This window comes from Clarias gariepinus, chromosome 6, assembly GCF_024256425.1.
Source record: "Clarias gariepinus isolate MV-2021 ecotype Netherlands chromosome 6, CGAR_prim_01v2, whole genome shotgun sequence".
NCBI lineage: Eukaryota > Metazoa > Chordata > Actinopteri > Siluriformes > Clariidae > Clarias > Clarias gariepinus.
In genome coordinates, this window is record NC_071105.1 from 4,765,680 (window position 1) to 4,837,356 (window position 71,677).

Sequence of the window (71,677 nt, forward strand, 5' to 3'; positions counted from 1 at the left end):
GATTTTTAATAAATTTTTACTTGAAAAACGAGCATTGTTTTGGTTTACGAGCACCGAGTATCATGTTTCACGCATGCGCTTCTAGTTTTGACGCTGAGCGTCACGTGATCACAACTGATCAACAACGGTTTTTCTCTCTCTTGTGTTGCAGAATCGTCTCCCCTGCTGGGTCTTAGTGCTCGTCCCTTACTGGTATAATCAACATCTGTGCACACGTGTACTGTTTACTATAACACTGTGACTACGTGTGTGTGTAAAATATATTTTATTTTGTGTTCGGAAGTGCGTTTGTACAGCGCGTGTACTGTTTCTTATAACACACTTGTGTGCGCGGGAGTAAGGCAAAAGAAATTTGCAATACAAAGGTTAAAAATCTATTTTTTTCCTCATCGCGGTGTGTGTGTGTGTGTGTGTGTGTGTGTGTGTGTGTGTGTGTGTGTGTGTGTGTGTGTGGCGAGCGTAATTAGACACTGTGCCGGCTGTGTGTGTGTGTGTGTGTGTGTAAAACAACCCATTTACAAACACATACACGCGCACACAGAAATGAAGGCGAGAGACACACACTCTGCTTTCTGAAGAAACTCTTCACAAATCTTTTCAGAGGTAAGGTGCTGGGTCATTTGTTTGTTTGTTTTACTTTACAGCAGTGATTCTGTTAGTTTGCGCTCACACGAGTGTCATTAGCGATGTTTATTGCTTTTTTTTTTAGATAAAACAGTGTAGCTTGAAAAAGACGTTGATTTATGACCGCTGTTTACGGAAGTGTAGTCCAGTGCGAGAGATGCATTATGGGTAATGCAGTCCGGTGTGTGAACATGAAAGCGAGATCTAAGCTAGGATAAAGAGCCTGAGTTTTGTTCTTCAGTAGTTTTTTTAGTTGGATTTAAGAGCAGGATCCACCCGAAAGTTTGTACTATAACCTGACAATGCAGAAAATAAAAGAACGAGCATTGAGCAGTTTGTTCTTCTCATCATTACACGAGCATGAATTAACGGGCTGTCACGAGCGACATTAAAATAAAGCGGAGAAACTAATTTAGAAGAGAACAACAGTCTTTCTGTTAATGTGTGTGTGAGTGTGTTTAAACGAGAGGAGAAAGTTTTAATGTGTAAGATGAGGAGGGGGAGACAGGAGAGGCTGAAAGCAAGAGTCTCCACTTACTCTAGCCTCACACACACACACGCATACACAGCGCCTGCGTGCACAAAGGGAAACGCTTATCTGCCGGGATTTATTTTTTACTTTTTTGAAAAATAAAGAGCAGATTAATTTGTTTTATTTTTACTTAATATTTTTGTATTAATTGTTTTTATGTATTTATTTTTTGGGGCTGTGGAACGAATAATTTAAGTTTCTATTATTTCTTATAGGAAAATCTTAATTTGGTTTACGAGTGTTTTGGAATACGAGCCCACTTCCAGGACTAGTTATGCTCGTAATCCGAGGTTCCACTGTATAGAGAAGCCAGATAAGCGAGAAGTAAAATATACAATAGAATGAAATAAATTAGTAAAGAAGAGAAGCTTGCAAAGATGAAACTTGTAAATATATATATTGTTTGGAAGAAATAAAAATAAAATTTTACTTTAATATAATATAAGGTTTTTTATATTGAAATAAGTAAAGGACAGTGGCATACTGATTAAATCAATGACAATTTTTTTTTTTTTTTTTTTTTTTAATTTAGTCCTTTCCAATCCTTTTTCCCCGATTTTCTCCCCAATCTAGTCGTGGCCAAATTCTCCCCATCACTAGGGGGCTCCCACATTAAGGCTACTACCACCACTCAGTCGGGAGGGCGAAAGCTATCCCGTGTTTCCTCCGAACCACGTGACGCGAGCCGACCGCATCTTTTCGAACTGCTCGCTCACGCACCGTTAGGGGCGGAGTAACACACTCGGAGGAAAGCGCTAGCCGCTCCTTCCGGGTGCGCGAGCTCACAGACGCCCCTGATTGGCTGTAGAGCCGTAATTAATGTGGGAGCACAAGTACCTCTCATCCCGCCCCCCTGAGAGAGCTCGGCCAATCAGCTCTCTCTGTGCCTCCGGCTGTGAGAGGAAAACAGCATCACCCGGGGTTCGAACCAGCGATCTCCGGATGATAGGGCGAGCGCTTTACCACTGCGCCACTCGGAGGCCCAAATCAATGACAATTTAATGTGATAAGAAATGCAAATAAAATTTTGATGATGAAAATATAACACGTTAAAGTCCCATGCACAATAGCAATGTTTTATCTGAAATATTTGTGATTTAAAAATTTCTGTTATGTTCATAATAGAGGAAACAATAATGTCTAATGACAACAATTAAGTCTGATGACAAATTTACCATATAATTTTTCTTTTTTGTTTAAATAGTGTAATTTCATTTAATTAAAAACTTCATAAAACATGAATAACATTTCTTTAATTCATTTTAATATCATTATTTGTAGATCAAGTTTCATCAAATTACATTAAATTATTACAATAAAAGCACATTGTACAAGTTACATCCAAATTTTAATTTGGGGGTTATTTGTTGTATATAGACATTCTGCTGTAGCAATAATATTAAAAGGAGGAACCCTCCTCCTGCCGAATCCAAGATGGAGTCAGACTTACAACTGAAAGATGCAGAATTTGGGTGTCTCTTTTATAGGTCAGCATTTATCTGTTAACAGGACGGTATGAGGCTGTTATAATTAGGGCTGAAACTAATGATTATTTTAATAATCGATTAATCTGGTGATTATTTTTCGATTAATCAGATAAAACCCAAAAAACAAAAAACATTCGTTTCCAACCCTTTTTCCAAAAACAGAACTAAAATCTTTAGAAAGTGCACAAACATGTTGCTCCTTGAACTGTTATAATAATAATGAAATTTAAATAAAATGGACTAACAAAAAACATAGACATGTTTGCTTTTACATGTGCCAAATGCATACAGTGGAACCTTGGATTACGAGCGCAATTCGTTCAGGAAGCAGCTCGTATTCCAAAACACTCGTAAACCAAATTATTTCTTTTAAAACACTAACCGAATCACTGCTGTAAAGTAAAAATAAAACAAATTATTCTGCACTTTGAAAAGAATCGCGACAGAGCAGTGTTTCTGTGTAGAGCAGAGGGAGTGTGTGTGTCAAAGAAGGTAAAAGTAAAAGGGGTGTGTGTGTGTGTGTGTGTGTGTGTAAATAAAAAATTTTTTTACCCATAAATATAATTAACGGATGTTAATTATACCAGTAAGAGACGTGCAATAAGACCCAGCAGGGGAGACAATTCTTTGCCCCCGCCATTATCTTTCCTCTACCTCTGCTCGTTTTTAAACCCTTTTGCTCCGCCCTGTCTATGAGGTGCCGAACTCTGCTAGCATCAGTGCGCGAGAGTGTGTTTACTCCGCTCTGCGCTCACCTAAAGTTTTTTTAAATAATCAAATGTCTCCACATCGCGTGACACAACGAATCGATTATGAAATTCGTTGCCAACGCTTTTAGTAATTTAGATAAAAGATTTAATCGATTCGTTGTTGCAGCCCTAGTTATAATATTGTTACCTTAGTAATAGTTTGTAATAACCGGTAGCATCATTGTAATTTCTCTTCATGTTGTAATGACAGTATGGTTTTGTTATAAATTCTCTATTTAACATCTTCTGACCACTCTCAATCAAAAATTTGACAGTGATATATTAGCCAGTAGTGCAATATGAATTTGTTTAAACAATCACACTGCAGGCTGTCTACAACTAATTTTAATTATGTTTTGTTATGTTATTGGCTTGGAATATTCCTATATCTAAATTATTTAACCATGTTCTTCAAAAGGAAAATTTTTTTTATCTCAGGTTGTTTCTTGGATGTCGAGTTCCAACACATGGTCATAAGGTGACTCAGTGGAATGTGTGACCATCTGTGACCATCATATATGTGCTTCATCTTGGCTGATCAGTCTGGAGCTGAAACTGCTCTGCTGCATGCATGGGTGTAAATGGAAGAGGTGAGAGGCATTAATCTCTCCAGACAGGTCGCATATTTGATATGGTTTACTGCTTTGATGCCATCGCCCCACAATACTCCTGCTTAAACAGATCAGATTGTACTCGGGTGTAAAGAGAAAAAAGCAATTCATTCAAGTTACTGAGTAACCACAGACGTGCATTTAAAAACCTAAATGTAATTGAAATTAATCAGAGCAAACCTACATTTTATTGGTGCTGAGACGAATCATTTGAATCGGCAGTGAACTGATGTGTGTGCAATATCTGTGTCACAAATATAGACACTGACTTTTCATATTTTATTTATTTCATTTTTCTCACAATAGTAAATATGAACTTTAAAAAAGGCCAAAGCACTAAAATATACATTTGTGAATGTGCTGAAAAGCTTAAGTAAGTACATTTCTTAGGCAGCAAACATCAAAACAGAATCTTCATCATCACACGTACAATGTGTTTAGAGCCTTCTCTTGAGTTTTGATAAAATTTTGATTTTTGCATGCATGTCACTGAGCAGATTGTCCACTCACACTGTTGGAGCTTACTTTTGGTGTCTCTCACATTATCCTCTAACTCTCATTAAACACTTCAACACTATTAATCACTTCACTAACACTCAACGTGACTTGAGAGCTATGTCCTTAATAAACGGAAGTCAGAAGCAAGAAATAAACCACAACAGGATGCTGTGAGAAGATATTAATCAATAATCTGTTGGTGTGATATGGCCTGATGCAAAGCAGAATTACTCTTATCACCCTGAAGATTATTATTTTCCTATAAAATGTAAAATGTAAAAAGTATTTTATTCCCTTTATACCATAAAAATCCTCCAAATATCTAAAATGTTTAATTTATAATATATCATAGATTTTTTCCCTTTATACATTGGTAACATTTAATTATACTAGTGTATATTTATATTTAAATTTAATACAACAGGATATTATATTGACAATATTTTAATTCCTTCTTGGTTTCCTTCTTTGTAAATAGAATAATACACTGCCCGCCAATAAAAGAAAGTCACCACATGGATTTAACTAAGAAAATCATTGAAAAGTCTATCTTTCGGTAGGTTTATGACCGCCATACGCGAATATTACCACTGCGAATTTGGTAAATCATAACCTGGATCAACAGTGTCATTTCTCTTTTTCAGTGCTTTCAGGAAAACCTGCTTACCTTTGCACTGGTTCTGCTGCCTTGTAGACGTCGTAGAGGACGGGGTAAACATGGTGTTGTGCAGTACAGTAGGGACTGCGTTTAGGACACAGTCCCAAACAATTTTTTATGTTTAACTGTAAGCAGCTGACATTGGTTTTCTACTCCAATTTGTACTGAACAAAAAAAAACCTCTTCAGTATTATGTGCCCTGATATACAGACCACCTAAATATAATAACAACTTTGGCAGGGTCTTTTCAGACTTTTTGGCAGAAATTGTGCCGAAATATGAAAAGGGTTTAATTGTTGGTAAGTTTAATATTGACATTTCTTGTCCTAAAAAAGCTTTAGTTAATGACTATTAAAATCCTATTTAAATCTATTTAAATCCTATTTATTCTTTTAATCTTGTACAGTTTGTAATAGATCCTACGCAATAACGGGGACCTGTGGGCTTCCAGTTAATATGGAGGTATGGGATACACTGTTTCTGATCACATGCATATTGGTTTTGAGTATTGGTTACATTGCTGATCTTTTAAAGCCATATAGTCCAGCACGTTGTCCCAGGTCTGGTGAAAAACTCCCTGAGATGGTAATAGGAAGAAATCTTGGGAGGAACCAGACTCAACAGGGAACCCGTCCTCATTTGGGTAAAACAGAGAGCAGGAATTGATCTGCATTCATACTGTGTGTTAGGTGGCAGGTAGTTCAGTAAAACAGTTAATGTAAATTGATGTTAACATGGAGTCCAGGTAGTTATTGGAGACCTGTAAGAAATTCCAGTCCTGAAGTATCAAGCAACTGCAGTCAAGTCCTCAGAGAAACAGCTGTCAACATCAGTCGAGGCCAGTACTGTCTTCATGGTAGAGAGAAACCGTCCCCAGACACAGGACGCATCCCAAAGAGACACACAGGGCATCCATGTGACGAGATCTCCAACCAGAAGCCGGGCACCAGGATGGGTCAGACAGGTCCAGAGGGCAGAGGGAGTCTGGATCACTGGCAGCTCAGGAACGACATGTGTATCTCGACAGAGAGAGGGGGGAAGAGAGAACAGGAGAGGGGAGAGATAACAGTTAGGTCTGGTCACAGTCGCATAATGTATAATGTGAATGTATATTTAGTGTAGAGTGCAAGCAGGGACTCCGGGAGGACTAACTATAACAGCATAACTAAAAGGGAGAGCCAGAAGGAAACACAGACATGATCAACACACTGTCAACAAACCTGAGTGATCAATGAGCGTGGGGAGGACAGCATCTAAACATACCAGTTTTCCATAATACTCTACGTCCATGAGTCCCCCAGATCTGCTCCTTTACCTAAGGCAAATCTATTTATAAAAATGCGTGATTAAATGAATAGGTTTTTAGCCTGGACTTAAACACTGAGACTGTGTCTGAGTCCCGAACACTATTTGGAAGACTATTCCATAACTTCGGGGCTTTTTAAGAAAAAGCTTTACCCTGTAGTTTTCATATAATTTTTCATAATAGTTTTTATACTGTATGTCAAAAGTAGTATTTTAAAATCAATGGGAAATTTTACAGGGAGCCAATGGAGTGAAGATAAGATAGGGGTGATGTGCTCGTATCTTCTGGTTCTAGTGAGGACTCCCGCTGCTGCATTCTGGACTAGCTGAAGCTTGTTTATGCACCTAGTTGAACAGCCAGACAGTAAGGCATTACAATAATCCAACCTAGAGGTGATAAAAGCATAAACTAGTTTTTCTGCATCGTTTAGCATCGTTTTTATATTTCTTATCTTGGCAATATTTCTGAGGTGAAAGAATGCTATTCTGGTGGTATTGTCTACATGAGCTTTAAATAAAAAACTAAAATCTATAATCACACCGAGGTCTTTTACTGTTGCACTCGATTCAACAGAAGGCCATCTAAAGTTACGGTGTGATCTGAAATCTTGCTTCTAGCTGCATGCGGTCCTATGACTAGAACTTCTGTCTTATCAGGATTACGCAGAAGGAAGTTAATTAGCATCCAGTCTCATATCCTTTACACATTGCCCAAAATAAAGTGTCACTGTTGCACATTTATCACACACACGTTGCACTTTGTTGTAAACAGCCTCCTTACAGAGAGAAGAGGAAGTGGATGTGGCTTCTATTTAAGTTTAAAATAAAGACACAGATAAAGTGGCACAGAGATTGTGACATGCTTATAAGCAAGCCTTAAAAACAAGCTTTAATATCTTCCTGAAGTGGAGTTGGTGTGGAGATGTGTGAGTGTGAACTCAGGATGAAGATCCTCCTCATCTTCACCCTCTGTCTGATCTCAGGTAAAGAAATGCACTTCAGAATAATCCTCACTCTCAGCAGCAGTGTTACATGAAGGAAGGTTTTGCTCAGATGGATGTTTGGTGTTTTGTTAGATGGAGGAGATTCCAAGGATGTAACAGGATATTTAGGAGGAGGAGTCCTTATCAAGTGCACATATGATACAAGATACACACAAAACAAAAAGTTTTTCTGTAAGGGTTCAACACTAGTCTGTTTTGACCAAATAAAGACAGGAGCTAAAGACGAGTGGATAGATTCAGGAAGATTCTCACTGTATGATGACACCAAATCAGCAGAGTTCTGGGTGATGATCAGAGAGCTCACTGTACAGGACACTGGGACGTACCACTGTGGAGTTGATAGACAATCATGGACAGACATTTACACACCAGTGGAACTGGAGGTTAAGGAAGGTGAGTCTCCCACCACTTTTTTATATTCCTGAAAATGTTGTATTATTGGCATTAGAAATCAAACTGCTATACAACACGAGGGGTATCAAAGATTTTAGAGTTTCTTTGCCACCATGGCAAGACCACATTTAACTTTCTAAATCATTTCTATGGAGTGATATCCCGGACATTTTTTTCAAAAGAAATTGAAAATTTCATTTGCAATTGTGTTTCCCATATGTGGACGCATAAAGTGTGACATAATTCAAATGCAATTGCAAACTTTTTTTTGCTTTTTCGCCTTTGCGAACGAACACTGACTGACAAATTTCATTTGGCTCCCGATTGGTGCTCCCTGTGACTGTGCATTCAGCCTTGTGCTGCCATCTGTTGGTGTTACAAAACCAGTCTTAGAGTATTAACTTAGAGTTAGTACTTGGTGTTGATGTGTAAAGAGTTTGTAGAAATTGTTTAAGTTAAAGCAAAAAATAAGCTGATCATTTAATGTAATCAGTGATATTATTGGAGGTGTAAATCTTCAGGTTTCTCTTGTCTTTCTATGCAGCAGAACTCTCTACCTTACTTATTAATACGAAGAAATAAAAATTTGTAAGGATGAGTATTTTACGCCTTACGTAAAGGTGTACTTTACTTTCATTATCAGCCAAATACATTCCCTTTTTAACGTAAATCATTTAAACCGGCATATGACACCTCACTACCTCAACATATTACCTAATAACCAGAGAACTGGATTGTGTCATGTTGTTTAAAAAACAGCTTCAGCTTGGATATTTTACACTCCCTCACCTTGGACTGCAGTGGATATGTTTGCTCTAACAACCTGTGTTTTATCTCATAAAGGAGCTTTACATTTATGCTTTAATTAGGACCCCTGTTTCAGAACATATGAGACAAACTGGTTTCCCGCAGGAAGACTAAACATACAATGAACTGTCCATACATCTTTGAAGTTTTTTAAAAGTTACATATCTTTTTTGACGTAAGCCATGCTATGTTGTGTGTTTGTTTGTGTTTGTGAGGATTTAGGCACATTGTATGGGCATTACAGTTATTTCTGTGTCTTTTGCATACTGTATGTATTTATGGTAAACTTTTGCATTGATTGGCTCTGTTGAGTGACATTAAGACCACCTTTGAGAGCAAAAGGGCTGAATTCATGCGCAAAAAGCGATGGCTTCCCCAGTGAAAAATAAAAACACTTAAGTGTATTACAAATATGTTGAAATCTTCGATAGTACATTGCAAAAATACTAACAAAAAAAAATTACCATCAGTTAATATATAAAAAGCATACTAACTTTTTTCATGTTTTTGCCAACTTTAAACATACTTAAAAATAGTTGTATTATAGTACACTTTCCAAAAATATATGAAAATATACTTTAAGGGAAAAGTTGGTCTAATTTCCAAAGTACACTTATTTAAACTTTGCTAAATCTCTCTCTCTCTCCCGCGCGCTCTCAAACTCGTTTTTGTGCGTTGAAAATCACTTTTGCACGTTCAAGATCATTTCTGTGTTTTAACTTTCTTCTGTGCACTCACTATCATAAAGCTACACTTGCACGAACTGCAGCAGTGTTAAACCTCGTTAACTATTCCAGCCAACCAGAGAATCGGCGCAATACCAGCCAATCAGAAACTGGAGGCGGGCAGATTCGGACTGTCTGTTTTATGATCGGCATTAATTCAATAATTCAGTAAATTCAGTTGTTTTTGTTAGGTAGTTTAAAATTAAGTACATACTTTAAGCTATAAAATGTATTGTCTAATGTGTTATTACTAAATCTTATGTACTTTGCTTCTGGTATAATGGTCCGTAGCTCTCAGCTCTCTCTAATACTAATGTTTGTCTTTGTTCAGACAACTGTTTAAATTTTAGTTTGTGTGTTTGTAAGACAACCTGACGTTTTGTTAAACACAATTAAACTATAGTACTATTTTTTGTAACCTTGTGCAAATACAATCTGTTGAACTCATGAATGAAATCTGCCTCTATATTAATTATGTAATGTGTTTCAGAAACATGTTATGATATAAAAAATGCATTAAGCATTTGTAAAATATCCTAAAAACCTTTAGTGTACTGGTAACACATTTGCAATACAGTTTTATAGAAGACTATGTGTACTATATTATATAATAAAGTATAATTGTATTAACCTCACAGTGTACTTTTTTAGTACAGTTAAACCTCGGATTGCGAGTAACGCGGTTTGCGAGTGTTCCACAAGACGAGCAAAGATTTTTAATACATTTTGACTTGGGAAAACGAACCAGTCTTGGTTTACAAGTACCGAGTATCATATTTCACGCATGCGCATCCTCTCTGCTTCATACACACACACACATACACACTAAAGGGGAGAGAGAGAGTGTGTGAACCCGCACAGTGTCAAATTATGCACGCACACACATAATGCACACACTTCGCAGCGCAAGAGAGAGAAACACACACACACACACACACAGCCTGCGCATATAAACGGAAACACTGTCAGGATTTATTTTTCCTTTTTTTTAAAGGTGAAGTGTAAGTTCATTTGTTTTATTTTTACTTTATTTTGTGTTAATTATTTTTTATGTATTAATTTTTTAGGGCTGTGGAACAAATAATTTAAATTTCCATTTTTTTATTTGCTTTGATTTATGAGTGTTTTGGAATATGAGTCCGCTTCCAGAACGAATTATGCTCAAAATCCAAGGTTCCACTGTATTTGGAATTGAAAAGTATCATGCTACTGCTGCAATAAGAATATACTCATAGTAAATTAATCATTTATTTGTAACACAGTAGTAATTACTACTAATGTACTCACTGTCAGGTATGTACGTTAGTACGCACACAGCCATATACTTTAAGTGTATTAAGTATACTTAAAGTTGTTTCACTTTAGCACACAAAAGTATACTTAATACTCTTAAAGTTGTGCTTTTATACAATTTAATTACAACTTAAAAACACTTAGTACAAAATGAGTTGTTTAAAAAATAGCAAACTTCAAGTATACTAGTCATTGGTCTGAAGCAAGTACACTTTAGTGATAGGTCGTTCATGAACGATTCGTTCTTTTTAAACGAATCTTTAACGTGACTCAAGAGAACAAGTAGTCTCGGCGAGTGATTCGTTCATTTTCTACTGGGCATGCATACGCAAATCCTCCGTAGGGTATATACAGGAAACAGAATTGAAAAATACTTTTTCAATGACTCTTCTACGAGTCATTCTTTCCTTTGTCACGTGACTCCCACTGCCGCTAAGCGGTGCAATAGATTCAAAAGAACGACTCAGACTGGAAGATATAAGAGGTGAGCTACTCATTCTGTTTAATATAATATGTCCTTAGCTGCATTGTAAAATTTTCATTACTAAGCCAAAATTTGTGTATGTAGACATAGTAGGAGTCTTTTTATTAATAATTGCAACATTTTATTTTATTTCTGATCAAAAGAACGAAATTAACTAAATACTGTAAAGATTTGTTTATTTTGATGAACGAGATTCAAAGAACCGAGTCACTAAAATGATTTATACTAAAAGGATTAAGTATACTTAGCATCCTTTTTTTAATATAAGTTTTGTTAGGTAATCTAGCACAAAACTGCTCATACATATTAATTCCATTTATGACACAGATTTACCTTAAGGCAGATATCGAAGGACTGGCAAAGTTTCATTTAATTCTGTATGGACAGTTTTGTGTGATGTAACAAAATCATCTGAACAGACATACGGAAAGACATATGGACAGACATGTGAACATAGACAGAATTTTTTCTGAAACTGGTTTCTGGTCCTCCATTGTATAAAATGTAATGATATCATTGAAAGAGCTCTGACCATTGTACAGACAAAACTTTTCACTGATTTATATAGATTATCCCACTGTGATGTTGAATGCTGTTAAATGTTTTTTTATTGCTCTTGATTCATTTTCGATTACAGCAGTTCTGAAAAAAATGTGTTCTGTGATTTCCAGGTGAATGTTGAAGCCAAGAAAAAGGCTGATTACAATCTCACACAGTGGACGTGTCAAAGTTCTTTGATTTATTAACAAAACAAAAGAGGTACAGTCTTGTGTAAAAGATAGTGTCCCCTCTATTAATTATATGTTTATTTCGTGCAACAACATACTTTAAATCATTTGATCGTAACAGATGTATTAGTATTAGTATTCCAACAAATACAACCTCAGAGAAACAGCATCCAGTGTTGTAGAATGTTACTTTTTAAAGTAGATAATGACATTACAAAACTACTGTGTTTAAAAAGTAATCAGTTACATTACGACCCATGAACGACCCATGGGTAACTAAAGTAACTAAATTTATAAAAAGTTAGAGTGCTTTTTTATTGCAGAAAATGAAAAATTCCTTGGTGATTCCTCATGCATGTTGTTTTATTCAAGACCTTTATAATTATTCTACCATTAATACTCAGCATGTTTGGCCCATAATCTGTTAACTACTAACACCCCTACCTCACTTATGTGGTTTCGCGCGGTGGCCGTAGAACCGCGAGTTTTGGTGCTGTAATTACGTTTCCATCTTTCCGTGCGCCGGTCCTTAAATAGTCAAACCGCATACGTGAGAGAGGGGTATAGCTGCAGGAATAACAGGAGGGGGGGTGGGTTATCGGGGGCGGGGCTTGTAGGATGACTTTCACACACACACTAATGAATTGGGAATAACTGCTGTCTCGTGGATTACATAAATTATCTGAATAACCGATTACATTTTTTTAACTCCATAACTGAGTACTTAAATGGGGCGTTAGATTTTTGTATCGTGATCATTCTCGTTATTTAAGAAAAAATAACGGAAAAAATTTATAAAACATGTGGGCAATCCTAAATCCCCCCTTAATTCAATGGCTTGTTGATCGACCGTTAGAAGCAATAGCTTAAAATAATTGTATGACCTTACTAGTCTCTTACATTATTGTGGAGGAATTTTGGCCCTTCTTTTTAAAAACTGTAACTTTATGTTCTTGAGCTTTTAGGGTTTTTTAGGGGCTTATCCACAGCTTTCTTAAGATCCTGCCACAGCATTGGTGTCTGGACATTGACTATTCAATTCAATTCAATTTTATTTGTATAGCGCTTTTAGCAATTTTCATTGCCGCAAAGCAGCTTTACATAGTCAAAAGAATTATTTAAGTTTGTATGAAATGTGAATTTGTATGAATCAAAATGGTCAGTTTGTCCCTGGTGAGCAAGCCGAGGGCGACAGTGGCAAGGAAAAACTCCCTGAGATGGTAATAGGAAGAAACCTTGAGAGGAACCAGACTCAACAGGGAACCCATCCTCATTTGGGTGAAACAAAAAGCAGTAAATGATCTGCATTCATACAGTGTGTAGGGTGGGAGGCAGTTCAGCTATAATAGCTGATGTTAATTGATGTTAATATGGAGTCCAGGTAGTTATTGAAGACCCAGGTAGACTTGTAAGAAGTTCCAGTCATGAACTATCGAACTGTCAAGTCCCCAGAGAAACAGTTGCCAACACCAGTCAAGGCCAGAACTATTTTCTAGGTGGAGAGAATCATTCCCAGACACCAGACGCATCCCAGAGAGACACACGGGGCATCCATGTGACGAGATCTTCAGCCAGAAGCGGGGCACCAGGATGGGTCAGACAGGTCCGGAGGGCAGAGGGAGTCTGGATCACTGGCAGCTCAGGAACGACATGTGTAGCTCGACAGAGAGAGAGAGAAAGAGTGAAAGGGGGGGACAGGAGGAGAGAGGAAAAAGAAAGAGGGGGGGAAAGAGAAGAAGAGGAGAGATGGCAGTTAGGTATGGTCACAGTCACACAATGTATAATGTGAATGTATATTAACTGTAGAGTGCAAGCAGAGACTCCGGCAGGACTAACTATGACAGCATAACTAAAAGGGAGAGCCAGAAGGAAACACAAACATGAGGGCTTCCTGACATGTAAAGCAAACAATCACCTCACCGTCAGCAAACCTGAGTGATCAATGAGAGTGAGGAAGACAGCATCCAAACATACCAGTTCACCATAATACTCTACGTCCATGAGTCCCCCAGATCTGCTCCTTTACCTATGGCAAATCTATTTATAAAAATGCTTGGCTAAATAAATAGGTTTTTAGCCTGGACTTAAACACTGAGACTGTGTCTGAGTCCCGAACACTATTTGGAAGACTATTCCATAACTTTGGGGCTTTATAAGAAAAAGCTCTGCCCCCAGCTGTATTTTTCATAATACGCGGTACTGACAAGCAGCCTGCATCCTTTGATCGAAGTAGGCGTGGCGGATCGTAAGACACTAGCATTTCGCTCAGGTACTGCGGCGCGAGACCATTTAATGCTTTATATGTCAAGAGTAGTATTTTAAAATCAATGCGAAATTTCACAGGGAGCCAATGGAGTGAAGATAAGATAGGGGTGATGTGCTCATATCTTCTGGTTCTGGTGAGGACTCTCGCTGCTGCATTCTGGACTAGCTGAAGCTTATTTATGCATCTAGCTGAACAACCAGACAGTAAGGCATTACAATAGTCCAACCTAGAGGTGATAAAAGCATGAACTAGTTTTTCTGCGTCGTTTGGCGACAATAAATTTCTTATTCTGGCAATATTTCTGAGGTGAAAGAATGCTATCCTGGTAATATTATCTACATGTGCTTCAAATGAAAGGCTGGAATCAATAATCACACCAAGGTCTTTCACTGTTGCATTTGATGGAACAGAAAGGCCATCTAAAGTTACGGTGTGATCTAAAATTTTACTCCTAGCTGTATGCGGTCCTATGACTAGAACTTCTGTCTTATCCGGATTTAGCAGAAGGAAGTTAATTAGCATCCAATTTCTTATGTCCTGCACACATTGCTCAATTTTAGTAAGCTGTTTTTTCTCATCAGGTTTTGCTGAGACATATAACTGTGTATCGTCAGCATAACAATGAAAACTAATACCATGCTTACGGATTATGTTGCCCAGAGGAAGCATGTAAAGGGAAAAAAGCAGTGGACCTAAAACTGAACCCTGCGGAACGCCAAACTCCACTAGAGAACATGCAGAATAATCACCATTTAAGTCTACATACTGATAACGATGGGTCAGATAGGATCTGAGCCAGGAGAGGGCTGTACCCTTAATTCCCACTACATTTTCTAATCTGTGAAGAAGAATAGCGTGATCAACAGTGTCAAAAGCTGCACTGAGGTCAAGTAATACAAGCATAGTTACACAACCCTGATCAGAGGCCAATAGAATGTCATTTACTACTTTAATGAGCGCTGTCTCTGTACTGTGATGAGGCCTAAATCCTGACTGATACAGTTCATGTATGCCATTTCTATGTATATATGAGCATAGCTGCTCCGCTACTATCTTTTCCAGGATCTTAGAGATAAAGGGGAGGTTTGATATTGGTCTGTAACTGGACAGCTGACAGGGGTCGAGGTCAGGTTTCTTAATTATTGGTTTGATAACTGCTAATTTAAAAGATTTTGGAACATATCCAATGCTGAGTGAAGAATTAATTATTCTCAACAGGGGTTCTATTATTGCTGGTACTATCTGTTTAAGAAAATGTGTCGGTACAGGATCTAATATACAGGTTGATGAATTTGAAGAAGAGATGAGTGAAATTAGTTCATTCTCTTCAAGGGGAGTAAAGTATTCTAGGTTCTGGTCTGACATGGCTAGATTAACATCTGCATCAATTACATTGTTCGGTTTCAAAACCTCAATTTTATGCCTAATATTTACAATTTTATTATTAAAAAAGTTCATGAAGTCCTCACTATTGCATGATGTTGTTGTGGAGATTTCTGCAGTGGTCTTATGTCTGGTTAATTTGGCTACAACATTAAATAAGAATCTAGGATTATTTTTGTTATTTTCTATAAGAGTGGAGAGATATGTTGATCTAGCTACACTAAGAGCTTTTCTATAGTTCAGGATGCTCTCCTTCCATGCTATTCGAAATACTAGTAATTTAGTTTGACGCCATTTACGTTCTAATTTCCGAGCGGTCTGTTTTAGAGTGCGCGTGTGATCGTTATACCAGGGAGCAAGTTTTTTATCTCTAATAATTTTTCTCTTAACTGGAGCTACATTATCTAGGGTATAGCGAAATGTCGACTCTAAATATTCAGTCGCCTGATCGAGTTCTGTGGGGTCAGACGGTGATCTAATCGTAGTTGGGAACTCTGGGAGATTACTGATAAAACTCTGTTTGGTAGTTGATGTGAATGTACGTTTTATACGGTAGCGCGGCGCTGTGTGTACATTATTATTGTGACACACTTGAATTGAGACAAGATAGTGATCTGAGATAACTTCAGATAGTGGTATTGTGAATAAATTTTTTATGCTTAATCCAAATAATATTATTAAATCTAAAGTGTGACCTGCTTTATGAGTGGGTCCTACTACACACTGATTTACTCCTACCGAGTCCAGTATAGACATAAATGCAGTTCTCAGAGGGTCTTCTGGGTTTTCAAAATGAATATTAAAATCTCCAGCAATTAACATTTTGTCTACAGAAACGACTAGGTTTGAGAGGAAATCTGCAAATTCACTAAGAAATTGCGAGTACGGCCCTGGAGGTCTGTAAATGACAATTAGCGGGATCGACTGAGCTGACTTAATATAGTTAAATACACTTATGTTACTATAAAGAATTTCAAATGAATTAAATTTGTGTCCGTGTTTTTGTACAATAGTCAAATTATCATTGTGAATAACTGCGACGCCTCCTCCTCTACCAGTTAACCGAGGCTGGTGTATGTAGCTGTATCCAGGAGGACTAGCTTCATTTAGAGCTACATACTCGTCCTGTTTAATCCAGGTTTCTGTTAAACAGAGGATATCAAACTCCTGATCTGTGATAATTTCATTAACTATAACTGCTTTAGATGCGAGAGATCTAATATTTAACAGTCCTAGCTTCAGATCAGAGGTGCCGGCTGCGCATTCAGTCTGATCCAAGTTTGTGGTCTTTATGCTAATTAAATTACTAAAACAGACTTTCTGAGTCTTTCTAAATTTGTTTTTAGCTCGGGGAACAGACACAGTCTCAATAGAGTGAACCCTGAGTGACGACTCTATGCAGCTAGCAGACGGTTGGTTTAGCCTGTCTGTCTGCTCCCTGGCCTGGGCTCTGGATTGTCACCGATTAACTAGGCCTCTTCTAAGACTATGAGCTATACTACAGGAAATGAGAGCAGCACCTTCCCGAGTGGGATGGACACCGTCCCGCCCTAACAGGCCAGCTTTGCCCTCAAAGGTCTTCCAATTATCTATGAAGCCCACGTTGTTTTCGGAGCACCACCTGGACATCCAGCGGTTCAGCGACCATAACCTGCTGTAAGTTATGTCACCACGTCTCATTGGGATGGGACCAGAGCATACTACTCCATCGGACATCGCCTTCGCTAATTTAAACACCTCTATAAAGTTATTCTTACTAACCTCTGACTGACGAAGGCGTATATCGTTAGCTCCAGCATGTACCACTATCTTGGAGAACCTGTGCTGTCCTAGAGCCCTAAGATTACCTGCTATGTCCGGTGCTCTGGCTCCCGGGATACACCTAACCACTGCCGCTGGCGCCCCTAAAGGTCTAGCTAATTTCACGTGTCTCATTATAGAGTCTCCTATAACCAGGACTAGGCCATACCAAAACCTTAATTCCTTTATTATTCAGCCATTCTGATGTAGATTGTGCTTCAGGTCATTGTAACTGAATTTTGACCATACTTTAGCTGTTAAACAGATGGCCCCACATTTGCCTCTACAATCTCTGGTATACAGAACATGGTATGGTATGAACATAACCAAGTTCATGGTTTACTTAATAATTGCAATGTAATAATAATTGCCCAGACCCTGTGGCTACAAAAACAAGCCCAAATTATCACCCGTACACTGTCGTACTGGACAGTGTGTTTCTGCTGAAATGCTGTTTGGTTTTTGTCAAACATGGGGCTGCACATAAAGGCCAATCAACTCCACATCAGGATATTGTTCTAGAAGCCTTGTGGTTTATGCAGATGCAGTTTTGGGAACCTCAGCCGTGCTTCTATGTTCTTTTTAGAAAGAACAGGCTTTCACTTGACATCCATTACAAAAAAAGTAATATGTCTTCTTCTAATTGTACGTCATGGACTTTAACCTTTTACATCCTTAGTGTATTTCATGTTTAGTATTTCTCTAATCATTAAATGGTCTTACCTTGGGATAAATGTGCTGGGACATCCATGGGACTGTCTTGAATGCTTTCCATTTGTGAATAATCTTTCTCATTGTAGAAAGTTGAACTCTAAATTGTTTGAAAATGGTTTTAACCATTTCAAAATGTGTCCAGGAGCAATTGCTTCTATAAGATGATTGCTTAAGTCTATAACTCTTGGCATTGGGTTAACACACACCTGAATGCTTCAGACCAGCATATCCTTCTGTTTCACTTCCAAATCAATATGCCTTTTTGTTCCTCTTGTTCCTGCTATACCTTGCACCAGTTCTGCTGCATTTGGAAGCCATGTATGAATATCATACTTACTGTAGCTTAATTCGAATTTCTTGGTCTCTAGATGAGTGAGTGCATATGCGGGGGAAGGAGTCAACATCAAGTGCAGATATGTCTTTAAGACTGGAACCCAACAGTGCTGTTTTAATCTAATACGAATAGAACTAAAGAGTAAATAGTCACATGATGGCAGATTCTCAATTCATGACAAAAGAGATGCAGGATTCTTCAGTATGTTTATCAGAGTACACTGGAACATATTGTGGCGTGGGCGGGGTTTCGGGTAATAACCATCATGCTCTGCGGGAGGGACTGTTTATGTGTTCACCGTGTTGGGGAAAGGTGTTTGGTTTAGTGGCTTCAGCCAGGGTATGTGTGATAGGGTGTTCTTGTTTTAAGAACTCATGTGTCCGTCTCATGTGTTCGAGTTGTGAGATTGTGTGCTTGAATAAAATACTCCCAGCCATTTGCATTGGGCAGCAAGATAAGCTCGCTCGTCTCTCCACCATCCTTTCAGGCGATAAAAACGCCACATTTGGTGTCAGAAGTGGGATATGGAGAGTCGCGAGTTGGAGCGCACCCCGGAGGAAATCCGGAGGATCCAAATGGGCCGCCGAGTAGCGGAGCAGCTGCGGAGAAAGAAAACCCTCCCTGATGGGGCTAGTGCAGGCAAAGAGCGGCGACCGGAGCGGAGCGGCGCGTTCCAGGTTCCGGTATTGGACCTCGGGGAGGAGTCCTCCAGTGACGTGGCGCCGACACCGGAGCAAGCTACAGCTCCGTGCCCCGTCCGCCAGCGAAGCGACCTACAGCTGCGCCTGCCGGCCTACAACAGCGCCGGCGATCCCCACGCGTTCATCGCGCAGGTAGAGCTAGCCGCCAAATTCGCGGGCTGGTCCCCGGCAGAAACAGCCGTCCGGGTGGCCCTCTCGTTGGAGGGTGACGCGCTGCGGGCGTTGCAAGATCTCCGGGCTGATGAGCGGGACGACTGGTTAAAGCTGCAGCAGTCGCTCTGTTTCCGTTTCGGCGCAGGAGACCGTAACGAGGCCGGGGGCAAAGAGCGTGTTGTCGCGTACTTCAGCCGCGCGTTGTCTGGGCCGCCTGTGCCACAGATGGACTGCGATCAGCTAATGGTCGAGCAGGAGAAGGACCCGGCATTGCAGCGGGTATTAAGTTGGGTTAACGCGGGCCAGAGACCGGATTATGCCGCAATCGCCCACCTGGGACCCGAAGAAAAAGCTCTCCACTCGCAGTTTCACCGACTAGCGTTGCGGGGGGGCTTACTCTACCGCCAGTGGGAACGGCCGTGTGGCGCTGGTGAATCTTTTCAGCTGCTGGTGCCGCGGACTTTGCGAGCATGTGTGCTGGGGATGGTTCATGGGCACGCGGGTTCGGGACACTTTGGGGTAACTAAGACACTGCGGCGGTTGCGTGCTCGGTTCTACTGGCCGGGTTGTCATACTGACAGCGAACTTTTTGTTCACAGATGCGATGTCTGCACAGCAAAGAAGGGCCCTACCCAGCGCTCGCGAGCACCCTTGCAAGACTTTCGGGTGGGGGCGCCCATGGAACGTATGGGCGTGGACATTCTGGGGCCGTTTCCCATCTCTGATCGCGGGAATCGTTATGTGCTGGTGGCCATGGATTACTTCACCAAGTGGCCGGAGGCGTTCGCTGTTCCGGATCAGAGCGCTTCCACCACGGCTCGAGTGCTGGTGGATGAGGTGTTCAGCCGATTCGGCTCCCCGGAGCAGTTGCACAGTGATCAGGGGCGTAACTTCAAGGCGGAGGTGTTTGCGGCGGTGTGCGAGCGCCTCGGGGTGAAAAAGACCCGCACCACGCCCCTGCATCCACAAAGTGACGGCCTCGTGGAGCGGTTTAACCGAACACTCACCACCCAACTCGCCGTGCTTACCAGCAACCGGCAAAAAGATTGGGACGAGCATTTGCCTCTCGTGCTTTGGGCGTATCGCACAGCGGTGCAGGAGTCCTCGCAACTGAGTTCGCCATGGTGACCGGGGACGGTCACAGCTCGGGTGGGGGCAATGTGGCGTGGGCGGGGTTTCGGGTAATAACCATCATGCTCTGCGGGAGGGACTGTTTATGTGTTCACCGTGTTGGGGAAAGGTGTTTGGTTTAGTGGCTTCAGCCAGGGTATGTGTGATAGGGTGTTCTTGTTTTAAGCCGTCTCATGTGTTCGAGTTGTGAGATTGTGTGCTTGAATAAAATACTCCCAGCCATTTGCATTGGGCAGCAAGATAAGCTCGCTCGTCTCTCCACCATCCTTTCAGGCGATAAAAACGCCACAATATGTTAATAAAACACATCCTACACATATGTTATAATCTAAATGTAACAGAAGAAGGCATTTATTCTACAATATAATTGTCTAAGTGTTGTTAGTGACCTGATTGGATGTGATTTGCAGATCTGTTCTATGAGAAGTCCATCAGTGAGATGAAAACTAAAAACACATTGCCTGATAAATACAAATATGGTTCATAAAACACCACAATAAGGAGGAGGAGGAGTACAGTTTAGTAGCCTTTGAAGTGGCACTCATTTAATAAACAGACAATTTTAGCCAATAAGACGTTTATTTAATTGGAGCCAAATGTGGAGGCAGAGCTGCTTCGTTTAAGAGCTTGTCTTCACAAATTTAAAAAAATAATAACTCCTCCACCCAACCTGCTCATTCATTTATGCTTAGTAGCAGTCCATAGAAGAGAATCCGTCAAACTCTGTGTCAGAATAAAATGACACCACACCAAGCCTTACCGCCGCCATGTTCTTCCACACTAGGTACTTTCATATAAATAGGATTACCGCTGATTGTCCAAGGCAGAAGCTCCTTTGAGAAATGAGAAACCTTTCGACACGCCCCTGCAGTTATCACTACTTCGTTAGTTTTGAAAGCAAAGTTCGTTTAAGTTTTACAAAAAGTAACAACAAACAAGATTGCTTTGAATTTTTTTTTTTTTTTTTTTTTTACAGTTTTAATATAGTTATTTAACAGCATTCCACTGTACCACACGTGTAGGGGACACAGCAAACTTCTTTAAAACTAATATAATACATATTTATATTTAATATCACGGAACTGTGCAGACGAGTCTAACACTAAGAAGATCCATAACTCAACACAAAGGAGCATTATTCTTCTTCTTTATGAACCGCGCGTTATATAAAAATTATTTAATTGCCCTGAAACAGAAGAAGGCGTGTCTGACTGGCGCGTGCGTCCAGCGCAGCAGATCAAAGAGTCCTGTTACGTCCGCGCGCATTTACGCGTCTTTCAGAGTGAAATGGTGACGTCACAGATATTCTTCGACTCTTTCACAGAGCGTCATTTCTCATTCTTTAAACTCGCCGTGGGACTGACTAAAACACCGAGTGAATACATCTGAAGCTAAATCTCACCGACAGGTGCGTGTGTGTGTGTGTGTGTGTGTGTGTGCCTTCCCTAGACTGGCTTTAATAACCAGAGGAGAATATCAAGGCTATTAATAATCAGATAGATGTAGATGACTATAGGTGGACAGTTGTAAAAGTTGAACACTGATTAAGTGTCACTCCGTGGAACCTGCAGCCAAACCTGCTGAAAACAGACACTTAATGAACACTCGCACACTTACACTGAGATTATTACCAGATCTGATGGCATATGGAGTTGAAAGGTACAATAACAGCTCGACATAAACCTGAGATATCAGGCATCACGTTTACTGCATTGTGCATGTAACAGGGACACAAAATAGCTATGAATTTATCCATGAAGCTTTTATTTTAAAAGAAAATAGTAAACGATTTAATAGGGAATGAACAACATTAACAGAGTGTAAAAATAATCAACAGTTATGATCAATCTCAACGTTTGTTACCTTAAATATTTTAAGATAAAATCTCCAAACACTAGGATTTCTTGGGAGCCGAGTACATCACCAGGAGGATCACCCAACACGATATTATCTCAATAGAGACCAATTCAATTTGTATTGTAATCCTGTGCATATCACAATATTATAAATATTCTAATTTTATATGAAAAAAACATATAAAACTTTGTTAAAATTTTAAACAAACCTCACAAATAATTGGCTCCTCCGCCTATCAAGCCAAATATTTCACATTGCTGTTTAGATGACACATTGTATATCCGTTCAAAATATTAAGTTGACTCAACTTGTAACTTCATTATTTAAGTTAGCTCAAGTAGTATTGTTTGTGGGCTCAATTAATTATATTTTTTAGGGATAGCCTAGCTTTTCATCTATTCAAAAAGGTATGTTATCTGCCATTGATGTAGTTTGTTAAAGTGATTTTTTTTTTCTATAAAAACTGGTTGGCCTAACAATATTCCGACAATTAAAACACACAAATATTGCCTTAAAAAACTAGTCAAAGTTAAAACAGTGATCTGCATAAAACAGAAGAATACACATTCTATTTTGCTTAAAATGTCAACAAAATACCTGGAGACCACCAGATGCTTATCAGTATCTTACTTATTCTTTTACATTTACACATCATAACCATTTTTTTAAATCTAGCAAAGATTTGACATTTGAAGACTATTTTTTCAGAAGCATCAGACACGAAAAAAGAGTCTCTATGGCAACTAGAGTTTCAACATGTGAATCTGAGTGGAGCGTGTCTCCAAGTCCAATAATAATCGTTCAGATCGCTTTAGGTGTATGTCCAGTCATTTTGGAATTCAATGTTAAGAGCACAGACCCGACTAAATATCACTCCTAAAGTTGCTGCATTGTCACCCAGACCCTCAAAGACTACAGTCCCCTCCAACAGCTTGTTGATGCTCCTCCAGTAGCTCCAAAGGGCCAGCCGTCACCCCTCTGACCCACAGAGCTCTGGTTAAAGAAACAAGAGGAGTCTTGTAAAGACAAAGATGATCAATTTCACTGAATGTAAATGTAAACTATATTAATAAGGCTATATACAGTATGAGCAGAGAGTGCAAAACACTGTTTCTGGAAGGCTAATGATGTTTTAAAGCTACAGTATGCATTGTTTCATATTAAAAAGGGGTTTTATATTTTTAAGGGTTTTGCTTTGTCATTCTCAGGAGCAACTGCATGTTTTGAAGTGATGCTTTAATTGACTGTGTATTTACTCAATTCGGTTTTTATGCAGATAAGTGAACCGATATAACACTCATAGATGAGCATTAGCTACTGTGAAGACAAACTAACACGGGCATTTTTATATTTCTTAACTTACAGAGTACTGAAGCACCACTACTCCTTAACTGTTAAACACGTCGGGGTTTTCTCAAAGTTTCGTTAGCTGAGCACACGTGCAGCAGTGTATGCTGACGTGAAGTATTATAAATCACGTGTTTACACCTCAATGAAGATAAATTACTAGCTCAACTTGATTTTTTACATTTATTCAGTGTGTGTCTCCAAAAATTTCAAAAACACAATGTTACCTGTTGTCTCAGCAAATACCACTGTAAGAAGTTGGGCCAACAATTCAGTATTCATTCATTCAACATTTATCTAGTTGGATTTTTTACAGTGTAGGTTAATCTAAAACCATAACAGTTATTGTAGTTTAAATTATAAGGGAGTTGCAAAATGGTGGCAGGATGGCTCAAAGTTTAACACTGTCATCTCGCAGCTCCAGAGTTGTGGGTTAAAATAAAATCTCAAATCTGGTCTGTATGTGTGTTTGGAGTTCCCTTTGGGCACTCTGGGTTTCTCCTGAAGGCTAAAGACATGTCTCGTGGTCAGTTACCATTCAGCAGTAATAAATATTAAGAAATCCCCTTCATGAAGTGTATTATGGATGCCGTGGCTGCAGTTTTCCTCGAGTGACTCTTATAGAGTGACAACAAGTATTAAAACAAAATTTTAACAATTTGTCTCCTTAAATCTAAAGCAATCAATAAAATAAAGTTAGCATATCTATCTGTTAATAATCTATATAATAAAACAAGTTTAAAATAACTTTAATAAAATTTGAATGGCATAATTTTAATTGTTTATAGATTTCATTAATGACCACAATGATGTTAGTAATACCAGAAACCTGTAAACAATGATGATGCTAATGATACCATGTGTAAATGTCCTGATGTTTGATGTTTGAGCATTCCAGGTATAACACACACACACGCACACACACACACACATACACACACACACACACACAGCAGGTGCTCAAGGTGTTTGTATCGTTTCAATATCTGTTGCAGCAACACAATAGACAAGTACGATGTGATTCCGTTTTTCAAATATTTGACTGGCAGCACGGTGGTGTTGTGGTTAGCACTGTCGCTGAGCACCTCTAGTGTCCGGGTTCGATTCCCGGCCATGCTTGAGTCCTGTCTCTGTGTGCATGGAGTTTGCATGTTCTCCCCGTGCTTGGTGGGTTTCATCTCATATTCCAAAGATATGCAGTTTAGGCTAATTGGCGTTCCCAAATTGCCCGTAGTGTGTGTGTGTGTGCCCTGCGATGGATTGGCACCCTGTCCAGGGTGTACTGTGCCTTGTACCCTAAGACTCCTGGGATAGGCTCCAGGTCCCTGTGACCCTGAATACAGGATAAACTGGTATAGTGAGTGAGTGATACATTAAGTGCTGCAAATGATTTTGTAAACAAAACATTGTGTTTTTTTTTTATTTGCAAGAATAAGAACTTTCCCAGAAAGTGCACAAATAAAGAAATAATGTTAAAGCATGTTAAAGATATGTTCTTTACAGAAAGTGATTATGTACCAAAGGTTACAGAACCTACAAAAAGTTGCTGTAATCCTCTTCCTGGCCTTTAGATGTCTTCGTACAAAGGCATCCAAAGTAAGTATATCGGCACGTCAGCATGCCCATATGGTGAGTTCTGATTATGTACCGTTGCATTTTTTTGTCAAATTCAAATCAAGTTCAAATTTTATTTGTCATATACACAGTCATACACAGTACGATATGCAGTGAAATGCTTAGACGACTGCTTGTGACCTTAAAATAAAAGACTATGAATATGAAATTAATTTGAAAAATAAAATAGAAGGTAAATTTAACAAAAAAAAGAATAAAATTAAATATAAAATTAAAATAACTGTACAGTACAAAATACACAATATAAGAAAATGTATGAAGAAATGTAGAACAATAAGAGAAACAGCTGTACAAAGTAGATGTAGATTTTAGATGTACATTTCTGTGTGGAATGAAGTTAGATATAAACGGTAATAAAAATGTTATGGTCCAGGGCTGTGCAATCCACATATTTGAAGTGTCTTGTGCGTGCAAATATGCTCAAAAGTGATTTATTTAAAGTAGCTTGTGATAGAGTGATTTAACTAATGAACACGAAAGTGCAGTTGTGCAGTGGCCACTAGTGTAAACGAATGTCCACAATGTCCAGAGTGAGTGCAAAAACCATATGTGTGGATGTGCAAAATGGATCAGTACTGTGTGGTGTACTGATTAAGAGACTGTATCGTCTGCGGAAAGAAGCTCCTCCTCAGTCTCTCTGTGTTGGCCTTCAGGGAGCGGAATCGCTTTCCTGACCTCAACAGAGTGAACAGTCCATTGTTGGGATGGCTGAGGTCCTTCACGATCTCCCTGGCCTTGGTACAGCACCGCTTGCTGTAGATCAAGTGCAGGTCAGGGAGCTGGTAGTTCCTCTCCTGCTTAGTGCTGAAGTCCACTATTAACTCATTTGTCTTACTGACGTTTAGAAGAAGGTTGTTCCTCTGGCACCAGTTCTCCAGATTCCTAATTTCCTTCAGGTAGGCCGTCTCGTTGTTATCAGAGATCAGGCCCAGCTGATCAAACTTAATGATGGTGGTGGAGCTGGTAGTGGCCACACAGTCATACTTGTACAAAGAGTACAGCATGGGGCTCAGAACACAACCCTGGGGGGCTCCAGTGCTGAGAGTGATGGAGGCTGAGACATGTCCATGGTCTTGTCCATAACATGCTGTAATATTTATGCCTTACCTCAAAGGTGTTAAAAAACTGAAGGACTGGTACCTGTCTCTGATGAATCCTTTATGCGCCTCCATGCCAGAAGATGGCCACATCAAAGCTGCAATTGACAAGCGACACAATTTTGGTATGGAAAAGCTCCACAGTAACAGTATTTTAACTATGGATAAGCTCCACAGTAACAGTATTCTAGAATTAACAGTTGTAATGCTATTGTGCCCTTATCCTTACATTACATGTTTGGTGAAGAAGAACCTGAGTGGATGGTGAATCTTCAGCTGCTGCTTAAATCAGAGGAAAATCTTTCTAATTTTTGTATTAAGCAAGAAAAGCACACTGAGACACCTCCTTCTCTGGATGTGCCTGCTGCTCCTGAAGATGGTAAGTCAGAACTTACACTTTTTGTACACTTTTGTACAAAAACCTAGTTGTGTGTGTGACCCACGTCTCATTTATTACAGACTACCACAGTAGAGTCCAAGAGCACTGGGCTTTTTCAATTATAACCAAGGAGGTTACTGCACGGTACACTATAGGAGCGCTACTGGGCCAAGGAGGTTGCGGTGCTGTGTATGCAGGAGTTCGCAAAGCAGATAACAAAGAAGTAATATATGTACTTAACATATATATATCTAAGGCTCAACAAAATAAGGTTATTTTTTTTTATTCATGCAACAGTTTACCTGCATGTATTTGTTTGTACATGTCCATAGGTTGCTGTTAAATTTTGTGCAAATGATGCATTCGGTGAAATGATGACCATAGTAAGTACATTTATTTTATGTATAAGATTATTCAGAGAAGCAATACAAACACAATATGGACAAAATATTGACTAAACTGTTGTTTCTATTTACTCATTCTTCTTTCATTAAAATCTACAATACCTAAAACTTGAATGTTCGCTGAGTCCATTACATCTCAGCTATCCACAGATTAAATGTATTTACCTGAACCTAATGCTAATCAAGCATTTTTCTAATCTTAGCCTGAAGATTCAAGAGTTGTCCCCATAGAAGTGGGATTAATGGAGTTGGTGTCCAAGCCAGTTCGCAGTCCATATGTGCTAGAACTGCTGGAATGGCTTGAGATTCCAAATTACAACGTCTTGATCCTGGAGCGACCCAGTCCCTGCATGAACCTTGTACAATTCTGTGAACTTCACAAGGGTAAACTGCCTGAACCCGTTGCTCGAGACATCATACTGCAGGTGATTAAGGCTGCTCGTCATAGCTGTGACTGTGGTGTTTTTCATAATGACATCAAGCCTGGGAATATCCTCATCAACACGAAGACACTGCAGATTAAGCTGATAGACTTTGGGTCTGGTGAATTGCTTAAGGACACCCCGTACAAGTATTGTCCAGGTAAAAGATTATAGGATATAGATTAGATGTAGTCTATGGGATAGAATGAAAGTAAATCCAGTGAAGAATACGTTTTTGTGATGGTGCTGATAGTTGTTGCTCATTCTTGAACACTCAGGCACTCCAGACTACAACCCTCCTGAGTGGTACCTTTGTAGAGAGTATATGGCCCGTTCAAAAACCATCTGGTCTCTGGGTGTAATGCTGTATGAAATAGTCTGTGGAGAAGTGCCCTTTAAGTCATCAGAGGAAATCATTGTAGGTCTCTTGCACTTCCCTGCGGGTGTGTCTGAAGGTGAGAAAATGTAAAACATTGTGTAGCATAATGGATTTACTTTTTGGGGGGGAAATACTCAAACTAAGAGAGGGTAATGTTGCAAACAGAAATTTTAGATGATGACTCTTCTTCTGTCATTGTTTTGCTGATTGCTGGATACACAGATTGCTGCAAGCTGATATCGTGGTGCCTGGAGCAAAACCCTAAATCTCGACCAAATTTTAGGCAAATCCTTGGGCACAGGTGGATTATGGCAGAAAAAAGCTATATCCAGGTAAGACGGCAAGAAGACAAGTGACTTAAATAAAATGGGTTAAGACATAACGTAATCTAGATTATGTACTGTACATGGGTTGTACCCAATTAGTATTTAGTTATGTAAAAAAAAAATCTTTTCTTATGTAATTAAACTATGAACACTTAATCATGTGAAAAGAAACCTATAATATAAGAAAACATGATTATTTTACATCCAAGTGTATTTTAATGTTTATCAGATTTTTTTTTTCTATTTAATTTGCAGACCATTCCTGTCATTGGGGGTCTGCTAACACATCTATTACAATTTGCTAACCATTACTTAAGAGACTAGCATCAAGACCCCAAGAGCTTTTTGCAGATGTGGTCCTAATTAGCCCAAGTGAAGGGGTCACTTGGGGTAATAAGGACCACATCTGCAAAAAGCAGCATTGCAATCCTCGGCCAACCAAACAACACACACTCTCTTTCTTGGCTGCAATGACGATATCCTGTCCATGAAAATCACAAACAGGATTGGCGACAAAGCACAACCCTGGCTGCGGCCAATACTCACCGGAAACAAATCTGACTTACTGGCAAGAAAACACCTTTCATTTGGGGCATAAAATTAATGGATGGCCCTGAGGATTGATCCTCTCACCCCATACTCCCACAGTATCGCGCACAGAATATCCCAGGGGACCTGATTATACACCTTCTCCAAATCCACAAAACACATGTAGACTGAAACGGCATATTTCCAGGGCCCTCCAGGATTCCTGCAAGAGTAAAAAGCTGGTCCATTGCTCCATGACCAGAACCAGGTGTCAACTAAGACAGCCCTTCAACAAAAGGCCTTCAGCATTTCCAGGCTGATCTCGTTAATTCCTGGACTTTGCCACTATGGAGTTGTTTGACTACCTCGAAGACCTCACCCACAACGTTGACCCCCCTATCATTATTAGTTGACTATGGATTAGTCGTGTGCTCCTTACACCACTTGATTACCTCATTTCCCTATTTCCTTCTCCTAATGTACCAGATGGTTTTCCAGAAGCACTTTGTTCCCACCTGAAAGTCCTTCTCCATGGCATTTCCAAGCTCCTCCCACACCCGCTGCATTGACTAAACTACAGCTGCAAATTCCATCCTACGGGCCTGCTGGTACCTTGCAATTGCCTCCAGAGTCCCCTAGAATAACATATCCCTAAAGGACAACTTCTTCAGTCAGATGGCTTCCCTGATGACTGGTGTGCACCACAGTGTTCTAGGATTACTGCCCCTTGAGGCACTCTGGATATTGAGACAAAAGCTCACAGCCTCAGCTTCAGCAGTAGAAGCTTTGAAAATCAACCACTCTGGTTCCATGCACCAAGCCTCCACAAGGATGCTAGAAAAGTCTCGCCAGAGGTGGGAGTTGAAGGCCTATTGGACTAATGTCCCAATTTACCCACGCTACCCCTTCGGCTTGCCAGGTCTGTCCAGTGGTCTTCCTACCCACCTAACCCAACTCATCACCAGACAGTAATTAGTTGATAGCTCAGCTCTCCCTGTTTATTTTTTTTTTTATTCTCAGTTGCATTTAAACCTCTCTCAGTGCTGTGCTAACAAGTGTAAAAGTAGCTTAGCTAAGGTTAGTCAAAGAACAAAGACATAAAAACTCATTATGCTTACTACTAGCAAAGAACAGCAAACTAAGTTTCTTTTACCCACGGCTCCAGCTTAAATCACAGTGGCTATATGAGTTACCTGGCTACCTTATGAAAAGGGTCAAATTTTGGCTCCTAAAAGTTTGGGAATGAGACAGGGAAGGACTTTCTATTACCATGTTTTCTATTCTACTTATCGCCAGAACTAAACCTATGTTGTATACTAAACCTATATGTATGCAACAATGTTTAAGAGATTCAAACAGCTATAAGCACACTGTAGGTGAGGAAAAAATATTTAACATTCATTTAAAAGTCATGTTGGACCTACTAGAAATTTAGACTTGGTAAGTAAAATATAAATTGTTTAAACTTTTAGGCCATAGTTAAAGTTATTATAAACATTTTAATACATCCAATAAAGGTAAATTACGTTTAACTGATAAATTATTTCATATGATATTCTCTTAACTCTATCAGGAGTGTAGAAACATTAATTATTCTAACTTTGTTTTTTTGTTTTTTAATCAGTTTACCTTGAGTATCTTGCCTGAATGATTTTTCAACCATTTCAGCATTTATTAAAAAGTGCAAATCAACCCCATTTATCCTGTCTTCACCTATAAGTTCTGTCCTGGCAAATATTTTTAATTTCACCAAATTTTAAACAAAAACCAAACAACTTTAAGTAGAGAAGAAGCGAAAAATGCATTAAAGACAAATGTAGATAGACAGCTATGCACCGGTCAGAAAGACAGACAACCCACAAAGTTCTAACCACAAAGTCCTTGAAGATTCACGACTTCCTTAATTTCACATGATTTATATACCTAACAAGCACCTCGTTGCTCCTCCTCTGCCCCCTGTTGCTTTGTTTGATTACATTTTTATTTAATATTCAATAGATATGTTAATTTGTTGTCATAGTGGTATGGGAACTCCCAATTCTATACATTTCTTCTTATTATTTTGTTTTTCTTTTTGTTTATTCATATTTAGGTTGGTTTTATTGGGCCTTCAAAATTACATTCTCCTTTTTCTTTTCTTTTTTTTCAAAAGGTTAAGTCTGTTCCTCTTTTCCTAACCAGACTACTGACCACTAGTGCTGATGGCTTAAGATTTGCAAATTATTTCCTCTAAGATGCATTTTATTCATATCACCCTGTCATGTCTCACCTGTCCTTAATGTGCTTAAAGTCAATTATTTATTTATTGTATTGATTGATTATATATTTATTATCCATTTATGATTTCAAGATTATATTGTCATATAATAATTGAACTTATTTATGGTTAAAATCAAGGATTAATTTTATGAGAGTCCATTAAAGTATATTACTTTAATTATTACTGATTTCAAGACTGATCATTAAATTTTGATTAATAATTCAATTTTTGAATCATTATTTACCTATATGATTTAAATTAATCATTGACAATATGCATATACATATATGGATTAGTACTTATCAACACAATCATTGTTAATTAACTTTGGTTATATGGTGTAATATAACGTAATAGAGTTAGGTGTAGTAATAAGGGTTAGATTTTATATCACTATTAATTTAGTATTATATTATCTTAGGTTTACTTTTTGTTTGATTGTTGCTGTTGTATTTTCCTTAATACACGGAAATGCAGCATAAATTCTTACTTTAAGCAAATCATTGTTTAATTTTGATTTTGAATTAATTTAGTAGGCATTTGCTTTAATCACAGCCCATCGGCAGCACAGATCTCATCAGATCTTCTCTGAGGAGGATTTTGATGATAATCATAAATGATTTTGTTATTAATTATTGTTCTTTGTTTGTTCTTAGCTCTTAAAAAGAGAAGTCTGACCATCTATGTTCTGTATCTGGCAAAAAACAGAGTTGAAAATTATTCTACTTTTCCATTACACGTTGTCTGCATTACAGGTTTTTTAGTCTCCTTGGTCACACTTCAAGTTCTCTACAAAAAAAAAGTTTAATAATATAAAATATGAATGTTAGTGATATTAGTATATTGTTAGTTTAGATATTATATTAGGTTATATTTTTACTTATTGACATTTTGTTTTGAATCTGTCTCTGCCTCCTGCCCATGTATTTCTACTTCCCCAATTTGTGTGCGCGTAGAACCTGCTCTTTTTTTGATATGGTTCTTTCACAGAGGCCTCCTGGGTATTTGACATTAAACTTACTTTAAACTGGACATTGGCTTACTTAGAGTACTAAAATCCTATAATGTAATTAAAATTCATTTTAAAAAAAATTCCACGGTTCTTTCAGCCGTCACCTCACAATGGCAGTAGATGGGCGTGTTAACATCTTCAAAACCCTACAAAGAAACAGTGAAAGCACATAAAAAGCTTAAACTAAAGCAAGGGAAAAAACCATGCACTCTATGCTCCCTGCCTTGAATGAGAAGAGCATAGCATGGGGTGCCGCCCTGAACTCTTAACTAAAGATACATAATTATAGGAACAGAATAGCAGTAAAATAACAGTAAAAAGAAATTCAAAAACTATAACACACAGCGCCAAGGAAGGAAACCATGACAATGGACTTCAGAGATTATTTATTTTTCTTAAAAATATATATATTAATTTACCTATTTGTTTTATTTTATTGAAAATAACTCGTGTTATTATAATACAATGACTAACAGCTATAAACAAATTAACAATCTGATAATTAACAAAGTTTAGAAATGACAAAAGAATCACACATTTGTCAGTGTAACAATATTTTAAATCTTTTCCATGTTCTTCTGTCCTTTGATTAAGCAGCGGTACAAAAATCCAGTCAATAAATGTCAATTTAGATCCCACTTGAGTAAGCCAGTCGACCCAGTGGTGACAAAGAACTCCCTGAGATGACCTGAGGAAGAAACCTTAAGAGGAACCAGACTCAAAACAGAACCCAGAACAGCTGTCTGCCTCATGGTGGAAGACCAGTGAGGTAAATTTAGGATCACAGCCAGAGACAGCCAGACTGGCTTGGGCAGCTGGAGGAAAAAAAATAAAAGATGCCACCCTATCGTCCTTGCTGGGAACCCTGATGAACACCACCCGGCCTGCTTAGCCCAGGAGGACAGTGAAGATGCCAAGGCTGTTGGAGAGCAAAACTCTCTCTCTAACAGCATTGTCTCCCTGTCCCCGCAGGTACCATGTAAAGAGCCTTAGTTAAAGCACTGCAGGGGACAGGTTCAGGACAGCTTCCACCCCTTTAACCTCAGCAGACTGTGGCTGTCATGTTCCCTCACCACGCCAATAGCCACACCGACGTTTTCAGAAATGCATGCGTTTTCAGAAATGGCACAGCGCTACTTTACCCCCACCGAGACTTTCACGCTCTTCACTCTCTCACCTTCCTCTTTTCATTAAATAAAAGAGCCTTTTTTCATCGACCTGTGTCCCACCACGGTGTGTCTGGCTTGCTCCACAATTACTATTTTGTTTGTACTTATTAAAGATGTCTACTATTTTATGTAACGGTTAGCAAATTGTAATAGATGTGTTACTAGACCACCAATGGCAGGAACGTTCTGCAAATTAAACAGACATAAAATCAGTTAGGCATTAAAATACACTAGGGTATAAAATAATAATCAAGTAATCAAAGTATCAAAATAGTAGTGTTTCCATAGTGTATAGGTATTATAGGTAATGGTATAATTACAGAAGAATTAAAATATATATATTACAATAGTGATTGGGTACACCCCATGTTACAATGGTATGTCATAAATCTTTTTAATTAGGTCTATTGTCTTCTTGCCATCTTACCTGGATATAGCTCTTTTCTGCCATAAACCACCTGTGCCCAAGAATTTGCCTGAAATTTGGTCTGGATTTAGGGTTTTGCTCCAGGCACCATGATATGAGCTTGCAGCAATCTGTGTACCAGTGATAAGCGAGAAAATGAAAGAAGATAAAAGAAAATTATCATCTAAAATTTCTGTTTGCTTAAACTTTCTCTTTTCCTTAGTTTCAGTATTTTTTCCACAAATGTTATTAAAAGTTACTGGTTAAAGGTTAAATCCCTTATGCTATAAAAGGTGTCAGCTTTATTATACCGGTCTAAATGTGATATTTTACATTTTCTCACCTTCAGACACACCCGCAGGGAAGTGCAAGTGACCTACAATGATTTCCTCTGATGACTTAAAGGGCACTTCTCCACAGACTATTTCATACAGCATTACACCCAGAGACCAGACGATTTTGGAACGGGCCATATACTCTCTACAAAGGTACCACTCAGGAGGGTTGTAGTCTGGAGTGCCTGAGTGTGCAAGAACAAGCAACAACTATCAGCACCATCACAAAAACTTATTTCATCTAACCCGTATCCCATATCTGCTTACGTGAACGATACTTGTATGGGGTGTCCTTAAGCAAATCACCGGATCCAAAGTCTATCAGCTTAATCTGCAGCGTCTCCGTGTTGATGAGGATATTCCCAGGCTTGATGTCATTATGAAAAACACCACAGTCACAGCAATGACGAGCAGCCACAATCACCTGCAGTATGATGTCTCGAGCAACGGGTTCAGGCAGTTTACCCTTGTGAAGTTCACAGAATTGTACAAGGTTCATGCAGGGACTGGGTCGCTCCAGGATCAGGACGTTGTATTTGGGTATCTCAAACCATTCTAGCAGCTCCAGCACATACGGACAGCGAACCGGCTTGGACACCAACTCCATTAATCCCACTTCTATAGGGACAACTCTTGAATCTTCAGGCTAAGATTAGAAGAAAAAAAAACATGGTCAGCAGTGGTTTGAAGTAAATTCATTTAATCCATGGATAGCCATGACGTAATCATGGCCTCATCAGTCCTTCATTGATCGATTTCAAAAACTAAATCTGAAACACATTAGAAGAAGAAAGCTTTGGTTTACCAAAACTGCATAATTGGGCACAACATTTTGGTCTATAACACCTGAATAATCTTATCTTATTATAAAATAAATGTACTCACCATGGTCATCATTCCACTAAACGCATTGTTGATGCAAAATTTAACAGCAACCTGTTGACATGTACAATATGTTTTATTAAATTCTAAAAGCTATTATTCTACCACAATTTTAAATTGACTTTATAATAATTCAGTTACAATATTTAGGTATAACAGCCACTAGGTGTCAGAAAATTGCAGCCTTAAAACTTAATTTTCCTTTTACAGGGAAGCCATGGGTTAAAAAGGTAGCATGCAAAAAGACATTAATTAATCGAATAATCATACACTAATTACTGCAGATATTTACTATCTCAGACTACAGCTCAACTTGTGCATGATTAATTAGCCTCACTGTTGCATAAATCTTTTAAAAATCATTAAAAAAAATTAAGCTTTTTTTTTAGCCGTATGTACGTATAGGTTACATATGAGAGACGTCTGTAATTTGTAAATCTAAACAATTCCTGTATTTACTTCAATTAGAATTAATGATAAATAACTCGGAATGTGCAGAAATATTACTTCTCTGTTATCTGTTTTGCAAACTCCTGCATACACAGCACTGCAACGTCCTTGGCCCAGTAGAGCTCCTATAGTGTACCGTGCAGTAACCTCCTTGGTTATAAATGTAAAAGCCCAGTGCGCCCGAACCCTGCTCTGGTAGTCTGTAATGAATGATTATTAATAGCAAGAATTCATACACAAACACACACATATACAGTTTTGTGAAAAAGTGTATTCTGACTTACGACCTGAAGCAACAGGCATGTCCAGAAAAGGAGGTGTCTCAGTGCATTCCTCTTGCTCAATACAAACATTTGAAAGATCTTCTTCTGTTTTGAGCAGCAAACGAAGAGTCATTAGCCATTCAGGTTTTTCTTCCTTCTCTCCATGCAATTTTTCTGACAGCTAGAAAAAAGAAAATGGTTATAAAAGCAATTCTCTGCATTTAAACCTAGGGATCATTTTACACATGTGAATCATCATATTCACCCGTGTAAGCTGCTCCAGAAAGGCGCTTGTGGCTCTTTTTGGGAAAGTGGCGACTTCTACAGCGATGGTTTTACAGCAATGTAGGGCTTGAGTAGAAAATCCGAACTTGTCCAGCTTGCTGGCATAAAGGAACCTGAGCTCCTAAGACAAACAAAGCCATTCGTTTTGATCATTTACTGTTAAATATGACATAAAAAAAGAGAAAAAAATTGAGAAATCTTTACCTGGATGTTTGGATTGGTAAGCTCTAAGGTCAAACTCAAAACATATTCATAAACCACTGTACGCTGAATAGCTTCCGTCATGGTTGATTTATCGACTGGCAAGCTGTTGCCAAGAAAATAATGTGCAAGAATTGGCAAGTGAGCAGAAATATTTTCACACACACATGCATAGAAACAAAGAGCACACAAAATACCTCTGGCAGCCAATCAGATCGAAGCCGAATTCCTTATATGCTGTGATGTAGCACAGATGTGCTGCATAGGTCAGCCCTTTGGTGGCTGGAGATGAAACACCAAATTTATGTAAGGATCAATGCACGATGAATGTTGCAACTGATTAACATACTGTTACTGGAACTTATCTATACCAAGATCATCTCCCATGTCAAGCACAGCTTTGATATGCTCATCTTCTGGCATAGAGGCACATAAAAGATTTGCCAGAGACAGGTACCAGTCTTTCAGTTTTCTAAAACGTTTGAGCTAAAGCGGAAATATTACAGAATGTTACGGAACAAGACAAAACAAATCAACAAATACATAATCACAACAAAAACTCACCATATGGACGTGCTGACGTGCTAATATAGTTACCTTGGCTGGCTTTCTTCTAAGACAACTGAAGCCTATGAAGAAGACTACAGCAACTTCTGACATCATCACTTTCTGTAAACACATGCTTGTATTTGTTTGTTTGTTTGTGCACTTAGTGTTACTCTCTGGGAAATTTAACATACTTCCAATTGGTTACCTATCACTTGCAGCATGCAGCACAAGTCTTACTTGTGCTGCAACACTTACTCCTTTGAAGTTACAGAACAATTCCATAATGTTCCAGAAGAAATAGGATTCCCATTGCCCTGGCTCTTCCATATGAAGGAGACACTCCTGAGCTTTCCTCTGGATAAACGGAATCATGTCCTGCTTGTGCATCCTGTTGCTACAACAGGTATTGAAATGACACAGACACCTTAAGCACCTGATAACATAGTTGAAAATGTCACTGTTAAAATACTAAGCTGCATAATTAATGTTGAGTTTTTGTGGCCTACAAGAGAGGAGAATTTAGAGAATGCCTACCACGTCAGATCCTGTGCATCAAATGGGCATGCATCCTTGTAGTTCTTGATGTCTGGCTTACCTACATAAAAAGAAGTTTACAAACAAGTTAGGACAACGCCATGTCTCGAACAATCACTTTTTTGTTCATATATATACATTGTTCATATACACTACCATTCAAAAGTTTGGGGTCACTTTCTGCATGATCGTTCCTGATTTTTATTTCTTTCTACATTGTAAAGGAATGCTGAAGGCATCCAAAAATGCATTAATCACCTTTGAACAGTTAATAGTGAGATGTGTCTGCTACTTATGCTCTGTAAAGACTTCATAACGCCTCTAATCTGAGGTGCTGTCTCTAAATGAACTTCTCGTCTGCGGCAGAGGTTGGTTTTGGTCTCGCCCTCCTGGAATGGCCTGCATGAGAGCCAGTTTTATCATGGTGCTTTCAAATGCACTTGACAATACTGTTCTTGCAAGAACTTTTACAGAAAGGCTGACCTCTGTGTTTAAAAATAACAACTAACTGTTGTTTTTGTTGTTGTTACGTAATTACCTAATTCCATCCGTGTTATTTTATAGTTTTGAAATCCCCAGTATTGTTGTAGAATGTAGAAAATAAATCACTAAACAAAAGATTTGCAAGTGACCCCAAAATTTTAAACGATAGTATATATATATATATATATATATATATATATATAAGGTGGGCCATATGTTTCCATATACTGTATAGATATATGGGGGGGGGGGGGATCCATAAAAGACAGTTTATTCATATACAGTTCAACCTTATATTGCAAGCAGAATTCGTTCTGGAAGCAAGCTTGTATATCAAATAACTCATTTATTAAAGCAAATTTCCCCCATAAGAAATAATAAAAACTCTGAAGATTCGTTCCACAGCCCAAAAATATTCGCATAAAACTTGAAATCAAACTGGAATCTTTAACAATAAACCTCTCTAATTTCACTTGCTTTTGCCTCCTTTGGAGGATTTCATGCAATGTGACATTGCATTGTTGTTACACAGAATCATCTCCTGCACTGGCATAGCCTTTTTAACCTTTTTTTTTTTCATCACAAGAGCCATTGTTGCAGTACAGTTACTAAAGAATAGGCACTACACTTGGACAGAAAATTTAAAAAATGCTTTATGCGCACACACATGCTGTCACAGCATTATAGTAAACTGTACACTGAGACCGAGCATGGGAGACGAATACCCACAGTCCTGCAGCACAAGAGAGAGAGAAGAACTATTGGCTCAGTTGTGATCATGTGACGCTTGGCAGACAAAGCACATGTGTACTACTGGTACAGTATTACAAGCCCTTACTCGTTTATCAAATAAACAAGTAGCTCATCTTGCAAAAAAAAAACGCACACCAAGTTACTTGCAGTCCAAGGTTTCACTAACTGTAATATGCATGTAATACATGCTTTCTTTTTTTTCCTGCAGTGTCAGTGTGTGTTTGGTGTGTGTGTGTGTGTACCTGTATTGCACAATGGAACATCAGGACCTTCTCCACCACAGGGAAAAACATTCAGACTACAGGTTTTCATTATCGTTAACATCATCGTGGTCATCAGTGAAATCTATGAAAAATTGCAATTCATGTTATTACATTTTTTAATGAAAGTTATATAAATTATTAACAGATTAAAAATACGCTAACTTCATTTTATTTTTTTAAATATATTTTAGTAGACAGCTTCAGTGCTTATTTTAACTCAGGTAATAAGGATCACTTGATAAAAAGTTAGGTTTTAAGTAATATTTATTACAAATCAATTTAGAAATGCCTCTCAGCCTACAAGACACAAACACACACACACAAAAGAGTTAAGCTCTGAACCCACAAACCTGGAGGTGTAAGATGACAACACAAAGCTATACTGCCACATACTGCCAACTCTCTTATAGTTTAAACTTCAATAACTGATATGTTTTTACCTTAAACTACTAGTGATGCACTCTGCTTCCGAGAAATCCCATTTCAAGTGTTGAAATACTTCCTTTTTTATATAAAAAAGCATTATATGTTATCTTGAAATATTCAAGTTAACAGATGTTGAGATTGATCCTAAATATTAGTTATTTTTATATTATATATTATAATATTCATTATTATTCATTATTTTATCAAATATTTTTGTTTTCATTTTAAATAAAAACTGCTTAGGTAATAGCTATTTTGTGTCCCTGTTACATGCACAATGCAGTAAACGTGATGCCTGATATCTCAGGTTTATGTCGAGCTGTTATTGTACCTTTCAACTCCATATGCCATCAGATCTGGTAATAATATCAGTGTAAGTGTGCGAGTGTTCATCAAGTGTCTGTTTTCAGCAGTAGTACCCTCATGTCACACCTCAGATTTGGCTGCAGGTTCTATGTTCAACTTTTACAACTCTCCACCTATAGTCATCTACATCTATCTGATTATTAATAGCCTTGATATTCTCCTCTGGTTATTAAAGCCAGTCTAGGGAAGGCACACACACACACACACACACGCACCTGTCGGTGAGATTAAGCTTCAGGTTCTCGGTCCTCGTGTATTCACTCGGTCTTTTAGTCAGTCCCTGATGTGAAGAATGAGAAATGACGCTCTGTGAAAGAGTCGAAGAACATCTGTGACGTCACCATTTCAATCTGAAAGACGCGTAAATGCGCGCGCACGTAACAGGACTCCTTGATCTGCTGCGCTGGACGCACGCGCCATGCAGACACGCCTTCTTCTGTCTCAGGGCAAAAAACGGCCCCAAAAGGTCCCACAGACTTAACATTGAGTCCGGCCTGTGACATCACGCCTGTGACTGTGATGCGCTGGAAGGCTCGACCACGCACTGGATGGATGATATTCACGCTCAATGGGAGTGACCCGGCCGTCCTGGAGGAAAAACGCGCGGTCCATGATAAAGAATGATAAAGCTCCTGTGTGTTTGGTCCTGTTCAGTGACTTACTCGTCTTGCACAGGGCTGTGATATTATTAAAGATAATTATAATAGGCACCCAAGGCTCATTTATGACTAGAGAGCAAAGGCTAGCCAGTCGGGTCCGATCCCACAAAAAAGCCAATGCAGTTCAAAAAAACAAGCTTCATGCTGGCTGTGACGGAAAGGTATTTCCCGACCTGTATAACCATACATTTAAACGATTTCATAAAATATTTTCATGAATATACAACTGTAGATAAATGTACCTTAAATAAAAATGTAATAAATAAAAAACATCATCCACAACACATTTATTATTGACCCAGATGAAATATTTATTACTATTAATTATACAACATTTACCAGGCCCGTAGCCAGAGGGGGTTCAGGTGGTTCGAACGACCCACCACCCACTGCCAAAGGTCCAGAATGTTTTGTTATTATTTTGTTTTTGTTTTTTTGAGACGGATTAAAATTGTTGGCCATTATTTAAAATAACATTTTATTACAAAACAATAAAAAAAAAACCCGCGACATGTTACAAGTCTGCGCAGCAACTGACGTTTCTTAAATCTGTGCGGCGGCATCCAGCGGTGTATAATATGGGTCAAAAAGAGCAGGAGAGACGGAAGAGAAAGAAGGAAGCAGCGTCATTATCACAGACTATTGAACATATTGTAGCGTTTCACCGCTAAGAATGAACTTCGTGAAACGAGTGAGCATCCTCACTGCCCAATGCAAATGGCTGGGAGTATTTTATTTGGCTGGGTACATAAACAGCACTTTTTTTTTTGTTTGTTTTTCAAGTCAACAATCTACAAGACACATTTCTAACACACACACAAACAACCTGGCCGAACATATTGTAGCGTTTCACCGCTAAGAATGAACTTCGTGAAACGAGTGAGCATCCTCACTGCCCAATGCAAATGGCTGGGAGTATTTTATTTGGCTGGGTACATAAACAGCACTTTTTTTTTTTGTTTGTTTTTCAAGTCAACAATCTACAAGACACATTTCTAACACACACACAAACAACCTGGCCGAAGCCACTAACCCAAACACCTATCCCCAACAGGGTGAACGCATAACAACACCCCCCCCCCCCCGCAAAGCATGATGGTTCCTAATCGAAACCCCGCCCACGCCACAATATGTTCAAAAAGACTGCCAAACAGAGTAAGTCTGTTACTACCTCAGGATCAAATTGCTAACGCTAGTTAAGTGGTAGCTAATCATCAACCCCACATCACACACAGAATAGTTCTCTTGTGCCTTTTCTTGAGCAGTCTAAATGGCTATGACAAGTATGTAACATCTTAAATAAACATTAACAGACAGTAGCCTATCTGATGGATCTGTGAATTTATTATGTTAAAAATGTTAATCCATCAAAAAAAGAAAAGAAAGAACGACGAGTTCAATGCGTAAACAAACCTGCTTGACCATGCATAGTATTAGGATTCATTAACATTTTATTTTGAATTAATACATTATTATATTAAATTAGTAAAATTAATATAATAATGTTAATAGTTAAATTATTCTATTAACCATAGGCAATACTGTCTGGTGTCTATACCCGGTGTAGACAGCATTCGAATGAAGTTTATCATGAATAATTGTTAAATAAAGCATAAAATAAAATAAGCCCACAAAAAAAATAAAAAATTTCCATCCCACAGTCTTGTAAGTACATTAACTGATCGGCTTTTCCCCGTAATATTTGTATATTATTATTATGAGATAATTATTGGTAATATTTTTCAAAAGCATGCACATTATGATACCAGCAGACAAGCTAATCTAGCACATGTCACTAAAATGCAGTATTTAAACCTCAAAATGAAATAAAAAATGAGTAAATATTCAAATACAAAATACTGAGAAAAAAGGTCCACTTTTTAAAAAAAAAAAAAACCCCTTGCACTAGGCTGGCTACGGGCCTGTTTACACATTTACATTAACCTAAAAGTTAACCTTTAAGGTTTACATTAACATTAACCTAAAGTTAACCTTAAAGTTTATCTAAAACTTATTTAAAATAAAATGTATATAAGACGTGGATTATGTCGTAATGATGCTCATTCATATCACCCGCTATGAACGTGAGCTGTGAATCTACAGTAATTTAAAGCTTGGGTATTTTTGTTGTTGTGTTGGTCTGATGGATGGTACAGAATGGTGCGTTCACAGAAAAAAAAGAGTTTGTACTGCAATGCCCTGTGTTTAATAATGTATGGGAAGAAACTGTCCTGGCTGGGTTGTTTGTTTCATATCACTAAGTATACTTGACTAGCAATACACTCTGTAACCAAAAAAAAAACGAAACATAAACCATAGTATAAACTGCATAAAACAGAGACACTGTAGAAGTTACTTTTCCTATGCTGGCGATTATTATTTTTCCATGACAGCATTTGTAAGTAGCCTATTCCATTTCTAAGCATCTATCCAAACATGTATATATGTTACATTTATTAATAATTTCCAATTACACCTACATTTAATAAAAAAATATTAGACTATAATGGTGATTGTTTGGATTTGTTCCTGCATTCCTGTGGTTCATAATTAAAAAATATATTTTTGCAAATGTGATATTTCCTTAGTGTTCATTCGAAATGATGAAATCTATACAAGCAAACACACATTTAAAAATTTACAAAATCAAGTGTAACACCCTGAAGTCAATTTATTAATGTATTTCTTAAAGTGTTTCTGTCACACTTTGCTCACACACTTTTCACATACTGAAAACATTTGATGTGAACAGGTTCACAGAGGCAGAAGGGGAAGTGGACATTGCTTCAGTTTCTGGTAAAAACTGGATGGCACAAAGATTGTGACAGATTTGTAGACAAGCTGTTGAACAGAAGAAGAACAGGAGCTTCAATATCTTTCTGAAGTGGAGTTGGTGTGGAGATGTGTGAGTGTGAACTCAGGATGAAGATCCTCCTCATCTTCACCCTCTGTCTGATCTCAGGTAAAGAAATGCACTTCAGAATAATCCTCACTCTCAGCAGCAGTGTTACATGAAGGAAGGTTTTGCTTAGATGGATGTTTGGTGTTTTGTTAGATGGAGGAGATTCCAAGGAAGTAACAGGATATTCAGGAGGAGGAGTCCTTATCAAGTGCGAGTATGATATAAAATACACACAAAAAAATAAATATTTCTGTAAGCCTTTACCACCAGGCTGTTCTGACGGAATAAAGACAGAAGCTAAAAACGAGTGGATACATTCAGGAAGATTCTCACTGTATGATGACACCAAATCAGCAGAGTTTAGAGTGATGATCAAAGAGCTCACTGTACAGGACAATGGGACGTACCACTGTGGAGCTGGTCAAATTGGAAAAGATATTTACACACCGGTGGAACTGAGGGTAAAGGAAGGTGAGTCTCTCACCACTGCATTCTGATTATCCTCTTAAAAATTTAGCTTTACTAGCATCAGCTACACCAAAAGTACCAATGATATGAAGTGATTAAATCGTTATATAGTCATTATGGGAAGTAACGCCAAAGTGCTGTTTAATTCTCAGTTCTGATTGGTCAGAATTTAATTTTCTATGAAAACAGTTCTAACAATAATGTTAACTGTAAGTTTAGAATAAATTCACAATTTATAGTATGCTATCGTTTTATGGGGTTTTTTTTTTTAGTTATTTAAAAGTTTTGAGCTCATTTAGTCTATTAATATTTTTTTTTTCCTAAGACTTGGTCATTCAGCTTACTGTTCAAAGAAAAGTCCTAACAGGAACTAAATTGTTAACTAGATGTTTGTCAATATTTTTTTTAACTACAAATGGGTTGGTCAAAAAAATTATGCATTTTTCTTTATTGAACTAAAATTGTATCGAATTGATGTAGAACATGTTGATTAAAACATGCTGATTTAAGTTTATGTTATTGGACAATTAATAATTTTTCTATAACAGCACACCCCCATGCTAAGATTAAATGCACACAGAAAATAAATTAATAAATAAATAATAATAATAATATAAAAGACAATCGCTTAATAATTCCTTATGTGCTGTATATTTTCATATATTTCAACTTGCTTTTAAGGGGCATCAGGCTCTAGAGAAGTGACTGCGTATGCAGGAACAAGAAGCAACATTAAGTGCACTTATGAGGATGAATACAAAGACAAAATCAAATTTTTTTGTAAGATCGGGACAGCTCATCAGTGTTCAGATCAAATAAGAACAGAAACAAAAAATTTATGGACACATGATGGCAGATTCTCGATTCATGACAACAAAAGTGCAGGATTCTTCAGTGTGTTTATCAGAGAGCTGATTACAGAGGACACTGGAACATACGCGTGTGCTGTAGCTGTGTCTGGTGAAATAGAGAGCTACACTATAGTGAAGTTCAATGTTACAGAGGGTGAGTAGCAATTAGTACAATAATATATGAATAATTAATAAATAAATAAAACTTAAAAGTGGCCATGCTGATTTGTTTAAGTGTAATGTGCAGACTGTATTGTATATAATCTTATCTGATGTATTGTGATTAATGTACAGCCCTGTCCATTGAGAAGTCAATCAGTGAGACTGTCCCTGTAGGAGGAGATCTAAATGTCCGCTGTAAATACCCAGAATCCCACAGGAGTGACAATAAGTTTCTCTGCAAAAAAACTGCAACTGCTGCTTGTTCTTATAATATAACTGTTAAAGAAAATCGAAAGATTGTTAATAAGGGGAAATTCTCCCTGCATGATGAGAGAGCAGGACAAATCATGAGTGTGAGTATTAAAAATATAGCTGAGCGAGACTCCGGTGAATACTGGTGTGGAGCTGAAGCAAACTGGACATCTGATGATGGATACAAGGTTTATTTCACACGGATCAACCTGACAGTTACTGGTGAGTTTATATAAGTAAGGCATGTAGTAGGTAGTAGTTAGTAAGGCACTTACTTTAAGTGCACAATCTAATTACTGTGTACTGTGTTTAAATGCATCTATGACTATAGATCATACATTATAATCATATTTCCTATATATATCCTTTTCTAGGATTTCCACTTTCCACTGTGATTGCTGTGTCTGTGACTCTGCTGGTCCTACTAATTATAAGCCTTATTTTGATTGCAACTGTATGTAAGAGATGCAAGAAGCAAGGTACACACACACACGCACACACATGTCACATCAAAACTTTTTGTCATTCAACCTAGCAAAGTTTTTTGATCGTCAAAATATTGGGGCAACTTTTGTTTTAAAACAGAAGGGATACCAAAACACTTCTGTTATTAGGTAATTATTTTTAATTTTTTTAAAGTTAGAATTACCTTAATAAATTACATTGTAAAAATATAGAATCAGCATGACATGACAAATCTATACATATAATAAAAGTTAGCATGTCTGTACATTAAAGTTATTTTCGGGGGGAACATAAGATAAGTAATAGAACACATCAATATGGTTTTGTGGGATTTTTATCTGTCTGTTTGTCTGGTTGTTTGTGCACGCATCATGTAAAAACATAGATTTTTTACAGGTGTAATGCCCTTATATCATAAAAAAATCAACATTGAAAAAATCTTTAGTTCAACAGATGGTGCTGTACATTTTTTAATATGCGTTTATGAGTGTGCAATTAAAATCTACTTAATAAATGCAATCTCACACCTTCATTCCACGCACATCACAGTAACACCTAAAAAAATTTGTTCATTACAAAATCCAACAGATGCATTGTATATTTTTTAGGGAGTGTGCAATTAAATTGCATGCGTACGAAGTCACAGGCATATCTAGTATAGTTATATTTCTTAACTGAAATAAGTCCTGAAAATGCTCATCATGTCACTGCTAGTTTTTTCCTTTGTCGGCCACAAAGCTGAACCCCAGTCACAGGTCCGAGAGTGCTTTGTCCACCACAACCTGCCAATGGTAGAAAAAGAATATACACAGCATAATCACAACTACATGATTTTTGTGTCTGTATATATAAAGGTTTTGTAACTTTCATCTCTTTGCAGGCCCAGAAATAACAACACAAACTTCTGGAGAGGTGAGTACAAGGTGACAGCAAAACTACTCATCCACACAAAAAAGATTTTGAAATTCCTAAAACCCTATGTGTTACTATTTCAGACCAATGGAGAATATGAAAATTACCCAAATGCATTTAATTTCCAGTCAAGACAAATGAACAACCTATCCGAGTCTGTCTATCAGAGTCTGGACACCAACACCAACCAATCAGATTCAACCTACCAAAGACTTGATAACTGATAAAAAAAAACTGATAAACCAACCCAGGGGTTCCAGCAGGATTATGGTTCATAGTTTGCACAAGACCACCCAGCTACCTATGTCCAGGTGCAACGTACATACACACATACACCTACCCAGCCTGTAATTGAGCAAGTAGGAAAGTAATATTCATTGAAGATTTTTTTGCACATTATCGATAAAACAGCACCATAAAACTATGATTTCTGTACTGCATCCTTTTCAAAGGCCAGACTCATTGATACTGTTTTTTCTTGGCAGAGTCTTCACTGAATACAATAGGTCGCTTTTTATAAACAGAAAAATGTTAAGCTGTTTTTTTTTGGTGGCTTTTCAAAATTACTTATTTAAGAGTATGATTAAGTGCCAAACCTGATGCCATGATGCCATATGATACCAGTGACGTAAAAAATTACCAAAATCATTCAAATAGTTACAGCCGGCAACACCCCTGAACCAACCCTGGATGCAGTTGGAGTCAGAAATTTCCCTGTGAGATTAATGTTCTCATATTCTAATTAGGTTGATTTGCCTTGATACAAACACAATCCCATGAGACTAATTGTTAAGATGTGTTGAGATTTAATATTAATCCTGCTAATTAGTTTGTTTTCCAATAAAAAATTAGCATACATTGATCAGTAATAACATCAACACCACCCCCAGGTAAACTGCATAACTATACACCAGCAAACTGATTTTTTTTTGTGTGTGTGTGTGACTGGATCATTGGCTCCAAATGCAGCACAAATTACATTAAAAAGCCAATTTGTTAGTTGGCCATAACAAAAAGTCAACAGAACACACATTACACCAGAGAGGAACTAGCAGGCAAAGAAACCAAGGCCTCTGACTTGACCTAAATTCGATTGAGCTCCCCAGGCATGCGCAGAAGAAACAGCAGCCAAAAAATATTTACATAAAAAAGTGACATCAGCAACCACAGGTATTGTTGTACTGTAAAACAAAGTTAAAAACTTTGTAATTTTAAAATTACTGTAAATTTGTGAAACAATTTGTCAAGCTTGTATGATGTACATTTCAATCCAATTGATAGTTCTTGTAGTTTAATTAATTAATAAAAGTTTGTTGTTTATCACCTTTTGGAGGTTTTTTGATTAGTTTAAGGTTTAAGCTCAGTAGCACTTAGTAATCAACAGTAAACATTTATTTTTATTTGGTTTTGTTAAATTAAATAATTAATTATCATTTATTATTTCCTACTTTAACCATTAAATCACATTCAATAATTTTATGTAATTATTGTCCATAAATAATGCTGTAATGATGCATTTGCCTCCTAATGTTTTAGAACTTTTGGATGAGTAAGCTTAGCCACACATTGTTTTTCCATTTTGTGTAATTGTATTTACTTATAATTTTAGTTTTTTTTCTTTTTTTTTACATGCTAATTAAAGGCAAAAATGATAAGAGTGTAGAATGTTGTGTCCTTTTTTGGTTTTAAAAGCTTTTTATGTGTTTATGAGCACTTTCCATAGATCAGGGATGTGGTTATGTGTTGCTGGGCAGGACATAGTGAGTTTTAGTTTCCAAGAACAGAGACTTTGTTAGAGCTAGTGGATACTGGTGATCTGGATAATGGGACCATGAAGGGGTTACAAAAACAAACAAAAACACTTCCCAACAGTGTTTGCCTGATGGTATTTACTAGAAACCCACTGTAAGTATATATCTTATGACAGAAACTACAAAGCATTTTCATAAGTCGCACTGGATAAAAGCGTCTGGCAAATGACTAAAAGTGTAAATGTAAATGTTAATGTAAATGTATTCATTTGACCCTTCAATAAAATTGATATGCACCCTTAAGTAAGAACTAAAGGAGTAGAGAAGTGTCCCATATCTTAACTCTTCATTTATAAAACACATTCTGACATTTAAAATTGTAGCAAAATTAAATTTTACATTATCTACAAGATGGTATCAAAAGGTTTTGTGATTAGCACTGTTTACAAGCTGTTTTTTCGCAGTATGTCCTCCCTCAGACGCTGTAAGACACTTGACAGTAGAATTTGCTATTGATTGTCTGGTATAAAAAAAAACAATGAGCTATGGGCTATGGAGATAATGGGCTCGTCCACTGTGGACTGTTGCTTCATCTCAGGTTTATACCCATACACCCAAGTTTCATCACCGGTTATGATCCGCAACATGAAGGATAGGTCACCCATTGTATGCTGAAGGAGTTCTTGGCAGACTTTGATGTGATTTTTCTTCTATGCATTGGACAGCAGCCTGGGGATGACCTTTTCAGCAACACGACACATGTTCCGTATAACACACCAATAATGACAGCAATGTTGTGGATTGTTCTCTGATGATCTTCATGCACAAGTTGCACAGCTCCCAATGTACACAGAACACTGTCTTTTGGCACGCTGACTTATGAAGGTCCCTGTGCTCCCTGTAACTTTGCGTGCAGTCTTTTGCTGCCATCTGTTGGCATGTTATAAAACTAGTCTCAAAAATTTTTGATACCACCTCGTATATATAGAAGCGTCAAAAAAATGTACACACTTCAACAGTGCTATTCATGCCCTTTTTTAAAATTCAAATTGAATATGGCAGCAATGTATTATGTTTCCCTTTTAGATGTCAGTAGTCACACCATTGTTGATGCCATCATGTGATAGTCATTTTTGTGAGTATATTTTTTCATGTTGAAGTGTTTATACAGGGAGGAAAATTTTATTCCTGCAGATTTGGTAAGTTTGACCACTTACAGAGAAATGTTGGTCCATAATTTTTATTATAGTTTTATTTTAAAGAATATAGACATAATATCAATCAAAAATTTCAGAAAAAGCACATAATACAAATGTTATAAATTGATTTGCATTTAAATGAGGAAACTAACTAATTGATTCCAAAGCAAAACATGGCTTAGTACTTGGCAAGCATGACATTTGGTTAGGACTTGGCTAGGCCACTCCATGGCCTTAATATGCTTCTTCTTGGTGTCACTCCTTTGCTGCCTTGGCGGTTTGTTTTGGGTCATTGTCATCCTGGAAGACCCATCCACGACCCATTTTCTGAAGGTTCTTATCCATAATTTTACAATTTATGGCCCAGTCCATTGGCCCCTCAATGTGACAAAATCGGTCCACACCTTTAGATGAGAAACAGCTACAAAGAATAATGATTTTTTTTTTAGGGTTTTATTTTTATTTTTTTTTTCATTTTTGTTAGTCAGCATTTTTCTTCCTCCAAAACAGCGAGACTAGTTGATGCCAAAGAGCTCAATTTTGGTCTGTCTGATCACAGAATTTCTGCCAATTCTTCTCTATTCATAGACAACCATCAGACAGGCCTGTATACAGTATGTGCCTTCTTTGACGAGGGAGACCTTGCAGCACTGAAGGATTTCAGTCCTTGTCTGCATATTATGTAACCAATGGTTTGTTTGGTGATTCTGGTCTGATTTGAGATCATTCACAAGCCATGTAGTCCAGGACAGATCCTGTCCTCATGAATATCAATTAACTTTGCAGGTCTTTCATTTGCGAATAATCACTCCAACAGTTGTCTCCTTCTCACCAAGCTTCTTGCTAATGGTCTAGTGACAGCCTTGTGCAGGTCTACATTCTCGTCCCTGATGTCCTTTCACATCTTTTTATTATCGCCCATTGTGGTGAGGTTTGAATGGAAGATAGAGATTCTTTTTGGACAGTTGTCTTTTAAACACATAAGTTGCTGTTAGGAACACGTTCTTAAACTAATCTGTGTACCACATGAGCACATAACCAGTCTGTGGGAGCCAGAATTATTGTTGGTTGGTAGGTGATCAAATACTTAATGAAAATCTACCTCAATTTATAACATTTATATAATGTCTTTTTTTTCCAGATTTTTGGTTGATTTTCTGTCTCTATCCTTTAAAATAAACCTATGGTAAAATTATAGACCCTTTATTTCTTTGTAAGGGGCAAACACAAAATCAAATGTGAACTTTGTGTCTGTGTGTATAAATCTTAATAAGCAGACACATAAAGCATACAGAGTAAGCCATATAACATTTAACAATAATATATTACCACCATATAAGTACTATAATGCTCTCTCTCTCTCTATATATATATATATATATATATGCTAAATTCTATTCCGCGATATTGCTCAAATATCTTCCGTGATTTTGACCCAATATATCACATACACTACTCTTACGCCGGTACCTTGGCCTTACACCCATTAGCCAGTTATCCAGTTAGCTAAACGAGAATTGCGAAAATAGGTAGTCAAATGAATCCAAAGTAAAGGTGAGGTTACAATGGTTTTTAATGTGTTATTTCTTTATTTTAAAGCGAGAAAATAAATATCTACAAGAAGCAACATGGCTATAAATCGAACGGATGTTTAACAACGTTTGCTAGCAAAGTTTAGCCACATACTACCGGAAATGTATTCCGTGTGTTTATGGGAGATGTAGTTTGGACAATGAGTACACTAGAATTAGAAAAAAAAATATATATATAAATAAGTCAGGGATATCGCTTATATAAGTAGATATTGTGTTGAATGTTATGGCAAGCCAAACATAAATACAACCGAAACGTTAACACAGCGAAAAAGCAAGTAAGATCTAAATTTATCGAGCCGGGTAAAATTCAGTTCCGCAGTTATTTGAGAGCCAATCAGCACGTAGGTACAAGTTGATTGACATTCCAAATAGCTAATTGTTGACAAGTGCGGTTCCCGACAGCCAATCAAAAACAGGCATGCTGTAAAATCATGACTTCCGTTTTTGCCGTAATAGATTTTGCAGAATTAAACTGTACACCAGTTGGTAAGCAAAATGAAAGTGTCTGTCTTCTTAAATTATATTAAATATATTGGAGTTTTATTTCTGAATTATATAGCTACCTTTTCTTATGGACTTAGAGGGTTAAATTGGTGGTTTAATATGAGTACTTTTTCTTTCCTAACGTTAGTATATTCAAATAACAGCACATCCAGTATGATTCAGCATTATTTCATATGTACGTGCTATTATTTTAGATCATTAAGAGCAGCTGAAAGTATGTTCAATAATAAAATTCTTTAAAATGTTTACAGAACACGATGAAGAAGAAGACATTAATGGTGTTTGATTTTGATCACACGCTGGTGGACAGGAACAGTGACTTGTGGGTGATCCAGTGCACACCTGAGCAGAGTTTACCTGCCTGGCTCAAGAATTCCTACCAGAGAGGACGCTGGACCGAGTACATGGGTCGAGTGTTTAGCTACATCGCAGAGCAATCTGTGGGTCCGGACACCATCCGGGAGATGATGCAGACGATCCCGTTCACGCAAGGAATGATCGAGCTGATGGAATTTATCGGTCAGAACAAGAGCGACATTGATTGCATTATTGTCTCTGATTCCAACACTTTGTTTATAGAATGGATTTTAGAAGCTGGTGGTGTGACAGGTGCTGTTGACAGAATCTTCTCAAATCCGGCCAGTATTGACCACCGTGGCTGCATCGAGATCGAGTGCTTTCATTCTCACGCCTGTGAGGACTGTCCGGTTAACATGTGCAAGCAGAAAGTGTTAACTGATTTTAAGGACAAGCAGGCAGACACCGGGGTACACTACCAGACTGTGTGTTATGTTGGAGATGGAACAAATGATTACTGTCCTGTTAAGGTTTTAAACGAACAGGACTTTGTGATGCCACGTAAAGGATACAGCCTTGAAAAACTGCTGGTCAAAAGCAAGCATGAAGGCAACACCCCTAAGGCACAAGTGATACCCTGGAGCAATGGGACTGAAATCCTAAACCAGCTGCAAGTCATCCACAAACAACCTAAGCTATTTTAAAACACTAGTGAGGGGCTGTTATAAAACACAGCAACAAAACAAGCTCACATTTTATAGCATACGGGTCCTTAAAATAAACTGATAGTCAAACGAATAAGGTCTGTTTACAGTAACATAAACATTTGCATGCAATTTTACAGTACTTTTGTACTTGATCCATTTTGCACTTTTAATTGCAGAGTAGTGAATTGTTGCTTGATGATGTATTTTTCTTGAATTTGATTGCTCAGGGCAACACAGTGGTATAGTGATTAACACTGTGGTTTTGCACCTCCAGGGTCAATAGTTTGAGTCCCACCTTTGGGTCTGTCTGTGTGGAGTTTGAATTTTCCTTTCATGCTTGGTGAAGTAGGCTCCAGGCCTCTTGTGACCCTGTACAGAATAAACAGTATAGAAACCGAGAGTTTAAGAGGGATTGCACAGATGGTGTTGGTTGATTTATTATAACGTCACAGGTTTTGAATCATTGCATTGTATGTGATATAAAAGCTTAAGTACATCATAATTATGTGAAAAAATTAATAAAAAGTGTTCATTGATATGGTGGTGTTTTCTGTAAGGAGATGCTTATGTAACATTTACAGAAGGAGTCTCCAATGTCAATGATTTGTAACAGTCACATGTAAAGATGTAACTTTAAGTTTTCTGACATCTTCTGACCCAAGGAGTTTAATATCAATACTGTAAGATTTGCTGTATGATGTTCATACAGAGAAGATGTATTTAATTAATAGTTTATCAGTAATACTGATTGAATTCTGGTATTTTATGCATAAAGAAATTAAATGTTTCTGTTGTATAGTATGCGTCTTCGGTGTAGATGCTCTGCAATCTACAGATCAGTGCAGGTGATGGTAGCATGCAGGCATTAGGATCTGCATAACTAGGCAGAGTAGCAGGTTGTTAAGGATCTTTTTAAAATGGGATTCACTGATCAGGGAAGGAAGCATTTAATGTTGTTTTAAAGAAAGACTGGACTGCAAAGTACGTTAGGCTTTAAAGAACAGGGAAGTTGAGGACAGAGAGATCTACAGGTGGCGGTGATGCAACCCACAGAACTCCAGCTAGCAACTAGATGCTGAGTGGTAGAGAGGAAACCTGTTGAGAGGAAAGACTGTGAAAGTTCTGGATACCCGTGCAAACAAACAAACAAAATTTTTGTTTTCTTAATATGTATAAATAATTAAGAAGTGTTTATGGTTGTAATTTGCACATCACATTTTTCTTAAATACAGTCCAACAGCAGCAACAACAACAAAAAACAAACATAAAGTAGTGTAACAATGTATTTTCAAAACTATACACTTCAAATCTAACACATTACATTTTAATATTTACCGAGTGCTTTAATAAATAGAGATTGAATTCGGCCATTTTTGTTGGCGTTTGAACACAATTTCCCATGATGCATCGAGGAACGACTTAACGCGCATGCGCTGCTTGGAAAAGCGTGTGTCAAACGTGTGCGACACGGAGCTGCAGTTCATCCAAACGCAGATAGACACTCAGGCACAAAAGTAAGTGTTTTAATGCTTTTACAAAATATATTATTTATATTTAGCGTTATGTATGTATATATATGAAGTTTGATAGAAACATGATGTATGTTAATCAGTAACGCGTGTATGTGGCATGACTTGAGATTTTATACCAATGTGGCGGAAACAGTATAAGCTATCAGACCAGCATCCATTCAGCACGTTCTGATTAAAATAGTGTAAATAGATGAATTAAGCGCTTTAAAGTTAAGGGAACGTTTCTCAGTCTGGTCCATGTGAAGCAGTTATTGGTAACCAAGCTGAAGCTCCGCATGGTAACACAAAAAATACCCGGAAGTGCACATTTTAAGGATTTACCTGTCTAAAATTCAAACTCTGCCAGTTTAATACGAAGGCAAAACTTTTAACTGTTAATAGTTTCGTATTTTTATTACTTTTCCCCAACACATTGTAGTTAACTGAATGGTATAAATCCAAATCTCGTAAGAGGTGCAGAGTTATCGCGAGAGCTGACGCGTGCTCGTCATTTTCAAAAATGGTGGACATCTATAGTGTGCATGCGCGCGCCCATGCATTATTGCCACTGTGCACAGTGATCAGTGCTGAAGTCCGGTTCATTAATGTTTATATGTTGTGTAGAGTGGTTATATATTGTCTTGTATTGATTTATTGTTAGTGTAATTATAAAGTGTAGTTATATATAGTTAGTATAGTTATATTTTGTGTAAGTATAGTTAAGCACTGGTGTTGGGTGTAACGCGTTAGAAAAAACAAAGTAGCGCGTTAGAGTACTTGGATTAGTTTTTTGATGTAACGAGGAATATAACGCGTTATGTCCGCCATTTAAGTGCTCAGATATTTAGTTTCTTTTTCAAAAATGTAATCCGTTATTCAGACAATTTGTGAGCCAGACAGCAGTCATTCCCAAGTGTGTTTGTGTGTGTGTGTGTGTGTGTGTGAAAGTCGTCTTAGAAGTTCCATTTCTGCAATGGAAAAGTACTCAAACTAGTTACTTTTATCAGAAAGTAACACAGTAATGTAATTGATTACTTTTTAAAGAAAATAATGTTGTAATGTGATTTAAAAAGTAACATCCCCCAACACTGTCGAGCACTGACAATGGGCCCTCTGTTCTCATAATGTGTTAATATCCCTGTTGTTATTATAAGGATTATTAGGGCCCAAGCACTATGACATCAGCCCCATTACTAAAATTTATATTATATAATTATACTGACGATATGTAACTGTTATATGTTAACAGTTTAGTTATATAGTATAGTTATCTATTCTCCATATAGTTCTATATTTTTAGTTAGATATTGGGTTGATATAGCTACATAGTGTAGTTATAAAGAACAGTTATATATTGTTAATATACGTAGATATTGTCTGTATAGTTAGATATCAAAGTATAAACTTTGTTTATAGACTTGTTTTTATCTTCTGTGATAGGAATGAAAAAATAGTTCACAAATCGAAAAGAATTACAATTAGACACAATGTTATGTTTAAATATAAATTGTAACAATCTAATTTTTAAATGATTTTTTTTTAATCCTATCCAAAATGCAGTTCTACTCTGTCAATAAATGTCTATCCCTTACCTTCAACTCCTTTTTCATTTTCTCCAAATACACATCTCATCTCTTAGAGTAGCTGACATTCTTACTTGAAATTATATCATGTCAATCTTTATAATTCCTATTTATTATATTAGGATGGCTGAAGAACAAGAAATGTCTCCCTTGGAAAAGAAGGTGGCTGAACAAATAGAGGTGAGGCACGCACACTGTCCCAAGTCTTTTATTAGACATGTGCTTCAAAAATGCTTACATGAGTCTTTTTTTTTCCCAGTATTATTTTGGAGACCACAATCTCCCACGAGACAAGTTTCTAAAGGAACAGATACAGCTGGATGATGGCTGGGTTACTCTGGAGACAATGCTCAAGTTTAACAGGTACAAGACATGCAAATACAAAGTAATTATGCTGCTTCAAGGATACACAGAGTTCTTTTCCTTGAAAAGTGTCTAGGAATATCAGTCTCAAAAAGGTTTGTCTCCACAGGCTAAAAAGTTTGACCACAGAGGCTGCGGTTATTGTCGAGTCTTTAAAAAAATCGAAAACGGGGCTGTTGGAAATCAGCGAGGATCAAACCAAGATCAGACGAAGCCCAAGCAAACCCCTGCCCGATTACAACGAAGAGTATAAAGATGCCCTTAAACACAAATCTATATACATGGTGAGTAATATCCACCAAGTTACACGTCCCTCCCTGGGACTGACAAGTCTTCATCTTATAGCATGCAAATGTATTTGATGCAAAGTTCAGAAGACTGTAATCAAACTTATTAAACACTAAAATGTTACAATAGTTATTCATATTGTATGGTGTTGGAGTCACTGCTGGAACGAAGGTGAAAATGTTAGTGTTTTGCAAGAAAAACATTTTTTTTTTTCTCCTTTTTTTTAATCCTGGATGTGTGATGGTTGTTTATACTACTACAAGGGGTGTTCAAGTCAAACCGGGACCTGTGCTGAAACTTCTAGTGATACAAGGGTTTAAAACCAATTGACATTTAAAGAAGACTTGAAGCACAGTGGCTTTTGATTTTGAGCTGCTGGAAAATATTTGAATGATGCAAATATTTTAAAGAAGGTTGTACATCCGTGAATGACGAACCTGGCCGAGGTGGCTCAGAGCCCACTGCAGTCGTTCTCACGAACATTGAGCGAGTCGAGCGTCTGATCCTTAAAAACTGCCATATAACTTGACACCAGCTTGCAGGGGAGACGCATCAGTCTGTTGGAACTGTACACACAATCATTTACCAACACCACTTAGAGGAACTCTAATGCTGAATGTTATTGCCACATCCCCTTTACAGTCCTGACCTCGCTCCAAACCATTTTCTCATGTTTGGGTTCTTAAGAGTTTCTGAAAGGCCAGGGTTTCGGATGTGAAGCAGGCAGTCTGATACTGCGACAGCTATTTACCGTGATGGTGTCCAAGCACTACTGAAACGCTGGGATGAGTGCATTAGTGTAGCAGGGGATTATATAGTGAAATATACTGTCCTATTTGCACAATCAAAATTGCAGATTTAAATTGGAAAACTCCTTCTACAGTATGTTGACAAAATGTATAAAATGTCTATGTATTTGATGATGCTGTTAAATCGATGCCCTAACACACCTGTTCTAATGAATACAAACACACTTTGCTGAGGTTTTTATAAATAAATCATTCTAATCCCACAGAAAGGCTTTCCTTTGGACACGACGCTGGACGACATTAAAGACTGGCTCTCTGATAAAGGACAGGTGGAGAACATTCACATGAGGAAAGGGCCACAGAAAACGTTTAAAGTAAGCACAATATTAAAAGTAAAAATAAATAGTCAAGCTGTGAATCTCAGGTAGACCATCAACTGGATTAGATTTTTGGATGCTGTGATTCTGCTTCGATTCCAAAACAAAGTTTACTCTCTGATTTTTCTGCTATATTTCTTACATGTTTTGAAGTGTTAAAATATACTAAAATTATTAATCGATTCGATCACTCTAATACTCAAATATCTAAAAGCAATAAGTATGAATCTGTAGTACCCTGGACCGTGTATAGGGGCTGAGGGATTTGGTTTAGATAAATTTTACAAGTTTTCATTGCAGTAGAAGGAATTGAAAATAGTTTTAAGTAGTGAAATGATGTCTGGGTAATAAAAGGGGCTGATTTCATTGTGATGATGATGACAATGATGAAGGGCAATTTATTCATTTGACTTGCTCTTTCCAGGGCTCCATATTTGCAGTCTTGGAATCAGAGGACGCAGCGAAGGCCTTCGTTGCAAGAGACGATGTCAAACAGTTCAAAGGGAACGACATGATCGTTCTCATCAAGTAAGTCATGATGGAGTAGTGCTGTGTGTGAGCATGTAGGCCTCAGTGCACACGATGTGAGGACACTCTAGCGTAAAAGGCAACAGATTTGGCTTCACCCGTCGTGTATTGGTGCTGTGACCTGGATAAACCTCACTGACCTGAGGTTTAAAGTTGTTTTAAACTGAAAAATCTTCATATTTTAAGCCACATTTTGCAGGCAAATATTTCTTAAACATAATATTTTAAACCTACTTCGTTAATAAGCTAGAGAGCAAATGATTGTGCTAATTCATATGTTTATGGATTTTATGATCCTAAATATACTAAAATGTTCTCCTGGGCAATACATCAGTCTGATTTCTCGGAGTTTAACCAATTTACAATCCTTTGTGAGGCACAGCGTAAGGTGCATATTATTAAATTACTAATAAGGTGTCAATACAGTATTTTTTGCGTACACAGATTTCCAATGAAAGATTTTTGTTTATCGCCATATAAACGTTATAATAGCCTTTAAGCCTTTTCAGTTAAGCGTTTATTAATGCAGAGGGGTCAGATCGGAGTTTTGTCTTTAATGGAAGGCATTGTTTAACATTTGACCTCTTTGTGCAGAGAGGAATATTTTGCTAAGAAAGCGGAGGAGAGAAAGCAGGGTCGCGCAGACGCCAAGGCCAAAGCCAGGAGGTGAGGAGACGTCGTGCTAACACTCTGCATTAGGATACGTGTTGGAGAGCCAGCATAATTGGTTGATTTGTCAGGAATTTAAGTCTTTTAATTTTCTAAGGGAACTGTTTTGTTTTCAGTGAAAAGGAAGAGCAGCAGAAACAGGCTGAGATGGAGGAAATGGTGAGTTTTTTTTGTTGTTTGTTTTGTTGCCCTTATCAAAAGCACTCTATTAGTTCGAAGAGTTTTAAGAGTCAAGTCTTCTTGCCCACGCAACACGGGTTTATACATTAGTGCTGTTGCTGTAATTAATTTAATCTTTTTAAAATGTAATTTTTTTTTTTTTTAATTGTGTTTTCAGAAATCTCTGGATGAGCAGAGAGGCTGTGTCCTGAAGTTCTCAGGAGAACTGAATCAAGTGTCTCGAGAGGATTTTCACAAGGTCTTCGCTGAGCACGCTCAGATCAAATGGATCGACTTTACCAGAGGAGCTAAAGAGGTGAGACTTGCAGTGCGTTCTGGAAAGGTTTCTGAGACGCCATTACAAATTGGCTAGTTTTAGATGGTGGTTACAGTGTAGAGCTGTAAGATTTAATCAGTAACGAAATTTGCAATACTTTTGTTCATCAATTTAATTCATCTATTTAAATGGTCCATTTTCAATTCAGAATCAGTTCTAGACTTCCAAAGTGAAATGGTCTAAAATGGACAAATTCTTTAAAAAAATTATTTACAGAAAATATAAATCTACCTGCATATTTTACAAATATTTACAGTTTGTAAGAGTATTGCACTAATTTATTTTTTTATTTTATAGGCTGTTGGTGTGCTACCTTTTTTTTTCTTTAATTAGATACTTTTAGTAGTTTTTCTTATATTTTAAAACCTGTAAGAAAATTATTTAAGACAAATTAGACCGTAACCGATCGTGTTATGGAATCAAATCGAAAATCGAACCCACTCAGCAGTCTACCCATCAGTCACAGCACTATTACAGCGCTAGTTCAGAATTTCAGATTTGTAATTTGGTCTTGCGTGATATTTTTCCCTGCTCTTAACCTTATCTGTAAAAGTCTAAAACCAAAAAAAATGATACGTGGTCTGCCGTATTCTTAACATTCATTCAAAGTGTTTATGCGAAACCAATGCAAACTTCTGCAGTCAATCTAATAAAAATAAACATCACTGGATATCATCACTGCAGAGTTTGTTTCTGTCGAATCGTTATTACTTTGAGTTACAGTTGGAGTGAAAAAGGATTTTGGAGGAACACTGCCTGTGTGCTCATTCTGTTCACCCTATCCGTAGGGCACTATTCTGTTCCGCTCAGACGCGAAGGCAGCCCTGCAGAACGCGCAGGAAGCAGCCGGAGACTCCGGGCTGAAGATTAAAGATGAAGTCGTTCAGTGGGAAGTGCTGGCGGGAGACGCCGAGCTGGAGACCCTGAAAAAGATCATCGAGAGCCAGCAGGAATCGCTCAACAAACGCAAAGGAGGAAGAGGTCTTGCCTTCATTTAATGTGGTTCTACTGGTTCTTAATTTTTTGGACTGCATGTTGATGTTAATATTTTCATTAGCAACACTAAGCTAATGCTGGTACTAAGCATTAATTGGATGGCTGAGAAAATAAGACAGGACTTGATTAAAAGTATTAATATCATACTCTGTCTTTACTGTTCTTGTTTTGACCTGCAGGAGGTCACAGGGGTCGCGGCCGAGGCCGGGGTGGACGGAGGGACAGAGGAGGACGAGAGCAGACACATTTCCAGGGCAAGAAGACTAAATTCGACAGTGATGATGAAGCCGATGATGGCGAGGATGCAGGTAAGGAGGAGACTATGGGTTTCAACACAGAAGTCTATAAAGAACAAAACACTCGGATGGATGATCACTGATCGTAACGTTATGACCAGTGACGCCAACTATATACCAGTAGTAGTTTTTCTTATATTTTAAAACCTGTAAGAAAATTATTTAAGACAAATTAGACCGTAACCGATAGGATCGTGGGCACTCAAGGCTCATTCATGCCTGTTGGGGCCAAAGTCCAGCCTGTTCAGTCCAGGTCCTCCGTTATGTCCTGGTTAAGAGAGTTTGATACTGTACGTGGAGGAGAATTCTAATTTTTATTTATTGTAAGACACCTACTTTAAGCCAGTGCTGAATGACCATTTGCGCATTTGCATGATTAAATGGTATGTAATAAATTAGACTGGACAAAAGGGGGTATTAAAGTGCTAATGCCTCCTTGTGTAAATGTAGTTTGTATTCGTATATGCTGATACAGATATTTACAGTTATGGTTAAAAGTTTCCTTTATTTTTCTATATAATCCCCTCTTTGTAATGACTTCCTGTTTTTTATTTACTTATTTATTCATTATTTTTCTCCCATCTTGATCTTGCAGAACCCGCAGCACCAAAGAAGCGAGCCCTGGAGTCCAACGGCACAGACGCTGAGGCTCCAGCCTCCAAGCAGGCGAAGGAGGAGAACGGTTCCTAATCGCAGAGCTGCAACGCAGCTTCCTTCACATGTACTGTAAATATTCCCCACAGTTGCAAACAGATAGCTGAGAAAAATGTCCACCGTGCCTGCTCACCCACAAGTGTCCCGTCTCGTCCTGGACCGAGCTCTTGGCTAAACGTTTTCATTTTGTCTCTGAAGGCGCGTAATGGCGAAACGTTCCCTCGAATTTAATCAGCCAATCACAAACATGATCACACAACACTGTTCAACGTTTTCTAGAGTCAATATAAAACCATGGCATTGCATTTAATAATGACACCGTGAGTTCGGCTAACCGTAGAGCTAGCGTTAAACTTAATGCTTATTATTTATCTGATTAACATTAGTCAACTTGCTTTATATGCTCATGAATGTTTATCAGAAGGTAGTGGTGCAGACCTGGTGCACCAGCTTGTGTAGGAAGTGTTAACGTAGACCTTGTAGTTAGTGCGTGTGTACGTAGTTTACAGCGCTCAAGGTTTTTAATTCTGTTAAAGACTTCTTTTTTTTTTTTTTTTTTTTTATAAAGGGCATTCAGGTTAAACTGGGACTTTTGATTTTGCAGAATAATCGTTTTCATCTTAACAGTTAAGAGTAAAACTACCTTCATTTCTCTGTATAATCCCCAGCTACATTAATGCACTAATGGATACCATAAAGGTAGGACAGTCTTCCAGTACGCCGAAGCCATGTTCAGACTGCCTACTTCACATCAGAAACACTAGCCTCTCAGGAATTTCTTTAACAGCCCAAACATGTGGAAATGGCTTGGAGCGGGGTCCGGACTGTATGGGGGATGTGATGATAACTCGCAGCTAAATTCCTGTAACATGCAAATGGTGTTGGTTAATGATTGTGTGTGTAGTTCACGCACAAATGTCTCACAAGTCCCTGTTTGGCTTGAACATCTATCGTGGTTAATATTTGGCAGTTGATGTGATCAGGTTTGTGATTGGTTGATGAACTGTAGGACCCTGATGGCAAGGGCTTGTGCTTGGATTCCATTTTCATCCGCCGATGATGATTTGTTTAGAAAATGACAAATGGTCCTGATTTCCCAACCGTTTCAGGTCCGATCAGGACGACTCATGGGCTTCTCTCTGATTACTCAAAAACCGAAAGCACGTGGAACTCCATGGATTCTGCTGACTAACCTCAGGACGGGTTCGGTTATTCTACATCTTTTGGTTTGACGTTGGATTTTCGATCTCATTTTTGCGTGTCAGCTGAATATTTTTCTCATTTTAAAGGCAGAAATCCGGAGCTTGTCAATAAGCTGTATGTCATAATTATCTACCATATCATACCAATATCTACCAATTTTGTCTTTTCCTTTTTTTTAGTAAGCTGACCTGAATGATTTTGTTTTGTTTTTATTTGACCCTTGTGTGCTCATCGTCCCAGGTGCCATTTTTTTAAGTTCACTTTTTCTTTACACTGACCTTGAGGAGTTCAACAGAAGGCACTCTGACATTCTTTACAACTTTATTTTTCATGTGTGGTGCATTTAGCTCATTTCATATTTTGAATTTGAATAAAAATGTAAAAAAAAGTTTGTGGTTTTTCTTTTCCTTTTTTTTAAGCACAGGAATCAAATCTGATCATAGATGCCATTTCCTCCATGACAAGCTCCTAGTTCATGATTCATTTGTGTCACATGTAGGGTTAAATCTGTATCTGCCTGGAAAGTATAAAACTCTGTCCATAAAGAAGTTACATTCAGGTAATTTACAGTCGCCCATTTGAAATAGCATTTTGATTAATAAGAATAGTGAGTGGAGTGTAAATATAAAACATGACACAACAACATGGTTTCTTATACACTGCACAGCCGGAAAAAAAAATCTCATTTGACAGCCTTTTGCTTTGATTACGGCTCTGGCATCGTTTTATTAAGCACATGCTATGTCAAACTTTGCATATATTTACCCGTTTCTCACTGGTACGTGCCTTAGGTTTAATTTGTTTAATGCATGAAAGATTAATAGGTCACTGTGTGGCTTAACAAAAAAAAAAAAAAAACATTCTAAAACCAATCAGGGACTAGACTGAAAATGAGAGACAAAAAAGTAATTCAGGAAGCCTGGAGAACTATTCCTCAACACTACATTAAAATACAAGAAAATATGAAACAATGAGGTGGGTTAAGACTTTTGCAGTGTAAGACGTGCATCCTCGTACAGTCAAAGAAATGTATTTAATACTGATTTATGAAGATGTGAAGAGGCGCTTGTGTCTTTAGAAGAATTCAGTTATATTTAATTAATACACAATGTACGCATTTAGAAACAGCATATTTTTTATTTGTAAATAATTTTTCACATTGAGTAGAAATTTAAAGTATTAATATATATTTATTGATAAATATTTATTTATAAACAAAATTGACATGTAACACAAGTTGTATTTTTGTTAACTTTTGTATAGAAATATAAATATTACATGTTTAAATGAGCACATGCAAATCACAGTGTGCGCTTTCTTTTCAACCACTAGATGGCGGTGTTGCCCAATCTATTAAATATCACACTCAAACGTCGCCTTATAAAACAATGTTTGTGAATATTTGAGTCCTGTTCACTCATCCACAGTATACACTCAGTACTGTACACTGTTCTGTGTAATACTATACAGTGTGCAATTATTTATTTATTATCCTGTACTGCTGTCAGTCAAATTCACTCAAGATGACGGCACAGTGCTTCATTTTTACTTGTTAAATTATTTATCCACAAAATGTATTCATTAGCCTTTTAATGAGAATAAGATGAACACCTTCGTGAACATTTAGTCAGTATGAAGTACAAAAAAATCATCAAAAAACATCACATCTGATTCCAAACGCTTTTCAGTATCGCTCACGATCTCTAAATCACCTTGAGAAACTGCTTCCCTAACCCTCCCTCATTTGTGTCACACTTGAAGCTGTACATATTGTACCCTTTGTCCTCTTTTTGTCTTTCAGATCCCTGATCTGTGCAATTTCCAGATTCGTTCTAGCTTTAAGCATTCAGCTGGAGTTTCCTCTTTCATTACTGCTCCTGAAATTTAAATAGACTCAAGTAGCACTAGCATCAAAACTAGTCCATGTCACAGGCATAAGCTCGGATTTGTTCTGCTAAATAAAATGTGCATATACTCATAGGTATTAAATACAAGTGAGGAATTAAACTGAGCTGGAGATAAAATCTAAATTAAAAGGCAAACTTGGAAATAGCGCTGTGTCTTAAACGTTTATGGATGTAGGTCTTTAGGTGTGTGTGTTTGTGAGTGTGTGTTAGAGAGGTGGAGAGACAGAGAAAAGGGAATGCAAACGTCCTCTCCTGTAGGTCATCAGTCGGAATGTGATCTGTTTTTCAAGAAGGCCGATAGTTTTATTCAGACAGGCGTCGTGACTCCGTCTTTTCCCCTCCCCTCTCGGAATGAAGACTCATCCATGGAAGTGGAAGTGCACGTCTGAAATATGTGCAAATACACCAAACCTTACATCATAAACAGATTTAAAACAAACATGGTAATGAAGCGTCCTTCAGCATCACATTGTCCTATTCATGATGCTGATGATTGTTCTCATCATTATTCCAGAAGAGTTCTTCATCACCCTTTAATCAACCACATTCCTCCTTCAGGATTTAGATGGGGGTCTCTGCATACAGGGCTCTATATAGATTTGTATAGATTATATAAGCAGTAATGTCTCGCTTATGAAAATGGGCATAATTAAATAAAAAAATCTATTATTCAGCTGTAGCTTCAAATAATCCATCCCAGAGGAGGCACTGATAGATGTTATGTAACATGTAGTGTTGCCGCCTTGCAGCTCCAGGGTCTCGAGCTCAGCTTATTGTTCTCCACGTGTCTATCTGTGTTTCTTCTAATCTAACATTAACATGCTAATACACGGTATGTTCTACAGGTTAAATAATTTTGCTTCTTTCTGAAAATAAATAAACAGAATGTCACCAATAAAACATCATGTTGCCAAAGGGAAGCAGTTTCTTAAGATGATTTAGAGATCGTGAACCATCCTGACAAGCATTTGGCATCAGATGTGACGTCATGTAATGAATTATTGGTCAATCTCTGTATTTGTAAAAAAAAAAAAAAAAAATCTGAAAATCTTCCATTTTTTTTTTACTTTATATTGAATAAATCAAGGTGTTCAGCTCAACCTCATATAACCATAAATAAATAAAGAATGGAAAAAAAACTATATTAAAAATAAGAAAGACTCTTAAAATATTTAATTATGGTCTATATTACAACTTATTTTTCCTATACCTCCATTTAAACATTTTTAAGCCATGGTGGCTCAGTGCATGCATAATGTCAAGTATTAATATCTTGAACATACCAGAGCCATTTAAGTCAAAACTGGATTATCCCAGTGTTTTACTAGTGCTTGGACACCATCAAGGTAGAAAGTTTTCATACACTGGAGCCATGATCGGACTGCTTCAGACCTGGCCTCCCAGGAATTCCTTTAATGGTTTAAACATGTCCAAATGCCTTGAAATGAGGTCAAGACGGTACGGGGGATGTGGCAATAACTCCAAATGATGTTGGTGAAGAATGTGTGTACAGTTTCCATAGACAGATGCATCTCTTCTGCAAGTTAACAACAGGTTATGTGTAAATTTTCAACGATCAGGGGTTTCACTTGTTGAATGTTCAGAGGAATGGAAGTGGGCTGCTCAACTGGAATCATCATTCGCAGACATGCAGCCTTCTTTAAAACGTTTGCACAGTTCAAAAGTTTTTCTGCGGCTCAGACTCTCATCACTGTACTGTGCTTTAAGTCATCTGTAAATGTCAATCGTTTTTGCGCCTTCATTCATCAAAAGTTTCATCACAAAATAATAAATACAAATTTAATTGTGTATCATAACATGGTAATAAATCAGTTTTCCTAATTTTTGTTATTTTTTTATTTATTTTTTTTGCTAACATGAAGTGTTTTAAACCTTACATGATTTTGACCATGTAGTTCAAGGGTAAGTTGTTGTATAGAAATTATAATGTCTTAGAACAAGTGCATTTACACGTTTACATACATTAAGAAGTATGTGAACATTTTGGAATTTTATGGTTTTCAGCATTAATTTGTCATAAAATGTGATCAGACCTTCATCTTAGTCCAGAGTATTGACAAATATAATGTGCTTAAAACATTTTTTTTTTTATCTGATTTTTTTGTGTCTTTATTGAGAACAACCATCAAAACCTCATACAGTAGTGCGATTGGGGAAAGTATGTAAATCCTTGAGTTAATGACCTCAAAAAGAGTTTGGAGGTGTGGACTAGACATAGTCTGACTGATGAAAACATTTAAACTTTTTGAATTTGCTCTGCACAAGAAGAATATTCTAAAGAGAGCCATGCCTCGCCAAAGAGAGTTTTCAGAGGATCTACTATCATGAATAAACAATAAAGCTGGAAAGGGTAACAAAGTGATTTTCACCAGCCACCACTGGCCAACATCTGTGTTCATGAGGCTCCAGTACGTAAAACATTGAACAAGTTCCATGTCGATGGCAGGACAACACGGAAGAAGAAGAAGAACATTGCTGCACACCAGGACAATGTCCCAAAACACCAGAACAAGTCCACAACAGAATGGCTTGAGAAAAAAACAAAATCCGGCTTCTGGAGTGTCCGAGTCAGAGCCCAGACCTCAACACAACGGAGATGCTATGGTATGACTTAAAGACATCCTAAGAATATGACAAAGCTAATGCAGTTCTGAAGGTCTGCAGGTCTGATCCACATCTACAGGAAGCCCCTGTTTGAGGTTATTGTTGCCAAGGGGCATAACCAGTTATTAATTCCAAGGGTTCATTTTCTTTTTCCACTATCATTTTGAATGTTGAATGAGTGTGTTCAATAAAGACACAAAAGATTAGATTTTTTTGTGTTATTATTTTAGGCACATTATATTTGTCAATACACTTGACTTAGATGAAGATCAGATCATATTTATTGAGAAATAAATGCAGAAAACCATGAAACCCCAAAAGGTTCACATACTTGCTGGCATATTTCTGGTCACTGTATATAAACCTGTGATGTGCAGCTGCTGTTAAGGAGAATTAATTAATTACCTTCTGAACGATCAGCATTTAATAGTTCAATGTAATAAACTTTATTATTATCAGTTTAGTCCTCATGCCCTGGGCAGTTCATCATGCTGTAATATTAAAAACACTCACCATTAACATGCCCATGAGACTGATCCAGGTGCATGCTGGGTAAGAACACCACACAGGTTTACAGAGATAAACAGAGAGCACTTCCTCCTCAGCACTGGATTTTCCTGTGCTATAATTTACGGCAGCTAAACTGTTCCTGACGTATACGAGCTGTGTGTGTGTGTGTGTGTGGGTGTAAGTGATGAATGAGGAGGCATCTCAGCCGATAGCGGTGGTTTCGGTGTTATTAATGTGTGTGGATGAACAGAAATATTGGTGTTATCTGTAGGCCGTAATCATAACTGTAATGGAGTGATCTGTAACTGAAATACACACAGACATTTATCACACACACACACACACACACACAAGGAGGACATCTACTGCCGGATATCTGTGTGTGTGTGTGTGTGTGTGTGTGTGTGTGTGTGTGTGTGTGTGTGTGTGTGTGTGTGTGTGTGTGTGGTGTTAAATGGAGATGTACTACACTGGGCGCTGGATAGTTTCTTGTCTCTCTGTCTCAGTCTTATCATCTGTCTGTCTCTCTGTATTCACATGTCTCTCAGTTCTTGTCAGCATTATTATCAGCTAGTTACAGTATTTATGTTCAACTTGTAAAATGACAATAACTGTAAGTAACATCCTGTCTGTTATATATAGTTTAATTATTGTTCTGTATCACCACATCTTGAAGTGGTCGATTGCTTTTACACCACAACAATTTGCCAACTAATACTTTTTTTTTCATTAATCCACATGCCAGAGCCCACACAAGCCCATGACTGAACACTGGAATGAGTATGAGGGTAAATGTAAAGTCAATTTTACTCTCTTTCGGACTCCTGACTGTGACCTCAGCATTCGAACCTAATGATGGTAAATTTTATCAGTCAGTTAACGATGCCCAATGATGAGAATGCAGCTATGTTATGTCGGCTACACGTGTAATGTTGATTGTCTTTAAGTACTGTACATGTTAATTGTCGTATCTAAAAATGCATGTAAAGGTAATGTAAAGGTAAGGCATTCATTTTATTTGCACACACTGTTTATCTGAAGATCATTTTTACTCTTGAAATTACAGCCTGGTAAATTGGGTCGATAAAATTAATTATTTTGTTAATTTTCTTTTTTTATACAAACACAATCCCCTGATCGTGTGTGTGTGTGTGTGTGTGTGTGTGTGTGTGTATGTGTATATGTGTGTGTATGGACTCAGATGTTGTCGAATTCCCCTCCAGGTTTCTCTGATGTGTTGCGACGGCTGTCCACAGTGATTAGGTAGCACACACGCTAACGTCCCCTCCAGCCATTTAGAATCAGCTTCAGGCATTCGTGCGTGACCACCGTCGTCACGGCAACCATAAATGGGACCCTCTAGTCTGATTGGGTGAGAGTGTGTGTTAATACAGGTCTCCCTCACTTCATGTTTTGTGTGTCATGAATATTTATGAGAATAACCTTTTTTTTTCTTTTAAATTTTTTTTATTTAACATACAAGCATGACTACAGCGGAATAGTTAGTTAGTTAGTTCAAGATTGCAATTGTATCCAATAACTACCTGGACTCCATATTTACATCAATTAACATCAACTGTTATAGCTGAACTGCCTGCCACCTAACACACAGTATGAATGGAGATCAATTCCTGCTTTTCTCAAGGTTTCTTCCTATTACCATCTCAGGGAGTTTTTCCTTGCCACTGTTGCTGGCTTGCTCACCAGGGACGATCTGCTCATCTTGATCCATGCACACTTACATTCCATACAGACTTAAATAATTCTTTTGATTGTGTAAAGCTGCTTTGCGACAATGACAATTGTTAAAAGTGCTATACAAATAAAATTGAATTGAACTGAATTGAATTGAATTGTAGTGATTAGCACTGTCACCGTGCACTTCTAGGGTGGTGGTTCGAATTTTGCCTTGTGTCTTTGTGAGTTTGTTCTGCCCATGCTTTGTGGTTTTCCTCTGGGTAGTCTGGTTTCCTCCCACATTCCAAAGACTTTTGGTGTAGGCTGATTTTTTCAGATTGCCCATGGTGTGTATTTGTCACCCTCTAAAGGTTGTATGCCACCGTGTGCATAAGATCCAGTTAATTACATTTTATTTGTATTGCTCTTTTAATAATGGAAATTGTCACAAAACCGGTTTACAGAAATATATGAATGCAGAATATAATTCAACAAGGGGAATTAAATTAAAAAAATATATTAATATGTATTGATTTATCAATTTATACCTTTTAAGCAAGCCAGATATGATGGTGGTAAGGAGATGACATGTTGAAGAAACCTTTAGAGAAACCAGATTTAAAACCTATTATCATCCAGCTAGTTTATAATACATAACTTAACCTTTAGAAATGCAATCTGCATCATGAATATCTGTTATCTCTAGGCTTCTTTTAGATGTTAGCTACATAAGCCTTATACTGTCATGTTAGCCATGTCCTGTGTGGTAGGGCAAATTACTTCATTATTAGTTTGTTTAGAATTGATTAAAAAAAAATAGTATAAGTTGTGATATTTAAAAATCCTTATGCTAAATGAATTGCAATACAAATTGAATCGGCACCTGGGTATCGTGATAATTTTATACTGATTGATCCCTGGTGATTTCCATCCCTACTTTAAAATGCTTTGAAGTGACACTGTTACTTTACATACAATATAAAATGAATCATTTCATAATGACAGAGCTCTGCGTGATCAGAAGGGAATATTACAAAATTATAAATTAACCACAATAGTGTATAACTTGGATCAAAAATATGATTTGACCCAAAATAAGGAATAACATCAGAGCTAGTTAAATATGTATTCCGCTTATTGAATATTTTCATATTTTAAAATTTTGCACTTAGTATTCATGGAAATATTTAATTTATAGCTAAAGAATTAATACCTTATTCTTAAACAGTGAGGATTAGTTGCTAGAAATTTAGTACACTAGTTGCTAGTAGATCTCACATTTTCTCAGACAAGGATAAATTCAAGAAAATATCTGTAGTGTTGTTTTGACGAACACAAATGATAAAAACTCTGAACTGCTTTATTGCAAATATAAAGTGATTGTACAGTGCATACACTGCATTATTTCATTCGATTGCTTGCGTATGTGTGTGGGGGGTCTCTGATTGTTGATAATTTGTCTGTCATGTGTTTTACTCGGAACGTTCCCCAGAGCCAAGTTCTTTGTCTGTAATGTATGCAAATGAAATGAAAATGTAGCTGTTAGCCGCAAGTGGGCGAGATCACAGGCAATTAGCATAAACATGCTCATTAGCATATGGCTGCCTGTCAGCAGACTAAAGCAGAGTGTGGCTCAGCCAGGCACGTGACCGCACCATGCGTCAGTGTCTGTGACGCACAGGAGGAAAATCTCCTTTTCACTCAGTGTCATTGTGTTTGTATTCTTTTTTTCTCTCTCTCTGCAGTAGGATTGTGTGCTCTTATTGGACCTCATTTAGCAGTTTGAGGTTTTCAGCCCTGGCTGACTGTATGTTCACATTAGCGAGCAAGAAATCAGTTCTTTTTTTGTTGCATGAAAGTGTAATAAAACTTCAAAGGCCAACTACATTAAGAAAAATTACATAACTAACTAACACTGTTTCATACGTGATTCACTTAGAATTCAGATAAAATAACTAAAATTAGTTTGTGATTTAGTTTCACCTTCTTTTTTGTAGTGTTAATTTGTTATGCTGTTTAATGCTAGTTTGTGGCTTAGTCTGTTTACTGTAATTCTATTGTGCGTATCTGATATCAATTTAGTTTGTGGTACAGTGTGGCTTATTTATCACTAATCTTTGTTTTAGCACTGTGTTCTGTAACCCAGTTTACCAGCATGTTTATTGTAATACAGTACTAGTTTGTGGACTAGCTTGTTTTTGGTTTGTGTGCTTGTTTCTTTGTGCGTAAGCCTGTTTACTATAATGTGGTTATTTTGAGGTAACTCTGTTTACCATAATGAAAGTTTATGGGTTAGAATCAAGTTCACAGGTTATCAGTTTGCAGGTTAGGCTAGTGTACAGTAATGCTAGTTTAAGGGATATCCTGTGTACTGTAATGCTAGTTTGCAGGTTAGCTTGTTAACTTTAATGTTAGTATCTGGGTTTGCCTGTTTATGGTAATGATAATATACTGTATGCGTTAGCCTGTTCACTGCAATGCTAGCTCACAGGATACCCTGTTTACTGTTATGCTAGTTTGTAGATTTGCCTGTTAACTGCAATGCTAGTTTGCTAGTAAGTCTGTTTGCTGTAATGCTAGTTTGTGAGTTAGCCAGTTCACTGTAATGCAGCTTAGCCAGTTTTGTGGCAGTTTGTAATTTTGCATGTTAATTGTACTGTTAGTTTGGACTAATAGTTTGTGGCTTAGGCTATTTCATGCTAGCTTTAGGCTAAGCATGTTCATTATAATGTTGGCTTGTGTGTGTAATCTTAGGCCACATGTCCAAACGAAAGTGGGCATTTTTAAACACTGTGATTTTTATCTGCAGTTTTGGCCTTTCGTCCACATGCAAACGCTACTTTAGTCACTGAAAACTGAGCTTTTGGAAAACTCTGTCCAAAGTGGACTTATGTTCAGTAAACTAGTGACTGTGTTAACGTTGCTTACTGGACTTTTTACATCTGTGTATACACGAGCAGGTACTCACACATTACGTTAATAAACAGAGGTCCCTGAATGTACTACGAAACTCACTGCTGCTATTGTACATACAAAACTCCGAAGACACAGACCCCACAGACAGCGACTTCTACGAAGTGTAACTGGTAATGTTTTGTCTGATTGTTCCCCTGTTAATTAGGGACGCTCC

The 71,677-nt window shown here is 37.7% G+C and overlaps 5 protein-coding genes across 5 annotated transcripts; 4 read left to right on the forward strand and 1 right to left on the reverse strand.

The window, feature by feature from the left end:
- Positions 1-26,166: 26,166 nt before the first annotated feature.
- LOC128526381 (serine/threonine-protein kinase pim-1-like) lies at positions 26,167-28,256 on the forward strand. The gene is made up of 7 exons (XM_053498184.1): positions 26,167-26,441; positions 26,564-26,695; positions 26,776-26,918; positions 27,028-27,078; positions 27,303-27,681; positions 27,800-27,976; positions 28,123-28,256. Exons 1-7 carry the CDS (start codon positions 26,318-26,320, stop codon positions 28,254-28,256), a joined length of 1,140 nt encoding a protein of 379 aa, XP_053354159.1. The 5' UTR covers positions 26,167-26,317.
- Positions 28,257-33,880: 5,624 nt separating this feature from the next.
- Positions 33,881-39,682, reverse strand: LOC128526382 (uncharacterized). Its single transcript, XM_053498185.1, has 14 exons — positions 39,607-39,682; positions 38,579-38,681; positions 37,101-37,161; positions 36,822-36,960; positions 36,615-36,686; positions 36,389-36,503; positions 36,215-36,299; positions 36,021-36,123; positions 35,797-35,937; positions 35,553-35,712; positions 35,326-35,468; positions 34,822-34,872; positions 34,204-34,582; positions 33,881-34,121 (listed from the first exon to the last, which is right to left on the reverse strand). The coding sequence occupies exons 2-14, from the start codon at positions 38,670-38,672 to the stop codon at positions 33,931-33,933; spliced, it is 1,734 nt and encodes a 577-aa protein (XP_053354160.1). The 5' UTR covers positions 38,673-38,681; positions 39,607-39,682; the 3' UTR covers positions 33,881-33,930.
- A 3,439-nt stretch (positions 39,683-43,121) lies between these two features.
- LOC128527057 (polymeric immunoglobulin receptor-like) lies at positions 43,122-47,671 on the forward strand. The gene is made up of 6 exons (XM_053499340.1): positions 43,122-43,423; positions 44,102-44,425; positions 44,566-44,907; positions 45,060-45,164; positions 46,031-46,062; positions 46,146-47,671. The coding sequence occupies exons 1-6, from the start codon at positions 43,321-43,323 to the stop codon at positions 46,284-46,286; spliced, it is 1,047 nt and encodes a 348-aa protein (XP_053355315.1). The 5' UTR covers positions 43,122-43,320; the 3' UTR covers positions 46,287-47,671.
- A 3,337-nt stretch (positions 47,672-51,008) lies between these two features.
- phospho2 (phosphatase, orphan 2) lies at positions 51,009-52,651 on the forward strand. The gene is made up of 2 exons (XM_053499098.1): positions 51,009-51,093; positions 51,363-52,651. Exon 2 carries the CDS (start codon positions 51,369-51,371, stop codon positions 52,110-52,112), a length of 744 nt encoding a protein of 247 aa, XP_053355073.1. The 5' UTR covers positions 51,009-51,093; positions 51,363-51,368; the 3' UTR covers positions 52,113-52,651.
- An 891-nt stretch (positions 52,652-53,542) lies between these two features.
- Positions 53,543-61,683, forward strand: ssb (small RNA binding exonuclease protection factor La). Its single transcript, XM_053497725.1, has 12 exons — positions 53,543-53,629; positions 55,332-55,389; positions 55,469-55,572; positions 55,682-55,856; positions 56,876-56,983; positions 57,411-57,514; positions 58,109-58,180; positions 58,300-58,342; positions 58,521-58,658; positions 59,468-59,660; positions 59,855-59,983; positions 60,567-61,683. Exons 1-12 carry the CDS (start codon positions 53,544-53,546, stop codon positions 60,659-60,661), a joined length of 1,305 nt encoding a protein of 434 aa, XP_053353700.1. The 5' UTR covers position 53,543; the 3' UTR covers positions 60,662-61,683.
- Positions 61,684-71,677: the final 9,994 nt, after the last annotated feature.

What these genes read in the sequence shown, in the direction of transcription:
- LOC128526381 (XM_053498184.1), top strand. Translation starts at nt 26,318, where the DNA reads ATGCCTTACCTCAAAGGTGTTAAAAAACTGAAGGACTGGTACCTGTCT. An exon ending in GCAAAGCAGATAACAAAGAA is followed by an intron (nt 26,919 to 27,027) that starts GTAATATATGTA and finishes ACATGTCCATAG; the next exon opens with GTTGCTGTTAAATTTTGTGC. An exon ending in CCCTGCGGGTGTGTCTGAAG is followed by an intron (nt 27,977 to 28,122) that starts GTGAGAAAATGT and finishes CTGGATACACAG; the next exon opens with ATTGCTGCAAGCTGATATCG.
- LOC128526382 (XM_053498185.1), bottom strand. Translation starts at nt 38,672, where the DNA reads ATGACCACGATGATGTTAACGATAATGAAAACCTGTAGTCTGAATGTT. An exon ending in TTAGAAGAAAGCCAGCCAAG is followed by an intron (nt 36,504 to 36,614) that starts GTAACTATATTA and finishes TTTCCGCTTTAG; the next exon opens with CTCAAACGTTTTAGAAAACT. An exon ending in TTCTGGAGCAGCTTACACGG is followed by an intron (nt 35,713 to 35,796) that starts GTGAATATGATG and finishes TCTTTTTTCTAG; the next exon opens with CTGTCAGAAAAATTGCATGG.
- LOC128527057 (XM_053499340.1), top strand. Translation starts at nt 43,321, where the DNA reads ATGATCAAAGAGCTCACTGTACAGGACAATGGGACGTACCACTGTGGA. An exon ending in GGAACTGAGGGTAAAGGAAG is followed by an intron (nt 43,424 to 44,101) that starts GTGAGTCTCTCA and finishes CTTGCTTTTAAG; the next exon opens with GGGCATCAGGCTCTAGAGAA. An exon ending in TAAGAGATGCAAGAAGCAAG is followed by an intron (nt 45,165 to 46,030) that starts GTACACACACAC and finishes ATCTCTTTGCAG; the next exon opens with GCCCAGAAATAACAACACAA.
- phospho2 (XM_053499098.1), top strand. Translation starts at nt 51,369, where the DNA reads ATGAAGAAGAAGACATTAATGGTGTTTGATTTTGATCACACGCTGGTG.
- ssb (XM_053497725.1), top strand. Translation starts at nt 53,544, where the DNA reads ATGCGCTGCTTGGAAAAGCGTGTGTCAAACGTGTGCGACACGGAGCTG. An exon ending in ATAGACACTCAGGCACAAAA is followed by an intron (nt 53,630 to 55,331) that starts GTAAGTGTTTTA and finishes TTATTATATTAG; the next exon opens with GATGGCTGAAGAACAAGAAA. An exon ending in GGCCACAGAAAACGTTTAAA is followed by an intron (nt 56,984 to 57,410) that starts GTAAGCACAATA and finishes TGCTCTTTCCAG; the next exon opens with GGCTCCATATTTGCAGTCTT.